A 71,690-nucleotide genomic window follows, 5' to 3' on the forward strand; every position below is an offset into this window, starting at 1 on the left:
TATTAGGGCAATTCTATTATAAAACTGAGTGTAAATGTGTATGAACTGCCTGGAGGAATGTTAGGATTTTTACTGTCTTTATTTTTTGTAGATTTGTGCCTTTACACCGTGATAAGCCTTCAGTTCTCTGCGTTTGATGTTCTCTACTGGATATTATATTTGTGTGCATCACAGTGCCACTAAAGGTATCCTGTCGTTTGACTGTCTCTATGTTACTATACGTTCCGGATAAAGACTGTACAGATATTTCTTTGTGCTATTTCTGAGTAGAAATGACTCGGTGAGCCTCTCGCTGTACGGGACCTTTTCAAGCGCTTGATATGCATGTTTAGACAGATGTTTGTAGAGATCTAAAAATAGCATCTAAGGATGTTGATATTCTTATTTTCACAGTGACATCAAGCTTGACTGGACTTTGTAGTGCCATCACATTTGTAAAACAAATTTGAAGACGTCTTTGCTGCCGTGATTTGTCACTGAAATAAAATGAAATGTAAGTCATGACTGCCGTTATTGATGGTTGCCTTCAAAACTTATAAAAATGAACAATATTCAAAGCAATGAGCAACTTCTTGCTGAAATGCATTTATTTGGAAATCGTGAGAGAACCATATAATCTATTTTGGTTTGGAGGACTTTGTAGAGTCGCAAGTAACAATAAATAAAAACAGTATCACAGTCACAAAAAAGTCACAGTTACAAAAGTTGTCTGCTGGAGTCAAAATAAGACCTGCAATTAAAGGCACGTACGTTCAGAGACATTCACTGTTCAAGTGTGGTTTTAATACTTTCATAATGTTACTGCATCTTGTAGATATTATACATTTGTTGTGTGAATTACACATTGGAAACAGCAGACAAGTAAAGTCAAATGTAACCAAATATGAAGGGTGTTTCACACATTCAGAGACTCAGAGCAACATCCACTCAATCAAGCTTTATGGTAAAAAAGATGTGCCTTCATCAGGCAGAAACGTTCCTCTTGTGATGGAAGGTCCTCTCCTACTCTGATCCTCTGCTTGCACAAGTTTTTCAGCTGGATGTTCTTTTTGTGACATAAGCTCTCACTTTTTATGGTGCTTCTTTCTTCCAAAACAGTATTTACAGTGTCAGTGATGAGATTAAATCTCAACAACAAACTGTACATTTACAGGCTCCACACATTCCGGTGGAACCTTGTGTTCGAGTGACGCTCCAGCCTCATCTGAACTTGAGGTAGGCGGGTACTGTGTAGTTGAAGAGCAGGAAGTCCATACGAAAGAGGTTGTACAGTTTCTTCTGGTAAAAAGGGCTGATGTTCTTGAAGAACTGGGCCGCCATGTCTCCTGTAGTCCTGGTGCTCTTGGACGAGGTGGGGAAGCTGACCTGGTCCTCCACCCCGGCCAGCTGCAGCACGTAGCGGGAGTCCTGCTCCAGCGTCTCGTATTTCCCCACCACGTCATAGTGGATGAGGCAGGGGTGGCACAGCGAGTGCACACGCTCCCAGTGCTCATTGAAGGGCTCCTCCCTCTGGGTGGCCGGGTCCACGAGATAATACACAAACTCCTCGAACGAGACGTCATTTCCTCTCTCCAGAGCCTCCGGCTGCGGGTCTGGCCTGTGCCGACGCACTATCTTTGTGCCGTATCGTTTATGAAAAGCCGTGTTGTAGCTCCGTGTGAATTTGTTGCGGTAGGCCGACACCAGCCGCTCGAAGGGCTCCCGGACGAAGACGAACTTCAGGTAGGTGCGCAGGCGCTGGTTAATCTGGGAGGTGGAGTACTCCGACAGGGTGCGGAGGTTTCCTGGCACGTGGGCCTCGTTGGCAGGGATGGCCAGGGGATCTCTGTGGGACCCTGCCACACCTGTCAGAACCATGAGCACCCGCTTCCAGTTGGTGCAGGCCACTTTGGGCACGTAGCAGTAAAGCAAGCCATGCTGGTCATCAACAATGATGTGCTTCAGATCCTCCGGGATGAGGACCCTGCGTTTACGGGTGTAGGAGCTGCAGCCTTCCTCTAACAGCTCCCGCCGGCCATGATGGATTCCCTGTACCGCTGATTCAATCTGCAGGGAGAAGGACAAGAAAGGACAATGGGGAAGGATCATAAAACATGAAGCGAACACCTAGAAGATAAATGTGTAACAACCTTAACGTTAACAAAAACCTGTGCATTGGAAATGCAAAATCTTTAGGACTGTTGAACTGACAAAAAAATACATCTGAGTTTGGGGAAACTGCAAACGGGTTCAAACATATAAAATACATAAATTTGACCGCAAGTTAGAATCCTGAATTAAATGAAGTGGATTAAACCGCAGCTATAGATTTACATTTTGACATCAGAGTAAAGTGGTTTCAATTATGTGGCATAGGTTTGGTTACACATGTTTCACTCTGTCTAAATGACTTAGTACTTGTATATCTTGCCTAGTTTGAATTATTCGTTGCAACATCCCCATGCAATGGTACCATTTTATTGTAGAGGACCAGGGTCTTTGCCAGGGTGCCAGCAGGCCGATCAGACCTACATTGACCCCCTGCTGGGTTTAAGCATCAGGGAATTAGGCCCAGCTCAGTTAAAGAAATAGAGAAATCAACCAACACATGTCACCGACATCATCTGTTGGTTAATATATGAATGCAGTCTATGCGTAGCTGGCTAGTCAAATAGTCAGACGCTTCCTTTGTAATATTTAGTTCGAATTACAAGGAAAAACGCTAAATGCCCCAAAAATCCTTGGCAGATTATTTCAGACAGCCCAATACTGGAGGTGATGGACCTGTGGAGACTGGTAACACTGAACCAACATTAGTGCAGGCTTCTGTCGACTGAGCACAGCGAGAGCATCCTGTCCTCCGGAACGCCATTCGAACAATAACAGCTGCCAGGAAAAACATCTTTCACTCTCATAGAGGAAAAAACAAACCAGAATGTATAACATAAGTTTGCCAACTGGAGCAGAAAGCCAAGACCAACGCCTATAAGTTCACTGAGTGTGAGAAACTACTCTCAGATACGTCTCCTCTGGAGGTCCTGATCACAGTCCATCCCATGGTTCATCCACTGCTGGATTCAGACTTAATAAAATTACGGGTCAGCCAGTTCAGCTTGGCCTCCTCAATGCAAAAACGTCTTATTCACTGCTTTCATTTAATCAGGCTGGCTCGCGGCTGCAGTGGTCGAGCCCTGAGCCTCTCAGTTTGAGTCAGAGCCTGACACTATGTATGGAGCTGTGGGTTTACTGGCAGACATCAAGCATACAGACTGGCCATGGAGAGAAAAGCTAGGACTCAACTTCTCCTCTCAGCAGAAATGTGTACAAGGCCGTCTTTCCACCTCGGACTTGAATCTCTTCATGTGAGCCATGTGCTAGATTTGTACACTTTTCTGAGATTAAAATAGCCACCAGGATGCACCACAAGACAAACTTGTCTTTTAAGGAGAATACCAGAGTCTTCTTAGTTGTGTTGGGTAAACATGCAAATTGCCCACATGGCTTAATATATTGAAGTCAAGATTCACTAAGAAACCAAATTGATCAATTCTGGTTTTAACCAGTAGCTACTGTATTTGCTTTTCAGGGCCATATGCTTTCTCCTCTGTTTCAGAAACGTTCAAAGCACACACTAAAAATAAAAAAAACTATGTAAGGGATCATTAACCTGCAGGGAATATCCAGACAACTCTGCAACCCAAGAGCACATATGAGCATCTTTCAGCTCATTGTGTAGATTCTATGACCGACAAACCTACTGGTTCATTGATTCTCAGCTCAGAGCCTCAATTTTCAGCAGCAGGCTGATTAAAACATTTTATGTTGGTTAAAGTCCAAATAAATAGACAAAATTGTACTCAAGTAAAAGCATTAACAATAACCTTCTTAGAGTAAAAGTAAGTAAGTACTTTTAAATATATTACTTGCCATTTGTGTATATTCTGTTTAATACAAGAGCGATTCAAACTTCTTTATATTGATAAAGAACGCTGCAGATGATGCTTCTGAAGACACTTTGTTGTCATATTAATCAATGGCCGAGTCTCGGCCTCTTCTGAATCCATTTCAGATGTTTCTTCTTCACCTGTGATGCAGCTGCAGGAGGCGGGCTCTAATGTTACCTGCCCACTCTGACTGGATCAATGGACCAATACCCATCTCTTTGTCAATTATATAAAAATAAAAAAAACAATGTGATCAGGTAATGCAATTTATTGTAAAAATATAACAGAGTAGAGAGTATTGATATTTGCCGATATAAGTAGTGGAGTAAAAGTGAAAAGCTACGAAAACTAAATCTACTTAAGCACAGTACAGACACATGAGAAATTAGCTTAAGTACAGCAACAAAAATGTGCTTTGTTACATCTCCAACAGCCCTCTTGTTATCATCTGCCCAACAATAAACAGTAGGCGGACAACAGGGAACCTCAGGAGTTTGAGATAACAGTTATGGTGGCAGAGTGAAAGTAAAACAAAACCACCAGGGAAGTTTGATGCATTAATGCCTACCACTTCCTGTGTTAGGCATTAATTCCATTCTAGGTTTATAATGTGATGATATGTCAGCGTTTACAGTTTGTTCAGTTGTCCCTAAATAGCAAAAAAAAAACCAGTTATAACTCTTATATCAGTTTAATAAAAACTCTCAATATTATTACATTCAGATAAATGTAACAAATTACTTTTTTAAATATACATATTTCCTTCTCTGCTGTCGATGTATGTTCCTCTAGAGTGACGGCCTACATAATATGTTTTTTTTCAGATATATTTGGGGCGTCTGGGCAACTCAGCTGTGGATCTTTAAGAAACCAATCACTGTCCAAGTTTCTCTTCACAACACTATAACAATTTAACATCTTATATGGTCGATGGAGCTGGATTTGTTTTGTCAGTCTGAGATCCATTATCCTCCAATTTCCTCAATTAGCCTTGCAGAGGAACCAAAGGCAATTATATGCGAATATAAATAAATAAATCACAGTCATTATAATTAATCCAATTCACTGCCTGTTCCCGTCCTGAGGGCCGAGCAGCTTCCTCCTGTTGGGGAAGTGTTTAAGTGGTTTGGAACAAAGAAAATCGCACAAGCAATTAAAAGCCAACCATGTCTTCTGGAGCTGGTTTGTTTTCTGGCATGTCCACCTTCCTTCTCCTCACATGGAGAATTAACTGGAGGCAGCTGTCGCGGAGCTGCTATCTCATCATTGTGCCTCCAACGTGCAGCGCTAACAATCACATGGATGAATATTAAAAGAGCTGCATGGATTTATAGAGAGATAAAGTGTCTATTCAGAGCCCCGCCCAGGGATGTTTGTCGGAGAAAATCGTCTTCAACTGGCAAAACCCGTTCAAACAAGCAATAAATAAACTTCACCGCGAAAGTAATTGTGTACAGAAACGCTGCTTTTAAGGCATGTTGTGTTTGTGCTCTCAGTATTATATTTTATTTCGTTCCATAACACAGTGGGGACTTAGAAGTGAATTTTTTTTTAATATATATCTCAGTAAATTAAAGATGATAAATTTAGGGAATAGAAACAGTGAAAATAAAACGCATTCTATTTCATTAAACTCCCATCAATTTAGAATTAGATACTTTTGAACTACACAGGTTGTCCTCACTCAAATGTATTCACAATATACTTCTCCCCTATAGATTAAATTGAATTACAAAATATTTTTCCAACTCAAGTCAGATCTTAACAGTGAACTCCAAACCAACAGGGATTTTTGGCTCCTCTGTATGTATTATTATTATCATTATCATTATCATCATCATTATCATTATTATTTTTACTAGTTGCACAAAAGAGATAAAATGAGTTACATTAACAGAATTGTTTACAGCCTATAATATAAATGGGCTGTAAACTTTGAGGAAAAGTGAAGTCGCTTGTTAATCTGGAGAAAGCAGGGGTTTTATACATGTTCAGCTTCTTATTATATGAACTCCATAAAATTTGCCAAAAAAGCTCGGAGGTTGCTGAGCTGATAGTGGTCTGCAGTCCGATGCTCCGCGCACTCAGACCCATGAATAATCTTCAATAAATGTCACCGGTGTAATTCAACAAAGATGTCTGACCTTTTTTTTCCTCTGCTGGATAGAGCAACATCAAAGAAGCACAACATGAGAAATATCAGAGGGATCAAGACATCACAGCGGTCAGGAGTGATTTGTGTACCAGCCACTTAGTCGCTCCGAGAAAGAGTTACTGTCTTTGTGGTTCAACAGAGATAACTCCATGAGGTGCCGGTGCCAAACAGATGCTGAAATTCACCTTTATCCTTCCTCTTCCATTCCACTGCTTACTCCTACACGGGTTCAAACCTGCGGGCTGAGCATTCAGTCATTTCAGCTTGATTTAAAAAAACAAAACAAGGACCAGATGTACTAGATTTGACGCAGGTTTTTTGCACCTGAAAAAGGACGCAAATCATTTTATTCCCAAACACATGTGCAGTATTTACTAAGCCAACGCAGCAGGCTGGAGCCTCAGTTTGTGGGTTGTCAGTGTCGTCAGTGTGTGCCTCTCTCCTCACTGCACATGTATTTAAAGAAGGACTGTGCAAAGAGTAAGAGGTGACATGTTAACAGAGGATGATTAAGTGTCCCAGTGGACTTGCTGAGGTCGCACTAATAGCAACTCCCAGTTCTCCAGGGGATATTCTCTGCCTCTAAAAAGAAGGTCGCAGCTCAGACAAGTTTACAAGAGTCACAGAGAAAAAAGCTGTGCGATATATATATATAATTTCTTTCTTTTCTTAGGGATCTCATACAAATCCAACCTCAGAATGGGAGCTGTCCTTCACTGGCAGAGGGAGAGTATAGGGCAGTATCAGACGGACGCAGCCCAGCAGCTGATAATGAGCTTCATAGAATCTGGCTGAGGAAGAGTCTCCAGTAAAGCTATAGAGGCTCTGTAAGGATATACTTAAGCACAGCGATGGTTCACAGGATAATCTATTGTTTGACTATTACTTACTATTATTACAGTATCCTCTTCAGACAGAAATTGTCCTGAGTGGCAAAACCTTTATAATCCAATCTCTAGCCAACCTAAATAGACTTTTCTTATATAGTTACTGATGCTAAAAATCTGATGGTCACATTATTTAGTTTTACTTTTGGCCACACTCTCTTGTGGTTAATACTGTCTGCCAGTCATTGATTTGGCCTTTTCCTCCACCATCCTAACATACCTGGCTTCAGTGGCATCATTATTGTCCATCCATCGTATCACTTGCCCAAACGACTTGTCTGAATATACTAATCAGAGTTTACATTGAGTATGTCGTCAGAAATATGGGAATGTTTGCCCAGAAAATGCAAGAATAAGTCTGGATAAATACTGTACTTTCATATAAATATTCAACATGTGTCATGGAGTGACATTACTGTACTTATTTTCCAAACAAGTACGAACAAAACATAGCATATGGGTTTAAAAACAGTAACAAGTAAGAAGAAGAAGGGGAGGAGTTTTTAGAGCTGGCGGCCGATAGCAGCCCTTTCTACATTGTGTTTCCAAGGAGTCACAGGAGAGATAGAGAGGACTGACCTGGTCACCATCGTACAGTGTCTGTAGAGGACTTCTTCTCGACTTCTGCCCACTGCTTCTCTCACCGACCTGCTCTGAGGCTGAGGAGAGACAAACAGTTAAAGGTTAAAAAAGACTAATATTTTTTAACGTGAGCACAAACTGACTGCATTGACTATCACACAAAATACCGTTTTATGGTTGAAAAAAAACTGAATTGTTCATATTTACTTTCCCTGAGGTCATATTTTCAGTATCTACCTTTATATGAGAGATGGCTTTAAAAACTATTCAACTATCATGCTCCATAAAGAAGAACATCAAAAATATAATCGTAAGACATATGGATATGGAAACAGTATGTGCAGGTTATGCTACTTCATTGCTCTGTAGATGCAGATAAAGATTTAAATCATCTGAATTAAAACAAATCCAACATATAAATAAATATTTTATTTGTTTTAAACTACTTCATGGCCTTTAATATGAATTCAATAAAAATTTCAATTTAATTTGACCTATTTAATGAAATCTACTTTACTACTACTACTGCTACTAATCTACCTCCATAGCCAAGGCTGAAATCCAACTGACATGAAAACATACTGACTTAAACTTTTGTTCATTTAGAATCTGATGATGGAAAGTTGATCACTTTTAACACTTATTATAAAGATTTATAAAGAACTGTTCAAACTTAAAAATGTTGGATGGCAACAGTAATGTGAATTTGCTTGCTTTCTTATTACAGTGACGGTAGGCAAAGCAGTTTTTGGCAGTATGAACATACAATTTTCTATATTTAAGGAGTTACTTTTGTCAGACCGTGTGGGTTGAAGAGCAGCAGAGAGAGAAAGAAAAGGACCTTGAGTCTGGTTATATCCAGAAACAAAGTTAGAACTATTGTTTGCAGTGATGATAACTCTGTGTCAAAACAACAATTCATTGTTGATAGAAAGATAGAGTTTCTTGTCAAGGAACAGTAAGTCAATATGCTTTTCTAAGTTAAGATATACTAAGCTAAATTAAGAAAGGTAAACGAGGCTGTCCACTGATTATTGTAGATTTATATTTAATACAAATATATGTGTGATTATGACTGCATTAGTGACAAACTATGAGCTGCTACTTCAATTGATCACTTCTCTGATATTTTGCAAATGCTCTCGAACACATGCTGCATGTGCTGCACATTTTGAAGCCGTCAGTCTGACCAGAGAATTTCCTGTCACAACGCAGCAAGAGGTTCACTGCTCAGATGAGTTCACAACAACACAGACGTTTCTGGAGGATTCAACTGTCGGGTGGTGCAGCAGACAGAGGCAGGACGTCGGCTCTTATCACCTAAAGCTCTCCTGATATCTTTATCTGCATCATCAACACATCCACTCCCTCGCAGGGAATCGTGCAGAGGATCTCCTGCTGTGTCCTCACATCGGCTCCTCTGGACTTTCTGTGGACTTTATACGAGGGAGCCAGTCACAGAAAGTCTGCAGAAAGTTCGGGATCTCTCACTCTCTCTCACTCACACATTTGTGTTCACACATAAAGCGATTCCGGACAAAGTGTGGCACTCTACGCAGTTCATCACATGTCTGAAGCAACTTACCAGAGAACTGACGGGTCTCAGAGTCACAAGTCTTTCAAATATAACAGACATTGACCCTCTCCACACGAGCTCTGTTTGTTTATGTTAAAAAAAGATTGTCCGTATTTTCACATATGACAATGTCAGCCAGATGTGTGAAGTCAAATCAACGCACACAGCATGATGTGTTGTTACAGCTGTAACCTTCCATAGGTGTACAGCTGCTTTTAAAATTTGAGATAACACTCACATTTTTACAGTACGGCATTTGAAAATTATGTAAGAGTGTATATTTGTGTGTTACTTAACATTATACTTACAAAGAATGAATAAAATATAAAGACAATTAAAAAAACGTTAATACAACTAAATATTGTACAAGCTAAGAGCATGTTGGCTTAGCCTAAGAATGCAGGGGAATCCGTTTAGTCAGTCAAGTTCAGACTGAACGTAACTAAATCTGAAGCTCATCAACAACTTGTTAATGTTGAAAGGATTTAACATATTAAATAATCTCTGAAGTCACTAATTATTTAAACACACTTGGCCTGCTGCCACAAAATGCTGAAAAATTCAAATAATTCAACACAAGAAAAGTTTTAACTGAAGATCACCTGAAAATATTTTCTTATCTTCATTTTGAAAAACTGCATGTACAAATACTTTTATTTCAGAAAAAGCCTTTAAAAAGGGAACCATGTTTCCGTGTGTGTTTGCGTGCGTGCTTGCGTTTGCGTGTGCGTGTGTGTGTGTGTGTGTGTGTGCGTGCACGCATCTCCCTCTCCTAACTGTGGTGTGACCAGGGCAGTCATGGTCAGTGGACAGCCATGGACAGCCAAGCAGCTTATGGGCTGTAAACCCACTGACACACTAATGGTGGGGACAGCCAACAAGACATGTACAGTAGAGAATGTGTGGTTATTACCAGTAACTCAGTATATGAGATACAGTATATGAAATAAATTGTTTACAGAGTTATCAAAGATCATATCAGTGAATTGTTGAGGTGATCGATCAACTATTGATAATATATTCTGATGTTGAAATAAAACAGATTGGAGAAATGGCTCCTGATCTAACACAGTGACATGTTTTCAACTTTACAGGAAGAACAAAGAAAAAACTGATTATAGTTTGATCTGAATTCATGTCCTGCTTTCCAACTTTTTCCTTTCAAAACATTATTTTAAAACATTTTATGCACAGGGCTGAATCAGCAATATTTTATCAATTATTAAAAATATATTTTCTACATTTCCAAATCAATGTCACATGTGTCCCATTTTATAATCTTTCAAAGCTATAGAACGTGGGTGCATCTGGTGACAATATGAAAAAAGCATTACATAACTGAGTTTAGAAGAAACAACAATCCACTGTAATCAAATAAAATATCACATAAAACCCTTTGGCCAGATTAGCAACTGAGCGGACATTACAGATGTCTTTTATAATAATACAAAAAATATGTTTAATTGAATGCTTAATTTGGTTTTCCATAGGTTTCAACAAGTTACATTTGAGACTTTACGACCAAAATGAATGAAATGTAAGACTATGTCCACTATGGCTGATAAAACGGAGTATTAGAGACACCGAATAACTCACTTCACTACAGTGGAAGCATCGGGTGAGGCTACAACGCCAAGTCATGTCTCAAACTACAGACAGAGACGGTAGGTTACCAAAATCATTCCCATGGTCAAGTGTGAAATAGTCTGACAGTTATCAGCTCCATCTTGGTCTTGTTTGAGGTCTGTACAGCATGCAAATATCTGTATCGTTGAGAAAGAACTACCACACACAGACACACTACAACACAATGCATGTTGCCAAAATATTGCTCAAAAAAAAATGACACCTCGACAGAAGCAGTGTTAAATGAACATTAGCATCATGTAGACCTACTTAAACGTATTTAGGACATATAATATTTTGATGTATTTCGAACTTTTTACGGCCTAAAAGATATTACAATTTTACACCCTTAATACCCTGCGGAGGAGATTTCACAACATTCAGAATATTGAGGAGGCCACTGCATGTTGAGAATATACATTTATTTGATGGAGGGCATGAAAGTTTCTGATGGATTTGGGAATGAGACGGTATCCCTGCTGGGACTGGCTGACCTGTAAAGCCTGGTACAAGTCCAGGAGAGAGGGATACTGCCCTTTGTACACAGTGCGAGTTCAAGATCTTAAACTACAGTACACCCAGTTGGACACGTGTTCCACTCCCTGACATAGTGCTTTGTCAGACAATTCATATTTTAACTGAATACCTTTTGGATCATCTTTCATGGAGCACAGCCATTTGATTTTCTCCCAACAAGTTATTTATCCCTCCTGTCTTCGGTTTTCTTTCACATCATGTGTTTTGTGACTTCACCGATTCCTCTTTCCTAACTGTGTGTTGAGCAACTGCAACAAAGCCAAAAAAAACAACTCTGACTAAGTTCAGTCCCCTGGTATGGCATGCTCTTCCTTGTAGTCTTTACGAGGCTGTGGTGCCCCTCTGGACTGTACACAGGCGCATTCTTTCTGCTGGTCTCAGTAGCTGCATGGACACTGTCACATTCCATCTGGCTGAGTCCAGACGACATGAATTTATGGTCAATAATGTTAAAAGGCGAGTTTTTTATGGCACGGAGACACATGGCACTAAAAGCAGCATCCCTGCTCTGACTTTAGCTTGGCTGATTCCCTAACTGGACAATATACAATCAAGTGTGTTGAGAAGATGTATCTCTACCATCAGATCTGTCTGATGACTTCTAACTAGTCCTCTTTGTTGGGACACTGAGTCTCCGTTCCCTCAAAGGTAGACACTTGATGCCCTCAAATTGGACTTGTTATCTCTAGGTTAGGCAACGGCACATGGATGCTAAAATTAACATCACTGTCCCCACATAGATGTCACAGGAGTTCAAATTCAGCAAACCAGCAGGTTGGTATTTCGATGGAGGAAATGAAAAGGCATTAAAACAGAGGGAAGAGGTGAGGCCAGTGGGAATATAAACATTTTCCTCAGACATATTATAAAATAAACTATAAAGTTTAATCTGTAGAAGAACCAGTGAACTCTGAGCTTTCATAAAATCCAAAGGTCTCAGGTAAAGAATACCAAATTGATATGTGATAAATGATAATGTTGCTTCTTGAGTTCATGTGAACTGGCCAAAACCATGGTATCATTCCTCAGGGGTCTTCATGTCATTGACAAACAACAACCAACAATTAAATCGATAATAGACATTGTAAAGATGGCAAGATGTCATTTGTATTATGATAACAAATGACATCTTGACCATTTTCTGTCCAACAGCACAAAGAACAAGTCATGTAATTATGGTTAATTCTGCCAGAAAATGCATAATTCTCTTAATCAGCACATTGACCACTGCCAAGGAGCCAAATGATGCCTTATTAAAGCACGAGGAGTCAGAGATGCTGCCGGATGCTGCTGCCAAAGAGAGGCTTTGTCCTCTGCCTCCAGTTACCAAGGTGAGGGGAGCTACAGAACACTGAGTTATTGAACCTGTTTTCTAAACACATTACCACTTCCATATGGAAATTACCAGCAAGTCAGTAACACATTTCCAACAGGACCACTCCCAAAGCCACCCCACCCCAGGTAAAAAATTATTAACGTCTGAAATGAGTTAGGAACTGACAAATACCAGTGTTTCAGCAACAAGCTGAAAAGGTGCATTGTGTGTCATCACTCCCTTGTAAAGGTAGCATCACTCGGCAAGTGAGAACATTAGCAATCTACAGTTTTCCTAAAGTACTGAAAAAAGAACTTGATAAATTGTAAAAGCTGCACTGCAGGATATCAGGGGAAACAGAGGTTGGACAAAAAAGACCGGCCTATATTTGGCCACAGGGAGAATGCCGTGTTTCCAAAAGCCACAGCAGGTGCTACAAAGAGACAGGTAACTTCTCAAGTTATATTGTCTCATACCATATATGCTGTTCTATGCAACACTGTCTCAGTTGTTAGCTCAAATTCGTCCACTGAGGAGATTCACCAACCCCACCTAAGGACTATTCAAAGAAAGCAGTGGTCCTGTTGGTTTAACCCTGTCTAGACCCCAAACTTTGCAGCATTCCTCTCTGCTCTTACAGAACTGAGGCCTTAAAAAATGCAAAAAATAGAAGGGCTGATGTGTGTTCCTCCCGTCCAGGCCATAAACGGAGCACTGTGTTTAGGTCCCACTGGGAAAAGTGGGGCCCCCTCCCTGCCTCCTTGGCCTCTCATGCCAGAGAGCAGCTTCACTAAGAGACACACTGTACAAGGGAAAGCCTAATCCTTTGAGGCCACAAATGTGTGTCTAAGGGGTGTTAGTGCAAAAGCGGCGGCATGTGGGTGGTGTAGTATGATAAATGCATGCAAGTGAGATGAGTTTGATCATGTTCATAAGACAGAGGTCTGGTGTGCATATGTGGTAACACACATTAGTGTGCTCACTGATGTGTTGGTTGGATAATTTTGGAATGCAGTTGCAACTTCCGTCAATATCACTCTGCAAAGGGTGAAAAGTTAAAAATACGTAGTAAAGTCAAATATTGAGTACTGACATATGCAGCTGTTGGATGAGCTGGTGTCCAAAGATGTGTACTCTGCTCCTCTGGATCCCCTCCAGTGTTAAAATCTTTAACTGGAGAGTTGATTGCCTGCCACACTGCTGCAAATGCTCCAGAATCTGGCTTAGCTCTCTGTTCCAGCCAGGACAAGCAAGTCCATTTTCACAACTCTGTTTTTGTTCAATGAAATCCTAGGGCTAATGTGTATGACCAATACTCCCAGAGGGGGGAAAGGGAGGTAAATATTATTAGAACGGGGATTGTGTCCTTGTGAGACCAACCGGCAGAATTTATTCTAACAAGTCCATCACGGCCAATGAGACTTTTGCAGGCACAGGGGCCCGACCCTTCCAGAGATGCCTCAGTCTCATGTCCTTTATCTACCCAGCACTTCATGCAGCCCTTAGCAGGTGAGGGGCTGTGTTGTTCTCCCTTAGGGAACACTGGTTATACAAATAACCCCCAGTTGCTTTTCAGTTGCTATCCACTTATGCAGAGGGACTGAGATGACTAAGCCCTGAAACAGCAGTGACAGCTACCTCGCTGAAGGGGCTGCCTGAGTCATGGGCCGCCATGCTGTGTTTAGCTTTCTAGTTAGCAAACTAAACTAGTAAATTAGCTTCCTAGTTAAGCAAGCTAAACAAATGTTACGCAGGAACAAGTCCTGCAGTTTTGCACTGGGCAGAGAGCTTGCTTACCTCCGAACGGTAAAATCCCTGACTGGCAGTCCTGTAGATCAGGTAGGATACTGCGTGTTTGAATGGTAGCATGACCCAAGTGTTCTTGCACCCTTTCGGCACCAGTATTGTTTTAAAAGTATCAATTTAGCACGATAACCAACCCTAGATTCATCAGAAAACCAAGTGATGTTAGCCTGACCAGTTTGCTCCCACATGGCAGCACTTGGACTTTAGTAGAAAAGACATTTTGTCGAGGGGGGGTTTGAGCAATATTAACAGCTAAAGACAAATCCTTGAGGATAGGGCAGATAATGGGCACATGATTCTTTATACTAGCAGAATTATTGGCTCCTGCTGCTCTTTGCTATGAATATGCAGCTGATTGGAGGAGGTTGGGAAAGTGGCGCTACCCTGCCCCCCAATTAGATCCCCTCAGATAACTGAGCATCTGATATGCTGCTAGAGGGGAAAAGTTTTTTTTTTTTTTACTTCGCAGCATATGATTTCATCAGGTCACAGACTGTTCCTTTGTGTGGGGTTTGTTTTGTTTTTAATTGGATAAATGTAACATCCACATCCAGTCTTCATCTTTTCTTTGTGGACAGCCCCTTTTCAGCTGATGGGCTGAGCTCTTTCCACTGACACCACAAGTGTTCCAATGAAGATGAAGTGCTGAACAGTTCTTTTTATGAATCTTGTGGCCTCCAGTCAAGCCCAGACAAGGCAGGTATGACTAGGGAATGGATGCCTTAGCAATACACAGATGATCACAATTGCCCCAAAGCCCAAACAGCACAGACATATTTAGCTTGTCATTCACTGGCTTGAACTTGCTTCCAGATAACCATGAACTCAAATCGGATTTTATTCATTTTACTGGTGACACATACATTATACTCCTGGGTTTCATTCCCAGCAGTATTGGAGAAGATCCTGACAATGCTATAAAACATAACAACACATGTCAGACTATGCTGCACCATTCATTCATCCATTTCCTTCCCTCCGCTTCAGTTTCTGTAAACCTTATGGAGAAACCACAGCTGCCCTTCTAGGCAGGACATCACACACCACAAGAAATACCCATTTTAATGAGTAACTTCTACGGGGCTGAGTAAAAAATCATGTCATTTCAGGAAAATAAGTGACAAAAGAACATTTTTGCGTTTTCTTGTAATAAGGTTGAAGGAAACGTCTCATTATCTGGAGAACTACCAGTTCAAATCTCCTGTGTCTGGGATAGCCCAGCATACACGACTGTGCAGTAAACCCACTGTATCCATGTAATTATACTAAATTTATGTAGTGCTGTGGGAGCAAAAGAAAACCTGAAAAACTATTAAACACTACAGCTGACTTGGCTGTAAATTCCTTTGTAATGTGGCTGCTCTCTCGCAGCTTTATTTAGCCTTTTTAAAACCAATATGAACTTTAACCCAGATGAAGCAAGAGAGGGAGCATGCAGGTGCTCTAAATGCAAATAGGACTGACAGGCTGCATATCTGAAACCAATTTCAAGTCATTTAAAGCTGACAGGAAGGTTTAATGCCCGAAACATGAGACACCTTCCATGTGCATTCAAGCTACACAACAATAAAATAAAAGGTTACTTCTTAAATCCTCTTACATGTTACATAACCTTATTTCCAATATGCATATGATCACATACCCTGTGCCGCTTTGAAGCACGTCACCAGAAATGAATCCTACATGTCTGTAAGATAAATGGTCTGTATCTGTATAACGGTTTTCTAATCTTGACCACTCGAAGATCTTTACTGTACAGTTTTTGCCATTCACCAACACATTCATACAGTGCATCTTTGTGCCGCACTTTCTCTATCATAGATCATTCACACACTGCCAGCACAGCCTCAGGGGCAATTCGGGGTGCAGCATCTTGCCCAAGGTCACTTCGGCACGTGGAATGGGAAGACTGGGGTCGAACCGCGGACATTCTGGTTAGTGGACAACCCGCACCATGGCCTGAGCCCCAACATCAACCCTTCAAAAGGAGAGGTGTAACAAATAACATGAGAAAGTGCTCTGTTGAAGCAGGGCCAGCTCATCATGTCGGGGACACAGGCGGTGGCCAAGGACACAGCAGGTCAGGGAGGTGCCACTCACGTTGTTTTATTAATCACGGTTACAGTGACAACATTATCGATAAAGAAGCGTTTCAATAATGATGGCACACATACTGCACCAACTGAGCTGTCAGTCGACGCTGCACACCACTGCACACTGAATGTGGTGTTGTTGTAATGGAGACTGTTTGATGCACAATTGTGAATCACTGGCAAACATTGATTCAGCTGCAGAGACGTATCAGTAACTCAAATTATTTCCTCCACCAAAGTCTGTCTGCTCATCAGTTCGTTCATTTGTCAGCAGGATTGTGCAAAAACCACTAAACAGATTTACACCAAATGAGGTGGAATGACGGGACAGGGGCCAGGAAATAATCTTTTAAATTTTGGTGTAAATTCGGACAAAGGATCCAGGAATTTTTTCCTGGAGGATGATGCAGGGATTTGGATGAAAACTGCGTTCAGAAACGTGTCAGAGTAAAGAGATGTAATTATAATCAGCTAAATGTGCTGCAGCAATATAAGTCCCTGGGGTTTCCTAATATCTAAGAGGGTGTTGGCTAAATATTTTAGAAAGGTGTTTTAGTTAAAATTTATGTGAATTACTACATACACTGTCTGATATATTTGATCTACAGCAATTGACCATATTCTATAAGATCATATGTTTGTAGAATGTCTGTACTGTGAGAGTCATGTAATGGTAAATGGTAAATGGTTTTGTATTTATATGCGCTTTTCTAGTCTTGATGACCACTCCAAGTGCTTTACATTACAGTTTCACATTCACCCATTCACACACACATTCATACAGTGCATCAACTTGCAATACTTTTGTTATTCTAGGGGGGCCCATTCGGGGTTCAGCAACTTGCCCAAGGACACTTCGGCATGCAGATGGTTCAGACTGGGAATTGAACCGCCGATCTTCAGGTTGGAGGACGACCACTCTACCCCTCAGCCACAGCCACCCATGTCTAAAAAATAAACTTTTCACGAGCTCAGACAAACATCCTGTCTCTCGCTTTGTGACAGCATATTCCACGCGCATCCTTCAATTCATCACACATTCTCAAAATCAACATGGGGTGGAGGGGCGCCGGATCATTATCTTACCTCGGGCACCAAAATGGCTGCAGCCGGCCTTGAGTTGGACTCAAACTTTCCAATGGTAAAAAAAAAAACGTTGAACATTCAGGTGTTGGTGCATAGATAGCTTCGAACGTTTGTGTATCATTTTTTACATCTTGTGAACAACAGCAATTTTTTTCTACACATCTTGCAGGATGCAACACTGGCGAGACAGTGAGGTGAGGGAGCTTCTCATTTTCTGGCGCCATGGGGTAAAAGAAAACAGAAAGGCACAGTCCCCTACTGGAAATGCGAAAAGAGTCAGTCTGCTTTTTTAACATGTTTCCCCACTTTGGAATAAAAAACTGTGTATAATCTGTAATCTGAGTATTGGTGTAAAAGAGGCACAATACCAGTAAGCCAGCATGTTCAGCATCAGGGAGCTCAAAGTGACTGAATGCAACACAGTCATCGTCACATTAATCTCTCAAACCTCACACTTGCAGTTGTGTGATCTGAATTTCAGGACAAACACACAAGCAGCTCAATGAAACATTAACCGACAACCAAACAAGGTGGACATGAACCGTGTCCCACCAGTCAAGGGATTCAAGGTTTTCTCTTTAACCCTCGAACATTAGTTTGAAATTCTCCTGCTGGTCTTTTATACCCTACGACTCTGGACAGTCTTCTCCCTGTGTCACACATCACACACATCCAGAGCTGACTGACCCCTCTCTCTCTCTAAAAACCCTCCTCACAGTATGCACCATATATGCTCCCTTGGCTCACGATCGAGCTGGGCATGTCTGAATGAGGCCATTGTATGTGGCAGGGACCAGGAAGAGGTGGAAAGAGATCTGGGTGAGGGCCGACCAGCTTCCAGCACAGCTGCAACTTCTCCCAGCCTCCCTCCACGTAGCAGAGGAAACCCTACAGCTAAACAGTGTGCTAATCAAAGTGTTCCTCCACCAAGATCTGAGGCCCTCACAGAGGGTGGTAGAGGAGAGAGGGATGAGCATGGTGGCACGGAGGGAGGACAGTGACACAGTGTAAAGAAAGGCTCAATCACTTCCACTGCACATCTTTTCCTCCACTCATGCACATAGTGATGACTGAGCTGGATTATCACCATATCTCCCAGTAATGCCAGCGGACAGCATGAATGGTTGTGATCATTAGGACAGGGAGATGGAACATGAACCCAACCAGGATGTGACCAGCTGATCTTCTGCAGTGTGAACTCTGAGACCAAACAACATGTGGAGTTTGGATTTCACAATTTCTTTCGTTGCTGTGAGGGTAAATTTCGCCGGAGCGGGGCTAATAAAGGACTAATCTTATCTTTTCATATATAATAATGTTCTATTCTATATAACTTTTTTTTTTTTATTACTTCAAAGCTCTTTTGGGATTCAACATCTTATTTTGTACATATGTTAATGGGACATATAACAGAAGAGCATGGATGAACTGTTGATACATTTTCAATAAATTGTAACATATTCACTATTGAAGAATAATATAATAGGCTTTGTGTGGTTCTATTATGTTAAGGTTCTATTAACACAATTAATTTGGATCTCTTTAATAAATTATCTTGTACTTCATTGAATTATTGGTGTTCTTAGATGAGACCAGTTCTTAGATGAGATGATATAGTGACGGAATAAATCATGCTGAGTTAATTGTCTTTGTTTGTTTATTAATAATTGTGTCTTTGGGGTTTTTAGACTAGTTAGGGAGACAATTGGACATAAAGGGGGGGGGGGGGGGGGTTGAGATGAAATATATAATATAAAAAATACATATATCGATAATAACGTGCTCACCTGTCTTGAGGTTGCTGTTGAAGTAGACGACGACCATGATGAAACAACCCAGAGACAGGGCGAACACCATGCGGATGACTTTAGGCTTCCTCATCCTGAGGTTCTGGAAGCGACCGAGGACCCGAGCCGAGTCCTGCCGGGGATCATGCGCGGAGGAGGGGGCTGTTTCGGGCTCTGGCGGTGGTCCGCTGGTGTCTACTTGATGACGGACAGGAGCATGGATCCGGCTCTCTGACCTCTGGTGCTCCTCAGCCCCCAGTACATCCTGACATAGTCCGCTCCGGGAGGCGCAGCAGCGGGGGAGCAGAGGAGCCGGGCGGCGGGCTGTGGCGGCTGTGAGCACGGAGCGGTGGACCGAGCTCAGGCCGCCGCTCTGTGTGTGTAAAGGGGGATTTGTGTGGCACAGCCCGCGGTTGGTTCCCTGGTTTAACCCTTTCTCTCCACACGGATCTGAGTCTGCACCCGATGTGCTGGGCTGCAGCCACATCACTGCTTTCACCTTTCCGTTAAGAGCTTTCAAAATAAAACCCACACACTGTGTTCGCCTTCATTCGCCAGTCCGAATAGAAACCGTGAGAATCTTTCTTGCTGAGTTTTTCACTCATTGGCAGGACCCCAGCAGATTAACAAGTCGACCCCAGGAACTGAAACAATCGATCACATTTTTTTTCTAATATCCCATATTCACAACTCACAGTTCATCTCTTACGGCTTAACAATGTGCAAAGTCCTCTGTCCTTAACCCTCAACAAGAGCAAGGAAAATCGACAAAAAAAACACGTATGGAACTATTATTCAACTGATACAATAGATAAAGGGTGACATTTCAAGGTTAAAAATAGTTTGGAGCCCAAGTTGTGTGAAATTCTGTGACTTAAACCATGATATTAAAGCTTTGTATCTGATAAAATCAACCATATCACTGAATATATCTGTATACGTTGGTTTCGAGCTGAAGAAAGTGGTTTGTTTAAATGTATTTGGTCCCAATCCACATGCCCAAGTGTCCTTGGTTAACATGTTGAACCCCAGATTGCCCCTGACGACTGTGCTGGTGCTGTATGATGGTGATTATGACCTCATTTAAAATGTAATGATTTAAGAGTTTTTTAAAGTATAATCGATCTATTCAGTCAAAGCATATTTATTCATATAGGCTACTATACTTTATTAGTATACTGATGATTAGTTAGTGTTTCCATTAGTGCTAATATGTACTATTAAATCACATTATATAAAGAAGTAGTCTTGCCTTATTTTGCTCCACTCACAGATAAACAAAATTTGTAATATATGTAGAAAGTCTCCAGGGACACTTTTAAAATGCTGCTGGAATACTTTTATAATCCTTGAATGAAGGCCTTGTACATGTAATGCAGTATTTTACTCAGTCGTAGGGGAGAACAGGGTAAGATGAGACACTTTTTACATTTGATGATTTTACTGCAAAACAAACATAACTCAGGTTGTTGTGTTCCCATGGATATTAAAACAATGGTTTGTTGTTCTTATGGTTTCAGAACAATGACCCATCCAAAAAGTTGCTCCTTTGGCACAACTTACCCCAAGGTGGGGTAAAATTACCATAGTGATGTGGTAAATTGAGTCCTCTGTGGCTAAATGGTGCCACTATTAAAAGCTGATGTTAAAATGGGACAAAATCCATGCCATCGATTTAACAAAGGCAAAACATGTATACTTAAAGTAAAACCATATAAATGTTTACTGTTCAACATGTGACTTATACATTTTAGGGTAGGATTAAACTGTGATCTTTGTCTGCCAGCAACAGAAATACAGTTTTCTTGTACTTTTTTGTACGTACAGCATGTATGTGTGATTTAAACTTAACATCATCAGCAAGGTATTTATTACATGAACATTGTAACGTCTGTAACAGTGATCAAACATCAACATGAACTTGTAACCGTGACACAATGTGTTTGTGCGAGTGCGCGTGGGTGTTTGTGTGTGTGTGTGTGTGTGTGTGTGTGCAGTGAACAATGACTGACCATTGGTTCAATTTAGTAATTTTAGTACCTCAGTTCAATAGTTGTGTTAAGTTTATTACCTTGTTTTGTAGCCTTAAATTGACTTAAATTAACATGTAATATTGTCAAAAACATATCTATTTTAATTGAGATACTAGACTGATAACTTTAGAAACATGACGCACTGTGCTTCACACAAATCTGAATTGCTTTGGTTTGCTTTCCACTCTCTCAATGTGCTTGAGTCAAAAATAGAATGAGTAATGTCGACTACACATTTTCTTAATTTGTGGTCACATCATAACTTTTCCCTCTGAGGGTCATCTAGATACATGGGGTGGCTCATCTAACGCACTCGCTCGACCCACCATGTTCTCCCCCAGTTGTATCTTCACTTGATAAAAGAACCTAAATACTAAAATAGAAGGCCATGAACACATAGGCCTGCACATATATTATGCTGTTTAATAAATGGGTAAGCGTTAAATAAAAAAATATATATATGTATATATATATATATATATATATATATTTTCTTATATATATATATATATATATATATATATATATATATATATATATATACCTTTTTAACAATTTGATTTCCTGGACAATATGTCAAGTTAAGTTTCTGCTTTTATTTTGAAGCCAAACGCGAAGCATATCCGCTGTAAGTCAATATTTCTCTTGTTATCTTCACACAGCTCTAGTGCCACAAATATCAACCTTATTCCAACATGTGACAAACTGATGGATTGGTGTTCAGCCAAGACATCTGCTGGGGATTTCACCACATGTCTCCCCTGTAGCACTTCATCAGTCACTGTTAAATCATCTTCTCCTGTGCATGTTGTTATTTTTTTATTGATATTTTTACATTTCTCATGATTTATTCCAGCGGCCTCATGCTGAATTGGTTGAATTCCTCATTCAACTGTGACAAAGACACACACACATGAACACAAGAACACACAGGATCGCTCAAGAACACTGGTGCTTAGCTGAAACACAAAAATAAAAGTAAAGACAAAGATCAGGTAATGATAAACTCTTATTTAGAAAACAGATCTATATCCTGATGCAGATAATCAACAACAGAAATATTAGCAATATAAATGTTTTAAGTGGTACGTTTATTATAATGACAGACGATACATTAACGAAGCAAAAAAACACACAATTTTAAATGATCTGTGACGTTACAGGTTAAGTGTGTTTCATTGTATACTGTATGTAATGGAGTTTAAAGGAGAAAGTAACTTTACAAATAGTACATACAATTCCACTTAAACAATGAAGCACTTCTGCTGCAATTCCCAGAACTGAGATTTTATCTGCTTGATATTTTGAATGTCCTTTTCACCAAACACTTCCTGGTAAAGCTGCAGTCACAGTCCCACTCTGTCATAATCTGTCCCTCAAGAAATTTACAGGAAATTCTTGTCTCCCAATCCTCCCTGTTTAAGGAAAGAAGTGACGAGACGAGTCTGGTGGAACAAAGTTCAACCAAACTAGAGACTCTTGATCCACTTAGGACTTTGGCTTTTGCTCAATGTGTTGAGCTTAAGTAAATGTCGGGGAAAAAAGGTCATAAAACACAAAAATCCACTTGGCCCACGTTGTAAATGATGGAGGCATCTCAGGGAGTACAACCTCAACGGGGGAGAGCACATGACTGCAGCGAGGCCGTCAAGGTTGGACGTTAATCTGGCTCCGTCCATCTCAAGTCACAACCCTAAGTTCAGCTAATTAGAGTGGAGAGCACTTCCTGCTGAGCGGCCTTCAACCTGTGACCTCCCCTGCATTCCTCAGGCCCGTCTGCCCGGACATCACTGATCAGATCCCTGGGACAAGTCAGGATGAGTTAGGAGCCACGCGACTGATCAAACCCCAGGCCTGATGGTAAGACGGTGTGAAGCCTGTCAGTGTTTACTGTCTGAGAATGGAATGATGGGTAACCGTCTGTGGGTTGGGACTGGCCAAGAGTCAGGGCACATTCCCTCTAGCGACTGACCGATCAAACAGAGTCAATGCATGGTCAAAGGTTACAGATCTGCCAGTTTGAATCTAAAGTCAGTGAGAAAAGTCTTTAAACAGTCAAACTGACTTTATTTTCCTCCAAATGTGGACAGAACCTAAACAGGCGTACCCGGCCCACACCCTGAGGCCCAGAGGGAGATGCAGAACGACCACAGAGAGACACAAAATGACTACAAATAGATGCAAAATTGGTCTGAGCGCCGCAATATGTTCCTAACTGCTTATTAGGAGAAAGCTGGTGGAAAAAGTGCATGGAGCTGTGCGCTGCTGACAGATATATGAGGTAATAACATCCCCCAACATGAAATTGGCTCAAAACTATCAGGAGCTTCTGCCTGGAGAAATTATTTTAACTAGATTAAATGGCATTTAACAGCAAAAGATGGAAAATTATATGAAAGCTCTTTAACAAATATCGAATGCAACCATAACGATAACGCAATACAAGTAAACCATTATGGTGTCTTCATTATTTATGAAAGATCATCATACACACATCATTTTAAATTGGGACATATGTGAGGAAACAAATACGATTTTTTTTTTTTATCTGCATTAACCTGATCTAAAGGAATGCTACTGATGTCTGAGAGTTAAATTTACAACCAATGAATCCTTCAGGTTCTTTTTACTGTGCTCCTTGATGGCAGCAAGCTGAGGCAATGTAGACATTCCAACCTAATTCTGTCTGTCAGTGGAGGGAAGGATGGATGCTACTTCTCCAAACCACAGTACATAAACCGGTTCTGGTGTTCAACCTGATGTATTTTACTGAGAAAGTAGGGTGGACATTTGGTTAAATATTTGGAAATCATAAGTAGTAATACTTATATATCATTCATACTATCTCTCATTCAAAATTATTCCTCATACAGTTTGTTTGACAAGTTGTAAATGTGTCTATTAAGATATTCAAACACACTGTTGAAACTGGGACATTTAAGTATCCTGGAAGAGTAAGTACACATTTTAAATTTTAAAGCTGATAACAGATGTGACTGAATCAAACCAGAAAGGAAACGTTCATCTTGCCGATCAGCCAGCTCCTCCTCAGTTTTCTGCACTACACGAACAACTGGTTTAAAAAGGCTTAATCATTATTAGTGACGCACTTCACACACAACACCCCTCAGATGTTTATCATTTTCAAACTTGTAGTCTGATCAGCCACAACCGATTCAAGTGATGACATCACTGGAGGTCATTTGTATAGCTCCCTCTGGAGCCATTACAACTCTTCATCGTATCATTTTATCTCCCCCACTGTTATGTTTTCGGCTCTCAGGAACGTTATGTGCAAATTTCGGCAAATTTCATACAAATGCTCACATAAGTCAAGTTCAAGGTCAGTGAGACGTCATGCAACACAAGCCATGGCTCAACAATGGATAATTCTCTAATTAGGACTAAATAGACTTAATACCTCCCTTTCCATTCCTTCAGTCTTTACCACATACATTACACACAACAGTGGACGGACATGGATGTAAACTGCAATTGTCACAGAGGCAGTATTTCTAGATTTACATACGCAGTTGTACTCCTCAACTGCTGTAAACTAATTTCCATGTGTAAAAGCGAGTAACGCTTTAATATACAGCCCTTGATAAGTAAGTACATAGGTAAAGTAAAAGCAAAGTAAAAGAGGATAGAGGACGTCAGGGCACCAGAACAGTTCCCCTGCATGTTTCTGTCCCCTCTGTCCTGCAGCTGTGTGGCGTATGATGCAAGGAGAGCAGATCTGTATTCTCTCTATGTATCCGACACGAGTCCAAATCTGAACTCCCAGCTGGAGAGACACTTTACACCCAGCGAGCCCTCCTCTCAACGTTCATTACAAACACATTTTCTGCAGCAGAGGAGGAGGAGGAGGAGGAGGAGGAGGAGGAGGAGGCACATGCTGCTTTAAAGGGAACATAATGTACAAAAGAGCAGAGGACACCAAAAGTACTGTACATCAGTGCAGAGGAAGAGGAGACAGAGCCTGGTTTGCATGTAACCTGCGTGAATGAAGAGATTTAGCTGAATCATTGTAACTCATTTTGGTGTGGTCAGCAGGAACTGATGCTTATCTATCTCTCCTGCTTTGAAGATGTAAAGGTCTAGTGCACATTATGTTGTAAAGTCTGTCATGCTGTCATAAAACATGCTGTTGAGCAGTGATAGAGGAAGTACTCCAACATCTTACTCCAGTGAAAGTGCAAATAAATAGACAAGAATGTTCTCAAGTGAAAGTACCACATGGACTTTTTGATTTGAATAAAAGTACTTGCTTTTAAATATACGATATTTGATTGTGTATGCATTGTAGTAAACGTGGAAAGTACCTGAACGTTAAACGCAGACCCATTAGTAAGACTGAGCTGCCACCTAGAGGCTGATGAGTGTCAGCAGCAGCAGAGTGGATACAGCCACAAGCTGAGAGTTGAGACCCAGAGTCTGGAGCTCCTTCAGCTCTGTCATACAACTTGTGATTTATGTCAAATCAACACATTATTAAATATTGAACAGGACATGTACCACAGGGAGACAAGTGGTGTTCAAGAGCCCAGATATTCTCCCTAATGCACATTGCCTACATAAAGACAAACATCAATTATAGCAGCTAGACCTCTCACTAAATCTAGTTGGAGAAAATATATTACTCAGAATTTGGCTTCTCTTCATCGGCTACCAGTACATTTTAGAATATATTTTCAGATTTTACTGCTGTCTCTAAAGGCCCTTTCTGGACTTGTATCTTAATAAAAAATTAAGGCAATGATTCATTTGAAACAAAACGAATCCTATTAATCAATAACCACGTAAAAGAGCAGTGTGAGAGCACTTGGAGTGTTATAGTTGAAATTCCCCAGCTCAGTGTGCATCACGCTGGTTAAACATTGGCAGCGAGGACAATGCAAAGACATTTTCTCGTCATTATGGGTCCACAGTTAATTAATGTGTGATTTGATTACATAATGGGTGCCTGGGTTTTTACTGATGGCCTGTGCAGCTCAGTGGTGATAAGAAGTCTGTTGAAACCATCGAGTCATCGTGACTTCTCCGTGTCAGCGAAGGCTCCAGTTTCCTTCTGGCAACTTTCAGCTTTTCTAGGACATTCTATCCTGAATCCCTTCCTCTAAAGAGGTTAGACGGAAGCAGGAGTCAATGGAGTCTTTCAAACGAGGGTCATATCATTATTACAAAGGTTTACCACAGACAGTATCATAAGCCATAGTTCAGGTCTATAAAAGATCAAGTTATATTACACAAGAAGAGACAAGCCTACAGTGATTTGTCCTGTCTTGGTGTGTGTCAGGGACCGAGCAGGAAGATCAGAGAGCCACAGGCAGGTTCTTTGAAAAAATTGTATTTTAATTTCTTTTTCATTATCAAAAATGCAAAAGGATAAACTTCACAAAACTGGGACAGTAAAAGGTCAACCAACCAAACTAGCCTCCGGTAACAAGTGAAGACAAGTTACCATCACCACAAAAACTGCCCCTCAACTTACACAGGGGAACATATGTGGTGGCTGATCAAGCCATTCAAAACACAAAGGGTAGATTTAGAATACTAATATTGAAGACAAACTAAAGCCACAACATAACACCCCAGTATAAGGCCATATAATATTAACTAAGGAAAAATAATTAAACGTAAATATCAAACAGTAGTCAAAGACTAACAACTAAAAATCGCAATAAGGAAACAATGTCCCTCCCCATGATTACAAGAGCGATGGTGCAGTCCAATTAATGCTCAAAGCCATTTAAGGTAGTCTGCTGCAGCGGGGCCTTCTTTTCATTAACGGTCAGACTACTCCAGCAGCAACCCCCAGGAACTGGTCACTCAGAGAACAATTGATTAATTATCACAGTAATGAAATATATAAATAAATGAAGTATATTGTATGAAACCAAAATCTATGTGTCCAGTTATTTATCTCTGAACTGGGTGCATGTGCAAAGAGAAACAAACTAAGCAAATTAGGAGTTAAGAAAGGTTACCACCGGCTTGTTGAATTTCAGTGTGTGGTTGCTGGTGCGGCCATAACAGTTTGCAACATTGGCTCTTTCGAATGTCTCTTCCTTATGTGTGGGTGGTTGTGCAATAAAAAGGATTTCATTTTTTGCCACATGTGTAAGTTTGCTGCAGCAAGATTTTTCTCACAAAGACAGTGGAAACATACTCAACTGGGCAAGGAGGAAACACATACTTGTAACCGATTGATTTTTATCATTGTTTGGGGGTTATTTTCATGTTTACATGTTTTGCTCCATTGACATATGTAGAGCAAATTGCTCTCTGATCGTTTTTTAATGTTATGAGGACATTTTTTCACTCAAACACGCAGAACAACCAAAAGAAAAGCAAAGACAAAGATGCAAAGGGACCAAAAAAAGCTAAGGTGTGAAGTGACCACAATACTCCAGAGTAATTTTACATGAACAAGACACAAAACAGCCAGAAAGAGACACAATAAGAATAGAGACACAAAATAAACATTACATTACTTAAAACAAATTCAAAACAACCAAAGAGAGAGACTCAAAACAGCAATAACAAGATCAATCTGTATCCTTTAAACTGAACAAAGAATTCCACAGAATCACATGTAGCTCCACCTCATCTGATTACACACACAATATTTGTATTCCAATATCCAAATTAATGTTTATAAGTCTGACGTAATAATGAGATAATCTACCTTTCTCTCTTAGTTTTGTCCTTTCCCCCCCATGAATATGTACACAAATGCATATGTGGTGTATTTAAGTTATATGGACTCACAAGTAGCTGTTTAAAAGGCATGTTCGGGGAAATAATTTTAATTCAGTGGATAATGACTCCTCAGTCAAAGCTCAGATTTCTGTTCCAGCTTTGCACGTGCAGCCTCAAGAACATGTGAACAGGCCTGTTTGTATGTGAGCTGCTAGAATAACACACACCGGTGAATCAGTTATCTCATATCACTGATAAATTGTCCTCGATAACATTCCTGCGCTGCGGTTGTATGCCTCTGCCGACCAGTGCAGATTCTGTGTTGGTATTACAACAGTATTTTTTTCATAGAAAGGTCAGTGTCACCTTTACCTTTGACAGCTGAAACCCTGTAACATGAGGTCATTGTGACCTTGACCTTTGACCTCCAAGTAAACGTTTGTGTCAAATTTGAAGACATTCCCTCAAGTTGATCTCTAGATATCATAGAACATAGACATACTTGTGAGGCCACCGTGAACTTTGGCTGCCAAAAATCGAGTGAATGTTTGTGCCAAATTAGAAATTCCTTGATGGCCTTCCAGAGATATAACCTTCAAAATGAAAAGAATGGGCTTTGTGAGGTCACCTTGACCTTCACCTTTGATCTCCAAAATCGTATCAGTAAGTCCCTGAGTCCAAGGGGATATTTGTACCAAATTTAAAGAAATTAATTTCCATTCTTGAGATATTGCGTTGGAGGGAATGGGACAATCCAAAAACATAGTGCCTCCTGCCACTGGCTGTCTCCGGCGTGGAGGTAAAGAGATAAACCCCATCAAAGCTGTGGTCGTCATGGCAGCCAGCGCAGGTGACAGCGTTTTCAGACCTGAGACGACGAAGCCGACAAAGGCTTCACACCAGCCCGGATGCTATTGATGAAGACCACTTGTGGGGGCTGAATGGTCCCACAGACACACACACAGGTTGAAATGATGCTAATATCTCTGTGCCGCTCTCTGATGTAGATGATGTGAATAGAGGAACCCTTCATGGTGGTTGGGATCCCTGTCCCTGAACAGTGCTCAAAATATCCCCCCCACCTCACCTCCTTCATTTAAACTGTGCTGCAGTGTAAGGGTCTTCAGTGGAAGACAAATAAATACCATGTAATCAAATCTATTTCATGAGGATTAAATCGTATCAGATTGTAGTGTTTTCTCGATTGTAAAGGGAGCTCATGACTAAATCATGACATTTTTCCTAATGATACTGTCACCCTGTGTCATATTGTAGGTTTCATATGGCTGTTGGGTGAGGAAATGACTTCAGTAAATAAAATTTGAGATAAAATGTTACATCAAATAGTTATTGAGGGAAGGGGCATTTAGAGTTTTTTTTTTTTTAACAACAAATGTCAAATATGAACTATTTCACTATTGATATACACTGTAAAAAAAAAAAATCGATAAAATATATCTATATCACAATTTCAATTATTGTGAACCATGGGGCATCATGTAATGTGCATAAATATATTCATAACTATCACCACTGTTGATAACATCAAGTCTCCATTTACATAAGACACTTTCAATATGTTACAGGACTGCATCTTTTCATCAGTGGTTGTAAATCAATTAAGTAACAGCGCTTGTTGGACACATTCCATAACCTTCTATAACCGTATGCAATGGAATATCAATGACTAAAAACAACAGTGATAACTGTTGAAAAGTCGACACGTTAGACTGGTCCTTTAATAACTTAGGCCAGCAATTTGCCACTTTTCTGACTATAAACCAGTAAGAATATATGAGGGAACAAGACATCTGTAGAGAAACAAATCATATACCCTGTTTCAGTTATCTTTAATGATTTATAAACGTGTTTCCACAAGTGAAGAGTCAGACAAAGTGAAGGTTAACTCTTCCTTTATTAAATCTTAAGAGAGAGGTAATCTACAGTGGGTTGACACCGACGAACGAGTCGTTTATATCAATGACTAACTCACTGAGAGCGCCCAGAGTACTGTCCTCTAGAAGACTGAATATATCACTTACATACAGATAAGGCCGAGGCAAACAGCAAGATGCAACACACAAAGCATTAAATTAATAAGAGTACAAATTGTAAGAAAATGTTTTGTTGAAACCACATTCAGTACATCTCCATTTATTTTCCATTTGATTGTGTCTGAACGTGTTGTGATGCAGCACAGCAGAGGCTTGAGAGGTGTTCACCTGCTGGCTCTTCTTCTCTGTGCAGACTTGTTTTAAATAAACACTTTGAAGAGACAAATGTTCTCGTCACGGCAGAAAAACCCTGGTGCCTCCTCACACCAGACACAAATATTGACAACAACATGTACAGACCTTTATATTATATAAAGATCCAATAAGAGGAATGTGTTGAATGATGAAGGCTCAACATTTAAAATCGACAAATACACACACACCAGATGAAATAATTACGCTGCAGCAGAGTTCAGAGCCGTGCAGCCATTCAAACCCTGTGTATGCTCGTTTCAATCTGTTCTAGTGAAGTCTAATTCAGCCTTCGCACCGGGTGTAAACTGGGGAGTGAGTGATAAATGTTTTAAGTTGGGGTTGGACGAAGGGTTGGGGACCATCAGGTGCTTCTGCAGAGGGACATCGATCCTCGCCCACCTCATCATCTGAGGTTACAGGCCAGGACGTCAAAAACAGCCCAAACACTCACACTCAAAGGGTGTGTGTGTGTGTTGGTGCTTCTCTGAGAACATCACACTGGTGAAGCCCAGGAGATCAGCAGAGTAACCCCGCTGTTCAGCAGGCTGCCCTCACATTAAAATTCCTCAGAGCTGGAGACTCGCTCAGTCTCAGCTCGGGATTCTTTCAGCCACCTCTCAGCTCATGGGTGAACCAAAATGATTCAGACGCTGGCTGTGGTGTGAGCCTTGTCCTGAGACACAGCTGCCCTGTAAAGTGAGCAGTGTGAGGTGAGGCCGAGCTTTACTGTTGAAGTAGAGAGGGAGTGTAACGTGAGAGCAGCCCGCTAAACAAGCAGGGTTTAACCTCAGCAGCCAGACTGGGTGATGTCTCCACCGGAGCTCTTGGTCACTTCCATGGTGGTAAAGATCTGAGAGGATATAGAGACACACACACGTTAGGCAGTGCAGTTTCATTATGTGGCTTTTACACACATTGTGTCCTCACTTTTTCTACCTGGAGTCTACCTGGAGTCTACCTGGAATCAAACTAAAAAAAGAGTGAATATTGTGGATCAAACTCAAAAATGTGGCATAAGTTGATAATGAAATGTAATTGCAAACACTTACAATCAGGGGCAAGAGAAGTTGATCAGGTAATTTAAAGATAAATGAGGCAGATACTGATAGATATGATGAAAGTTCATTCTTACTGTGGGACTATTTTATTTATGAAGTGCAGCATGGGTCACACTTTTCTGTCCAAACATGTTTGAGAAAAATTTACAAAGCCCAACAGGCATTTTGTTTGTGTCTGAGCACCATGCAGTTACTGTAAGCTGCACTGAGTGTGTTACTCTGTCCCTGACATGCATACTCATCGCTTGTTTTCCCCGATTACAGATACGTGCAGCGTTAAAAACAAAGTGGAAACAGCTAATAGGGATCACATATGTCTGGGCCAAACTGATCACTATAAGTGGTTGATTACTATAACCAAAATTGCGCAAAAGTCCCAGTACTTGAGGGAAAGTATATGGCTTTTAAAGATAAGGGCGATATCACATCGCCCTTATCACCCCCCCCCCCTTGCGCTGACTCGCGAACACAGTTTCAGACCCGCTTCATTTTAAAGGTCGATTTGGATTGAAATGACCGCCACAATATCAACACTGATCACCACATAATGATCGACACTTTCATTAAATGTGTTAAGTCTTTCTTTGTAGAACCATTTAGAGAGAGGTGGAAACAATTTAAATATAACATAAGTAACTATGTATAAACAATATTTTACCACTAAAAAGATGTAAAAATGTATTGGTCCTGAGTTAATCTCAATCTCTTTGCATACACTTTGTGGTATGACAACAACTTTGTGAATCTTACCATCTCTACCACATCAGCATAATTCTGCTGGGATCTTAAGATACTAGGATTAATTAATGAAAAGCATAGGACTGTCACTGTGAAAGGATTTTCCCCGCTGGCGTTTGGTTTGAGGAAATTCCCTTATTTATAAAAGCCTTAATGTTCAGCTAGTATTAGGTCGAGGTTTGAAAATAAATTTGAAAAAAGAAAACCAAAATGACCTTACACCCGATAAGAAACACAGATCTGTTAAAGCTGTAAATTAATGTGATCTGACTAAATGTGTGGCACAGTCAGATCATTCAAACAGCAGATTGACTGTCACTGTCTTAATCACATTAAATATTGTTAAAAAAACAAACTAGTGCAATTCTGTAATGTCCTGGCATGACCTCTACACAAACCGTTTCCTCCATCAGTTCTGCATTTTCGGATTCTTACTGGTTAGTTAACAGACATTTGATAGTGTGAAACAGTCACGTTCCGTTACGCCATGTTTCCTAAGCACCGGGCCTGGTTAGATAAAGTGACATAAGACTGCAAGTCTTTCTATTGCTCTTTGATTAGTCTAATGCGAGTTTAACAGTTTTTAGTCAAAGTCAAAAAGAAACTGACTTGTTTTCTGGCTCAAAAGGTAAGACGCCCTACCTTCAGGCTTAATTACGCATTAAGAAGCCACGCCCCCACAGCTCTGCATCAAGTCTGAACAAATTTTAGATTACATGCTGCTTTTTATCTTATTACAAAACACTAGTGAATTTTCAGAGCTAAACGTCCTGTTACAAATATCTGCTGGAGTGAAGGTGAGGTGTGATGTTGTTGCTTAGTCAGAAATGCTTTCTCACCAGCCTTGTCTGGAGTGAAAAGGTACCTCAAACTATGTTCCAACTGAGTCCAACCAAAAGAGGTTATGGATGAAACACGACTATTGGTTCTGTTTGTTTGCCTTGTGAAAAACTGTTTGGACTTTCAGACCACTTGTAAGAAGTTGACATTTAAGCATAAACTCAGTTAAAGTGAAAACGTTAGTGGTCCCTCCAGACTCTGAGATGCCTTGGGTTGCTTTGGGAAACTGACCACAGAATTATTAGTACAGACTGTTGGCCAAAACTGAATCCGACCACTGAGGGAAAGGGATACATATAGGGAGACATTTTCATCCTTGTGTTCCAGTCAACGTTTCTACAAAGTTTAAAGAAATAATTTCAAGTAGGTTTCAGAAACAAACCCAAAAACATAACACCTCAGGCCACAGCTGTCACTGGTGCAGAAGCATAAAATATAGAGTGTCATAGAGTGAATTGTCTTCTCACCTCAGCACAGGTCGGGTGAATGCCAATGGTGCCGTCCAGCTGCTCCTTGGTGACTCTACATTTCATGGCTGTACCGAAACCCTGCGTCACCTCTCCTGCATTGGGGCCCAGGTAGTGGAACCCAATGACTCGATCCTACAAAACCAAAACATAATTTATGTGACATGTCAAGGAGTTAAAGTTGTTATTTGCTCTGTTCCTAGTTCTCACAAATATATTAAAGTATTACTGATCTCACATCGTCAAGTTTATTGCAGATGATCTTGGCGTAGCATTTGTTGTTGTCCCTGCCAGGCACAGTGAACTCCAGAGGCCAGAACAGACTGTGGTACACCTGAACACAGACAACAAACACAGTGAAGCTCCATGGCCGTAAACAACAACCAGCTGCATTTTATAAATAAAATGCTTAGATCCGTGGTGTGAAATGAATACAACACTGGGTTTGTATTACTGAATTAAAATGAATGGAGCGATATATATCTTGTGGCTGTCACATGGACCATCGACACAAAAAACAGGAGACAGATAAGAGCAGTGATTGTCACATAGCTACAAATATGAAGAAGACAAAACTTTCTGACTGGACAAGTTTTTTTATAGTCAGAGGCAACAACCTTCATCTCACGTTAAAAAAAAAACAAGTTTACCAACATGCCAAAGTGAGTCAGCACAGTTCAATACAACCAATACATTATTCAGATGAGATTGTGTGAGAGTGTGCATGCGTCACCTCAATGTTGTCTAGCCCGTAGAGCTCAGTGGCTCTGTCCTCTGACAGACCACAGGAGCCGTACTCCAGTGGAGTGAAAACAGTCGTGGGAACGTTGATGTAGTCACACTGCACAAACAGATTTAATAATTACTCTTTGTTGTCAGTTACAATAAATCCTCCTATTGTCTCATGTTGAAAGATTGGGCAGTGGGAATCATTGACCAAGTGTCTCTTGATGCCCATGTACCTTGAGCGTTGATCCCCCATAGAGGCGTCGTGCTAACAGCTTGCCAGCCTGGATGGCGACGGGCGTCAGCTCCCACTTGCCCTCCAGAATGTCTCCGATGGCGTAGATATGGGGAACATTGGTCTGCTCTTCATCGTTCACTGGAATTTTTCCATTCCTAGAGGTTGGTAGGGAGAATTCAGCAAGGAAGAATAAAACATGCCTTATCTAAATATTGTGACTTTTTAGTGTCATGCAATGACATGTATTTGCCGAAATTTTACGAATATTATATCTGACATTGCGCTTAGAAAATACAAAAACAATAATAATATTGGAATTAAATGACTAAAAAAGGTAAATACATATTTGTCTTGAAGACCAGCAGCAGAAAAATACTTTGTCCATCATAAGGCACAGATCAGAATTAAGTAGATCGAATGGTGCGTTCACCACAAATTCTGCATGAAACGTGTGATTAGCGCAGCAAGATTGTTTGTGTTTATTTGGGTTAATCAAGGGAAACGAGCTAATAAACACAACGTGGGAGTATTCACCTGTTCTCCCCAAGAAGAGAAGCGAACAGGCATTGTACGTATTGAGGAAACCGCTTGAGAAGCCAGCGCCGTTGTGTGTGGATCCACAAGACAGCACACAGCTTGGTGACCGGCTTGATAACCCTCAAGTACGAGTCAGTGCCAGGACAGAGTCAGGTGAGTTTCATTCACAGCGCTGATCAGATGACGCGACATCGTGTCAAGCAAATCTGATTGGTGCTACGCCCGTGGTGAGAGATGCAAGTTGTGCATCTTTGCATTGATTTTGTATGCATTGCACTTTCAGTGTGATCGCACCATAAGGTAATGTTGGGCTGCATGGAGCGATGTGTGTGGAGCAGTATTTTTTATAAACCATGTTTACATTCTACCCTGTACAGCAGCAGATCAGGCAAACCTTAAAGTGGCCCCTGAGGCTGTGTGTCAGCTTCATCTAAATACTACTATGGTCATAAGACTGGGGCATATGACTCAGAGCACTCTCAAACTGGCCTCATGCTCTCTTAATCCCTGTTAGCCTCAGTCTGAACCGTTCAGTCATTAAAAGAAGTAGAAAGATATCCTCAAAGAAAATGCTACAATTCAGTAACATTAGCAATAAATTATCAACTGCAAAACATGCCGTTTAGCTCTGGATTTCTAACCAGATCCCTGAAATTACTAACAGGTAGGAGAGAGGGGCCAAAGAAAATGCATAGAAGAGGAACATGAAGCCAAACTGAGTCTAATCAATCCGAGTAGATGATGTTAAGTAATAACAACTGCATGTTAAACTCATACACTTTGATAACCTGTTGATAAACTGTATGAAGGCTTTCTCACAAGACAACCCCCCTCGTTCGTCTTGATCAAATCCCCAGCATACACACACAACCCCCCAGAGAGCCACAGGACGGAAAGAACTGCTGAATCACTGTGACTGCACTATGAGTCTTAAAGGCACAGGCAGCCATGAGTAATAAAGAAGACTGCCTAGTTAAAAAAAAAGATACAACGGAGATAATATACTTACTTTGGGTTGACTGTGACGCCCGTTTTGTCCAGTCCAAGCTTGTCAGTGCATGCGTCTCGCCCCACTGCTACCAACACCTAAAGAACAGAGCAAGGTTTTTATTTAGTTGACAAAGAAGTAGGAAATTACATGTGTTAAAATAAATAGTTCCCTTTCTCCATTCTGAGAAAATTATGAAATAAAGGGCAGTTTCTAAATCAACAATGCAGTTGTCATCAAACTTATTTCAAATTAAATCACTCGATACTTTCTTCCTCTTTTTATTCGTGTGTTCTTTAATCATTAAATTTGCTACTTCGACCCCTCACAGAATTTTTGTGTCAATGATTTCTTTAACTACCACACAAACTAATGTTTTGTTTTCCATTTTAAGTACAACATATTAATGTGGCAATTTATTATATCATGTCGTTTATGATTATACACTTTGGACCTCCTTATAACATGAGGCCAGAGAGAAACGTCATAAATAACTTGTAGAACACGGATGGAGTAACAGGAAAGATGACACGATAGATGAGTACATACTGTGTTAAACTCTTCCTCGATGATCTCATCGGATTCTGTGGACTTGGCTGTCACCTTCAGCCTGCCAGGAGTGCCGGCTTCCAGCTCCTCTATCTGACACAAAGATGCAGGAGAGTCAGAGGGGAAAGAAATCTTTGACATTCTGTCAAACGTTAAGCTTAAAAATAAGACTTGTAAAATTTATGCTATAATATGGACAGACGATAAACATGGTTATGCACAGATCACAATCTGCTGACCACCTGTTGTCTTACAATTTGTAAGATCAAATTTTTTACATCAACATCTATCTTCAAGAAAGTAGAGTTTTATTTTATTAACTGTGTTATGCATATTTGCCAATTTTTACTTTGGACTGTTTTTCAATTTGACAACATTTCCATTGGAGACAGCACCAGTTAACACTCACCTTCACAGGGACATATTTACGGAGGAACTTTACACCATGTTCTTCCATGTGCTCTCCAGCACGGTTGGCCATTTCCTGGTCAAAGCCCCTAAGCAGAATGGACCGCACCATGACGGTGACGTCAATACCCAGGCCGGCTAAGAAACCACCACACTCCAGAGCCACGTAGGACGCCCCAATAACCAAAGTCTTTCCCGGGCAGTAAGGCAACGAGAAGAGGTCATCGCTTGAGGAATAACAGACAAAGTGGGGAGGACGTCAAACAGTGCAAGGTAAAAACAAAGCTATCCGACAAGCAAACATAACTTTACAATTGTTGGTTTGCTTTTTAAGTGAGAGCAGGAAGCAGAGGATTTTCTGATTAAATATAAAAATGGCAGCACTTCATACTACATGCTCAGGTAAACAAAACAGTAATGGACACAAAATAACTCTGCATTACAGATGTGTCCAGACTGGGGTTGTGTATTATGTCCACTTCCAGCTTTGCTTTGTGGGACTGATTGAGCAGCACGGGACCATTTGCAGTTTGTCAAAACGGCAGCATAACCCCATGAAACGCCACAATCTTACACAACATTTAGACTGCTGGGAGATTTATGGATACTCAAAGGTATTACCACCTACAGACGCTACAAGACTCCAGGTCATTAAAGGGCGTGTTTGTGTGTTCACAGATCATACATCCGCTTAATCCTGGTTCTGGACAGAGCTTTCAGTATCAAAGCATGTTTTTAAACATGACTGTTATTACAGTACAGCTATCATGTAGCATGTAGTGGAGCTTGTTGGCTCACCTGGTGATGCTGTACTCCTTGTCTCCAGGGATGCCCAGATAGCGTGGCCTCTCACCTGTAGCTAGGATAAAATTTGCTGCAGTATAAAATGTCTCCTTCCCTCGTTTGTTTGTCGCCTGTCAGAAAACACAAAACAGAAGTTGGCCATTTTGTTGAGGCAAGGAGCGGTTCTGCTGACTGATTCGTCAAGAAGAAACTGGGGCCAGAAACTGAAGGCCAGTGACAACAATGTTGAGATGGCAGCCTGTAGGGGAGACGAGATGTTTAGCATGGTCGATTTAAGACAACTGGGTCACCATAACGACAGACTAGATACAGTGAAGGCAGCCTTTAATAGTGATGAGATTTGAGATGATAACTTCACCAACCAAGGAAATTAATATACATTACATACAAAAATGTTGTCAAGTCTCTTAAGAGTCAAACCAAACCAGCAATCCAAGTTAAACATCTGCTCACGCTCACACACACAGAGAAGGTTCCTTTATATGAAAAGTACTCATTTACCTTGATTTTGTGTGGTTCAGTGAATTCTGCATAGGCATTGACATAGTTGACATTCTTGTCTCTTAGTGCCACCCTGTAGCCCCAGTTCAATGAGCCAATGTAGTTGTTCACTGCCGTCCTCATCGTCTCCCAGTTGTGTTTCACTGAGGACAGAGACACATCCATGTAATTAGTAGAATGACGAAACGCACCTCTAGACACGGCTTGCTTCTAATTTACTACAGCTAGCCGTTGAGACTTCATGACCTTATGGATTGGTTATCTGAGCCCCTAACCTTTCTCGTCAAACTCCCAGCCAAACTTGCGTGCGTCCTGCATGGCAGTACCCAACATGGCCGTCTGGTGCATCAGCTTCTTGGGAATGCAGCCCACGTTCACGCAAGTTCCACCAAGACCTGATTGACCCAGCAGAAACCATGAACGACACAAGGAAATTGTCAGTTAGCCAATTATTACTGTATTATGTGCATCTAAGTAGGTATCCTGAAGTGGAGGCATTTTACCCCAGGTGGTTCCTTTAGGTGTGGGCACAACATAGTCCAGCACCATGACCTTCTTCCCCAATAAAGCAGCTTCCTGTTGTCAACAGAGCCAATGTTAGTGCAATGTTTAACAGATTACCCAACATCTTTTGAAATCAGAACAGAAGTGTTCAGTTAATGGTTCAAACTAATGTAACGTTGTGCTGCTGTTATTAACCACAGCTTGAGTTTCACTCGGATCCTCTGACAAGCCACAGAATTGCACCACAGAGCAGCAGCCTCCAGGGGTTTAAACAGGTACCAGAGTCAGTGTGTTTCAGCTTATCTCATCACCTTTGAGCAGGCCAGGCCTCCAGATCCTCCGCCGATGACTATCAGGTCGTAGTCGTAGGACTCATTTTCACCACTCAGGAGCTGCTGCAGGCTGCCATCTTTGTAAGCCTGACACAAACACAAGACTGATCAATACCCAAAATACAAATCACATGGCTATGCTAAGCACAACCAATTTCAAATATGAAAATCATTTCGAGATCTTTCATTAGCTTTAACAAAATATTAAGAAAAATTTTCACAAATTTTATAAACCAAGGGATTCCTTTAGGAAAACAAATCAAGTGAATTTGTTATAAAAAATAGTTAGTTCAGGAGTGCGTTAGCCTGTTAACAGCAAGACAACCGGAATTTGTGAACGGCAGCTTCTCACGAATCATTTTACAGACTTATCTAATAAAACATTTATTAAATGTTGCCTAATGCCAACTTTAACCGACGGCTGCATGTAACACATGAACAAAACAAGTCCTCACATGTCTGAAATTAAAGTTCTCATTGTGCGCTGATGAGATCCAATACTTAATATGCAGCCTATTTATGCTGGTTTACCAGCTCATTTCACTACACACCAAGTGGCAAATACAAAGGGAGAGCAGCTGGCCCGCCACCAAGCCTTATATTTTCCTGCATTAGCACAACTCAGTAGACATTAGCATTAGCCATTTTCCTCACATTTCTAGTATTTGCTATTATGGCTCACTGACGTGACCTCTTACCAAACCATAACCCTCTTGTTATCCTCAAATTTACTAACATGGTTTATCCTTGGGGTCATTTTGACCCCAGCAATTAAAAAAAAAAAAAAATTATCATAAAAAGGTTGCAAGTCCATGCTTCGGATACTTTGTTGCTTTTTTTTACTTAAATAGCCCTTTGTATGAAATGTAACACCCCCACCTACAACATAATACATCCAGATTACCGATAATGTGACTATTCAAATCATCAAAATCTCACAAATTTACTTAAAATTGGAACAGAGATCTTTTTTGGATTTTAAAGCATTTATGATATTTCCCATCAGTTCTGCATTGCATCTCTGTCATCAAAGTATATGACATAAATAATGCATCGCTTTTAGAAATATGGTAGCTAGAAATATTACACTTCCAGTATTCCGAACTGCTTGATGTTGATACATTTCTTCAATGTCAAATGGCTGAAAAAACCTCACTGGCAAAAATCCTTTTCTCAGATATTATTTTCAATTAAGAACAAGCATGAAGAGAAAACACACAGAGCATCAGGAGAAGTGGTTTGCGCACAGCTACAGATATGATAGATAGGTAGATTAGGGCCCCAAAGCAGAGGAAGTCCTTCACTGTGTGTGCCCTTGGCAAGACACTGAACCCCAAATTACCCCTGACAGCTGTGTGTGAGGGATATGTGATGGACAAAATGCTGCACATAGATACACTGCATGAATGTGAATGAATGGCAAAACAGTACTGTAAAAAACGGTCATTTTGACTAGAAAAACTTCTTTATAAAATAGACAATTCTGATATTCTGCTCTGTATTCAGAGGGAAAAAAAACACTGTAGCCCTGCACAAGTCATTTATATGTGTATAAAAAAAAAAATTGTGTGTTGGGTATCAAGTCACCCGGAACAAACTGACATGTTTGAACACTGTCTCTGGTGTCTGGACATTCCATTTGACTGAGTAACACAACAAGTACTGTGAGCAGCAAAGAACAAAACAAGTCAAACAGATCCACCCATTTGTTCTCTACCTGCATTGTTTTGTCACAGCCTCCGAGGTGCGTCTTGTTGATGAAGACGTTAGGAACAGTTTTTTGTCCAGTCATCTCAAGCAGCATCTCCTGGTAGCTGGTTCCATCCTCTGGGGGGGAAGAGTTAATATAGTTAGCACATATACACTTTCCACTGGCCAAAAACACAACATCTGGCTTTTGTCTGCAATAGCAATTGGTATTCACTCAAATGACTAGACACAGGTTGGTTTGTTGAATTTCTTCTTAAAATCAGCTCTGACCAACAGTGATGAAACGTGACACCTGGGTGAACACGCTGATCTGGCAAGACCAGGTGCGAGAGCATCTCTGTTTCTGGTACATCTGTAATGTTGTACATGGCGCACCGGCGGAGAAAGAATGAGTTTGTCCACAATAAAAAAGAAAAAAACATGTATATTACTGCTATTTTGATGTAAAAGGGGTACAAGTCACTGGGGTAGTTAGAAAAATAGAAACTCATTCCTTCCTTATACTGTGTGCACTCTTCATGAGGTAATAGCTCTGGGTTGTGTATTTGTTTTGCATCATACAGAGTACCTGACAATCCACAAATACAATGGAAAAAACACAAACTTGCTATGCCATGAAAGTTTATTTTCTTGACTTTTTAGTCTGCCTTAAACCTGACCGTCTGTTTCACCTGTAAAAGTTGACATTTAATGCAAATTTGCATGGTTGCTATAGTTACCTGCTGTTTAACATGCCTGTTAGGTTTAGACAGGAAGGTCAACAATCAACCAGATGTGGGCTTGAGGTTCTAACAGTATAATATTCGTAATGGTGATTGATTTTAAAGTCCCTGCATGTGACGTTTAACACAGCAGCTGAGACAGTGATAGAAATAACTCAGCGAGACAGGGCCGGGAGGTTGGTGTTTACTCAGATTAGGCACGAGGCCAAGATATCCTCTGTGAGTGACTCAGCATGTTTTAGACTGCTGCAAAGAAAGAGCAGTACATCATGAAATAGACTGAAATCTGTTTTATATTACATATTAATTTAAGGATGAAATACATAGCAGGCAAATGAGAGATCAACAAACTGACAACACAAAACATTATACTTGGCGCGTAGCATTATACGTTTAATATAAAATTATAGAATAGTAAATAGTCTATCTCACCTAATAGGTCCAGCTCCACCGAGTTACACTCCACTTTCAGCTCCTTGAACAGATCTTTCACCTGCAGAGACACAAAATGACAAATGTCACGTGGTACAGATTTCCTAATGAACAATAGGCAAATAGCCTTAAACAAACTTTTGTTATAGAGGCCAAAAATGATGAGTTTGTTCACAGCAAACTTCACCTCTACAACTTAATAATATACATGACAGCATAACCAATATCGTGTGTTAAAAGTAGTTAAACTCAGTGCCTCAGTTGGGTTGAATCAGAGGATTTAGCAACAGGAAACTCAGCTATTATGGGATACTAGCTATGTGGGAACGTTTAAGAATAAGGCTGTCGTGAACACCGGACACCCTTAACGACAGCACATGTTTTATATGAGCACTACATAGTTTAGTTGATCGGTTAGCTAAGTGCTATGACTTATTTAACTTTTAAACCCGAGATAAGCTGCTAACTATTCGCTCTAACTTAATAGCACTTGACATGTTCATGTACAAGGTGCCGCCCTAATACTGCCTGTCACCGGGTCTGACCTTAGCCGCGTTGTGTGGCTTTGCTAACGCTGTAGTGATAAACTTAGCACTGGGGCACAAGTCCAAGTGGCCGACTGACTTAACTTAGCAAGGACCATCCAGCAATTAGACCGAGCCCGTCCAATACGCGGGACAAGACGGAAGTTTCTGGCCCCCCACCCCCTGCGAAGACACGGTTGTCTCACCTTGATGCAGAACGGACAGTAGCTTTTACTGAACACCATCACTTGGTTGATAGCGATGAGCTGCTGTATCCGCGATTTGAGCTCGTTCTTCCCGGTGTCATGATCCACAGGAGGCATTTTTCAGCAGATATCGGTGTGCCTGCGCGGGGCAAGCCTCGAAACACGACTGGCTGTAGGGGGAGGGAAAGTCTAAGGACACCGCTCCGAGTCTCCGTATGTGGATGTCAAAACGTCTTCCAGTCTCGTGGGTGTTTCTCCAGGAGCCCGCGGTAACAAGCAGCCAGCTTAGGGCTCTCCTCTGTGGTCAGTGGCTCCTGCACCAGCCGCGCCAAACCTCTTTTATTGTGGGCTCTTACTATCTGGGTGCGCTCGATCCGCGGCTCCTCGCTCACCGCCTACAACCATTATAACGACTGTGACAGGGAGAGCACCGCCCGCGCGTTCAATCTGGTTACACAAAACGTACTTACCGACAAAACGTCACTGGCCTGTCGTTGTACGTGTCATAAAAGCACAAAACTAAAAATCCATCAAAACCATCGATGTTTTTAAATGTTTCTTTGAATTTGAAGTGAAACTATCGAGTCCTTTTCTTAATTTTTATTTCCTTTTCTTCTTCGTTGTTGTTTTGGTTCGCTTCTTCATTGTTGATTATTTATTCTGTTAGATCTTCTTGATATATAATTAATATGTGACAATTGTTTCACTATCTTTCTGTGTCAATACTGTATTTGGACTGCCTATAACAAAGGTTGTTGATAGAATAAATAAAATAAATAAACACACAAAACTGTCATCACCCCTAAATATTCACATTAAAAAACAATTATTTTAGACCAACACGCGTGTTAAGATGAAGAAATAAAGACTTTACTTAAGTTTGTGCAGCTATAACCGAAGTGAGGGGGCCTACAGGCACTTGTGATAGACAGCTAACCCTGAATAACGAGAGAAGTGAAGAGAAACGAAGAATAACGGAGATTTAATGTCCGAACACAAGGCAAAGTCACTGGATGATCATGTGGCTGCTTAGTGTTATAGATTTGTATCTTGTCACCTCGACTGGACTGAGTGCATCCAGTCCATACGCAAATACATAGTTATTTAGCGCCACCTTCTGGTGACAGTAGTCTATGACAGGTAACAGGTGCATTGTATTTTATACACAGTTCAAGTTTATAGTCCAGGCACGTGCACAGATAGACCCCTAGTGGTGCTCAAGCACTGGCCCTTTTGCCCTGGATGAGAAAAGTGCCCCTTCTGCTGGAGCCCAATTTTTTCTTCATTCATCAATATTTAAGAATACAAATTACTCTCTCTGTCATCAATTCCCCCAAAATGTGTTTTGATATCTGACGGCCATTTATTTGAGTTCTTGTGAGAATTTCGCCCGACATGCTCCGCGGCGCTCACAAGCCAATGCCAAACGGCCGCAGCCACTTCTCCTCTGACCCGCAGCATCAGACAAACAGGTAATGACGTTATCTGTGCAATCCCCCGACGTTGTTTGGTGATAATTGAACCACAACATTAGCGCCGCTGAAAACATTACGTCGCAACTGGTCCGACGTTTCCTAAAAAATAAACAAACAAAAAACTCACGAAATCCGTGATTGAGAAGCCTTGTCCAGCTGTCTACTGACGTTTGGCATGTTTAATGAAGAGAGAGAGGGAGAGAGATACAGGCAGGAAGACAGGCAGCCAGGCAGGCAGACAGGCAGACAGACAGACAGACAGACAAATAGGCAGAAATGTTGAAATGAAACGTAGGTCTTAAGTTGAGCTACATGACAGTCTGGTGAGGTATATTGTGGTATATTATTAGTGTAATGCTGCTTATGCTTCAACTCTGCCAGAAAATTGTAAAACAAAAACGTGTGTGTACTGTGTTGTCAGCTTTATAGAGATTATGTAAGTCACTCTTGATTATTATGCACAAAATTGTTTGATCTCATTTACAAAATTTGCAGCATAATGCCAAGAAAAGAGAGACTCCAAAAGCAGAAGGACAGGGAACTGCAGCAAGCAGCTCAGGGTAGCAGCTCTCTTACTAGTAAAACAAATGAGGGAGAATCAGTAACCCTATACCTGGTCTAGAGGAGCCATTATTTATTTATTAATTATTATTATTTTATATTTTATAACAAATTTTGGCGATGGGTGCCCTATTTTTTGGTTTGAGCACCTGCCCCCCAAATGTCTCTGCACGTGCCTGTTATAGTCTATATATACGAGTTTTATTTGTCATGTACAAGTTGGACGACAAGAAAAGGTAAGCAAGGCAGTAATTTGTGTGATTATTATAAAAAATAGAACAAAGTAGAAAGAGTCTCATCTCATCATCTCATCGTCATCCGCTTATCCGGGGTCGGGTCGCGGGGGGAGCAGCTCAAGCAGGGGGCCCCAGACTTCCCTTTCCCGGGCCACATTGACCAGCTCTGACGGGGGGATCCCGAGGCGTTCCCAGGCCAGTGTTGAGATATAATCTCTCCACCTAGTCCTGGGTCTTCCCCGAGGTCTCCTCCCCACTGGACGTGCCTGAAAAACCTCCCAAGGGAGGCGCCCAGTGGGCATCCTTACCAGATGCCCGAACCACCTCAGCTGACTCCTTTCTAAGTAAAGGAGCAGCGGCTCTAATCCGAGTTCCTCACGGATGACTGAGCTTCTCACCCTATCCCTAAGGGAGACGCCAGCCACCCTTCTGAGAAAACTCATCTCGGCCGCTTGTACCCGCGATCTCGTCCTTTCGGTCATCACCCAGCCCTCATGACCATAGGTGAGGATAGGAACGAAGATCGACCGGTAGATCGAGAGCTTTGCCTTGCGGCTCAGCTCTCTTTTCGTTACAACGGTGCGGTAAAGCGAACGCAATACCGCCCCCGCTGCTCCGATTCTCCGGCCAATCTCACGCTCCATAGTACCCTCACTCGCGAACAAGACCCCGAGGTACTTGAACTCCTTCACTTGGGCTAAGGACTCATTTCCTACCCGGAGTAAGCAATCCATCGGTTTCCTGCTAAGAGTCATGGCCTCAGATTTAGCGGTGCTGATCCTCATCCCAGCCGCTTCACACTCGGCCGCCAGCCGATCCAGTGAGTGCTGAAGGTCACAAGCCGATGATCCAATGAGGACCACATCATCCGCAAAAAGCAGTGACGAGATCCTCAGACCACCGAACTGCAACCCCTCCCCACCACGACTAAGCCTCGATATCCTGTCCATGTATATCACAAACAGGATTGGTGACAAGGCGCAGCCCTGGCGGAGACCAGCACCCACTGAGAACGAAACTGACTGGCTGCCGAGGACCCGAACACAGCTCTCGCTTTGGGAGTACAGAGATTGGATGGCCCTGAGGAGAGACCCCCTTACCCCATACTCCCGCAGCACCTCCCACAGTTTCTCCCGGGGGACCCGGTCATACGCCTTCTCCAGATCCACAAAACACAAGTGGACCGGATGGGCATACTCCCAGGCCCCCTCCAGGATCCTTGCGAGAGTAAAGAGCTGGTCCGTAGTTCCACGTCCGGGGCGAAAACCGCATTGTTCCTCTTCAATCTGAGGTTCGACGATCGGCCGAACCCTCCTTTCCAGCACCTTGGAGTAGACTTTACCAGGGAGGCTGAGAAGTGTGATACCCCGATAATTGGTACACACTCTCTGGTCCCCCTTTTTGAACAGGGGAACCACCAACCCGGTTTGCCACTCCTTTGGCACTGTACCCGACTCCCACGCGATGTTGAATAGGCGTGTCAACCATGACAGCCCCTCAACACCCAGAGCCTTTAGCATTTCTGGTTGGATCTCATCAATCCCTGGGGCTTTGCCACTGCGGAGATGTTTGACTACCTCAGTGACCTCCACCAGGGAAATTGACGACGAAACACCATCAACCTCGAGCTCTGCCTCCAACATAGAGGGCGTGTTATTCGGATTCAGGAGTTCCTCAAAGTGTTCCTTCCAATGTCCGACGACCTCCTCAGTTGAGGTCAACAGAGTCCCATCCTTACTGTACACAGCTTGGATGGTTCCCCGTTTCCCCCTCCTGAGGTGCCGGATAGTCTTCCAGAAACACTTTGGTGCCGACCGAAAGTCCTTCTCCATGGCCTCTCCGAACTTCTCCCACACCCGCTGCTTAGCCTCCGACACGGCAGCAGCTGCAGCCCTTCGGGCCTGTCGGTACCCTGCAACCGAGTCCGGAGTCCTTCAGGATATCATATCCCGGAAGGCCTCCTTCTTCAATCGGACGGCTTCCCTGACCACCGGTGTCCACCACGGTGTCCGAGGGTTACCGCCCCTTGAGGAGCCTAAGACCCTGAGGCCACAGCTAGCCACCGCAGCTTCAGCAATGGAGGCTTTGAACACCGCCCACTCTGGCTCAATGCCCCCAACCTCCACAGGAATGCCAGAAAAACTCCGCCGGAGGTGTGAGTTGAAGATACCTAGGACGGGGGCCTCCTCCAGACGTTCCCAGTTCACCCGCACTACTCGTTTGGGCTTACCAGGTCTATCCGGAAATTTCCCTCATTCCCTGATCCAACTCACAACCAGATGGTGGTCGGTTGACAGTTCCGCCCCTCTCTTTACCCGAGTGTCCAAAACATGCGGCCTCAGATCAGATGACACAATCACAAAATCGATCATTGATCTTCGGCCTAGGGTACTCTGGTACCAGGTACACTTATGAGCACCCTTATGTTCGAACATGGTGTTTGTTATGGATAATCCATGACTAGCACAGAAGTCCAATAACAAACGACCGCTCGGGTTTAGATCAGGGAGGCCGTTCCTCCCCACCACGCCTCTCCAGGTGTCTCCATCGTTGCCCACGTGGGCGTTGAAGTCACCCAGCAGAGCTACGGAGTCCCCTACTGGAGCCCCATACAGGACTCCATTCAGGGTCTCCAAGAAGGCCGAGTACTCTGAGCTGCTGTTTGGTGCATACGCACAAACAACAGTCAGAGTTTTCCCCCCTACAACCCTTAGGCGCAGGGAGGCGACCCTCTCGTCTACCGGGGTAAACTCCAACACCGCGGCGCTCAGCCGGGGATTTATGAGTATCCCCACACCCGCCCGGCGCCTCACGCCCTCGGCAACTCCGGAGAAGAATAGAGTCCAACCCTTATCCAGGAGTACGGTACCAGAGCTGAGACTGTGCGTGGAGGTAAGCCCCACCAGATCTAACTGATAGCGCTCCACCTCCCTCACAAGCTCCGGTTCCTGTCCCCACAGCGAGGTGACGTTCCACGTCCCCAGAGCCAGCTTCTGCCGCCCGGGTCTGGTCCGTCGAGACCCCTGACCTTCGCTGCCACCCATGTGGCTGCGCACCCGACCCCAACGGGTCTTCCCACAGGTGGTGGGCCCATGGGATGAAGAGAGGGGGGGTGCCACGTAGTTTGTTCGGGCTATGCCCGACCGGGCTCCGTGGCAAACCCGGCCACCAGGCGCTCGCCATCGAGCCCTCCGTCTGGGCCTAGCTCCAGACGGGGGCCCCGGGCTTCCTCCGGGCCGGGTCACATCTCCTCTTTTTCTGTTATTCATTGAGTTTTTTTTTTAACCATTCTTAGTCTGGCCCCTCACCTGAGACCACTCTGCCATGAGAGACCCTACCAGGAGCACAAGGCTCCAGACAACACAGCCCTCAGGTTCATAGGGACACGCAAACCTCTCCACCACGATAAGGTGACGGTTCCAGGAGAGGTGTCATATAAAAATCTAAAATACAACACTATAAATGCTATACATTCAAATATGCAGTGTAACATTCAAGGCTGCATATATATAGTGACAGGGATGAACTGTATAGGAATATGTATGTATTTTCCAGAGGTGAGTGAGAAAAAAATGCAAACACCATGGACCATGGAAAAATTAACTCTTCCCCCATCTGCATGCAGGAGTGTCCATGGGGAGGAGACTGAACCCCAAATTGTTCCTTATAGAAAAAGTGCTGCCCATGGATGAAATGTAAGAATATGTGTGCTAAGGTTATTGGCAATACACTGTAATGTAAGTGGTCAACAACACTATACAAGCACTATATAAATACAGACCACTTATATGCAGAGGAGTAAACAGTTATGCAGAATTGTCACCAATGCTCAGGTTTCCTCCTCTTCTCTACAACAAGGTGTTTTATTTCCCGTTACATTCCCATGTTCACTTCAGTATTATTCAGCTCACCAACTTAATGTTCTCTATGTAAATGTCGTTGGAAAAGTTATAAATCATAATGTCTTCTACTCACACTTCCCCCTAAAATCAATGTTTCACTGTTCTGTAGCGTTATATTTTTCTGTTCAAGTAGGTGATTTAGCTTTGCACTTGCTAAAGTTGAGGGATTCACATAAGCAAGTCAAGGCCCATGAAAACGAGGCACACTAATCCTGACTTTTAAAACCTTATATGTGTCAAGCTCTAGAATCACTGGTTCCCACATTTCTCATATTGCAGTTTCGAAGCATCTGTCCTCAGACTGTCAGTTAAGAAATGTGATGTCTCATGTCCAAACTGAGATGACCCTGACGCCATTATCATGGTCATTTTTTAGATTTTAGATCTTCTCAGTCACAGCAGATATTTTAATTGGTGAGTTTCATCTGACCTTCTAACGAATAAAATTAAATAAATTATGTATAAATAAGCTTATTAAAGACATCCAGCATCTACACGGAGCAACATTAGCCCATGGAGTCACATTTCTGACTACCTGGTGAGTGTAGGATCAACAATCTCTTTATTTGAGCTGTGTTACCTTTGCCCCTGTGATATCTGGATTTTTACTGTTCACCATCGTCACTACCGACCTCTTGCATGTAGACTCACTCATTGAAATTATTTTATATCCCTCAATCCTCTTCTGTCAACCATTTTGAGTTATGTTTGAAAATACAGTGCTGTACTATAGAATCTTGAATTTTTTTTTATTGCAATTGATATCTATCAGATAATCCAATTAAAACAATTTAAGGAAATATTGTTTGTTGTTTTCAATTGGTATTTACTCCATTTCCATCAGTCAATAGCCTAAACTGGAGGACAGTTGATGATCTTGTTAATAGTGCAGCAGCCTCAATGTGTCTGAAACTCAACATAGCCGCCCCTCTGAAAACAACATTTTAGAGTTTAGCTACAAAATACAATTCATAAACATGTACTTTCAAACAGCAATTGCTCCAGAAATACATGCTCACTTGTGGTTCCTAGAGTAAGAGTAAAATGGAAGGTAGAGGCTTCAGCTACCAGGCTCCTGTCCTGTGGAGCCATCTCCCACTTTGGGTTTGGGAGGCAGTTCCTAGAGAAAACCCACACAGACACAGGGAGACCCCTTCAGGTTCAAACCCAGAACCTTCTTGATGTGAGGGAAACTACTGCATCATGCCACCCCCATTCTGCAAAGTGCCTAACAACCCATGTTGTGATTTGGCTCTATCCAAATAAAACTAAATGGAACTGTCATTTGATACAATCGTAAAAGTTCTTGGTTATAGCAGCTTTATAATTTGAACATAAAATTTTCCGCAAGGGACTTTTCTTACCACTTTAGGATTTTTTCCGGTATAAAAACTGACATTGTCCGGGCCAGTAGACCCCCCATGGGCACCAAAGATCAGTCCTTATGAGGCAAAACCAAATTTTTTGGTCCTGGTTACTGGAGTAAGATGTGAATAAAGGTTAGGTTAAGGTTAAGGTTATGGTTATGGTTAAGGTTAAGGCTAGGCATGTATAGGTCATGGTTAAGGTTAGGGATCAGGTTTTGGTTAGACCAGGGGTGAGCAAACTTTTTGACTCGCGGGCCACAATGGGTTATAAAATTTGACAAAGGGGCCGGACCAAGACCAGATGGATGGAGTTATTTTGTGAACTAATATGAATGACATGGAAAAATCAATACATGAAAGGATTTGGCCTTTAACAAGTAGCAAAGCATTTATTTGCAAGGCAATTTAACAAAACCCTCCTTCGGAGAAAGGCTTGCTAGCCTAAAAACCTGCCTTGGTAGTTGACTTTTGAATCGCAGTTTGTCAGTGAATTTTTTTTTGCCGAGTTTGTAAATTAGCCGCCAACATCGGAGCCATAGTCGTCCGTTCTAGCTAGCCTAGTTAGCATGCTTCGTAGCAATGTGACGGCTGATGTTGTACCCCTTGAAAACTGCGACAGATTCTCTGCATATCAGGCATACAGCCTTCGATTGGACTTCATGGTAAATGGTTTTGTATTTATAAAGCGCTTTTCTAGTCTTGATGACCGCTCAAAGCGCTTCACAGTACAGTTTTACATTCACACACACATTCATACAGTGCATCTATTCGCAGCACTGTTTTATTCTATTGGGGGCCATCCAGGGTTCAGCATCTTGCCCAAGGACACCTCGGCATGCAGATGGGTCAGAATGGGGATCGAACTGCCGACTTTCAGGTTGGAGGACGACCACTCTACCCCCTCAGCCACAGCCGCCCGTGACTGAGGCGGTGGCTTCAGCCTTCAGCTTTCACTTCAGGGAAAAAGTATTTTGTTGTCCACTCCGTGTTAAACATTTGGCAATCATTGTCCACTTTTCGTTTCCTTGATCCGCTCATTTTATAGAAGGGCTCACAGGGCAAAGCGAAAAAGTGAAGGGAGATCATGTGCCCTTTCGAGCCCTATACACCAAACTCCCGGTCAAAGTTAATTTAGCTGACGCTTTTATCCAAAGCGAATTTCAATAAGTGCATTCAATCTCCATATTGTATTATTGTACATTTGACATTTTAAGGTAGATTTATGTTTTAAGTAAGAATGTTTTAAAGTTAGGCTAGGTAAGGTTATGGTTAGGCAAGTAGTAACCATGGTTATGGTTAGAGTAAGATATTGTAAGTCAATGTAAGGTCCTCTGAAGTCATGGAAACACGACTGTGTGTGTGTGTGTGTGTGTGTGTGTGTGTGTGTGTTTGTGTGTGAGCATGGAGTATATTGAGTCAGAACAAAAGTCAGAAAAGTATAACAAACAGATTTTGTGTTAATGTAGCCCTGTCCTCAGAAAAACCACAGAAAACATCTTCAAAGGAGAGAGAACCACATACATCTGCTATGACTCTATTTAATCTGACTAAGAATGGACATGTGCCAATACATTTGTGTTTCATATTTGATTTATTTTGTTGCCAGCAAACTATAAGCCTCAGGTTTATTTTTCATGAGATCTACAATAAAACCCACGTTGTTATTTGATGTGTCAGGAGGTTGAGGACTGAATGATCCCAGGTTTAGTCAGTGTAGCTGTAATTACTGAATATTCCAGTCAAATGAAATGTGAAGGGTAAACATTGGGGTGGAACCATTAGTCATGTCACTATTGTGAGAAGCAGATGTGTCAACAGTGACCAACTCAGCAAACACCTCACCAGACGTGAGATGAGGCAATGTGATGTGTCAGTGTTCCAAGGAAGAAAAATATGATCTTAAGGGATAGTTCACCCTAAAATGAAAAGTTACTCAATGTCTACTCACCACCTTACCGATGGAGGAGTGGGTGAAGTGTTTGAGTCCACAGAACATTTTAGGAGTTCCAGGGGTGAACAGTGATTAAGCCAAATCCAATACAACTGAAGTCAAGGGTGACCACTTCTTCAAAGGTAAAAACAAAACAAAAGACAGAAACAAAAGATAACCGGACTCCATACTGCCCCTGTGATGTCATCCAGGAGTCCATAAGCCCCGACATTCAGATCTCACTCGGAATGGCATCATTTACACCAAGTTTTTAGGGAAGAGGTCCTGTGATATCCTCCTCTGGAGCCATGTTCATTTGTTTATCACAGCGGACAGTATGGAGGCAATTTGGGGTTTTACTTCTGTTATGGTTTTTTTTTGCGTTTGAAGAAGTGGTCGCCATCTACTTCAACTGTATTGGATTCAGCTGCACCGCTGTTTCCCCCTGAAACTCCTGAAGTGTTTTGTGGACACTTCCTCCACCCCTCCATCTCCAAAGTGATGAGGAGATAATGAGTAAACTTCCGTTTTTGGGTGAACTTTCTCTATAAGGAAATAAACCAATTAACATCAGTTGCAACACTAGATGGCTTCTCATAATTCACATTCCTGTGTGAATTCAACAAAAAAGAAATGGCAGCATCTCGGTCCCTGCTGACGTCACGTGGCTGATTCAGGCAGGCGTCATCGGGGACTTTTAACTGGCACACGTGGTTTCCAGGTGAGTGCGGTTGCATGACTTCCACCCTGCTCCAGTGTCCACAGTGTTTTGTGCTACAGATCGGGACACGCACCGGTTATCCGACAAGTGTGAACAGGAGCGATGACGCTGCAGTGAAGGAGCTCGCTCTACCAGCTGCTGAGCCTCAGCGAGTCTTGACGGTTGCTCCACCTCCTCCGCCCTGAAGCTCCGTCACCGCGCCGAAGAGGCAGATTCTCCAGAGCGAGCGAGCGCACAGGAGGTGGACCCGAACCCCGAGGAGAAGAAGCGACGATGGCTGAAAACAAGATGGGCCCGAACCTCCAGGCTGGAGCTGGCTTCCTCGCCAAACGAGTCCAGAAGTCTCTGAATCGAGCTCAGGAGAAGGTGAGAAAGCCAGTTTGGTGAAGTCCCGCTGTGTTCCATGGGACTGTGCACGCTGTAAACTTCACGCATTGTCTGTTCAGAGCTTGCTTTGTCAGCCAGCTTTATATTAAATGGAATCAGCAGGATCCCTGCCATACAATAAACCATAACTTTCCTTATCAATACTATACAGAACAGTTTGTTTGGAACACTTGTGATGAGGGTGTAACTTGTGCTCGACCTCAAACATGCACAATCAGCATCTTGAGTCGAGTTTGAGTGTAGAAATAGTTTGATTTCCCCTTTATTCAACTGAAAAGATAACGTTGAATAACAGACTTGACTGTTTTGCTCATAAATACATTGTTGTGTAGCCACAACCACCCGCCCAGTCTGGGGCAGGCTACCGTTATCTAGGTCTGTAGAGAGTTGTAACTCGAAAACGAAATCTTCCAAGGTGACAGGGCCAAACTGGGAGTGAGAAGCTGTGATATTCAACATCTGGCAAAGTGTTGATATGCAGACCATTCAGTGGTGATCCAGGCCTTTGTCTCAGGATTTCTCTTAACTGTACACATGTTTTGCTGTTGTCAAGGATCAATGCATGAACATATATTGTTGAGTGCTGTACAGACGTGTGCGCGGACACACACGCTGCCACTTCCTGCCTGAGCACTTCCTCTCGCTCTGTTTGTGGCTGAGTTGTTAGATTTCACTCTGCTCCACCTCAAAACAGCAACTCCAATGAGTGGCTGCAAGATCAAAACCTATTGTAGGGATTTTGGAATTTGTTTTATAGCTTTATTTATTAGTCACAGAAACTGGGAGGATAGCCATCACAACAACAAGAGCCTTTGTTGCAGATTTAAAGCTGGAGGTCCTTGAAATGTGTCAGTCAGTCTTTCAAACCGCTGCGTGCAGTGGAATGTGAAGGACGCTGTAAGAGTGAGCCAAGTGTGTCCAGTTCAGGTGGACCACAGCAACAGATGGTCCTGTATGTGGTGCGTCAGTGTGTCCTTATTGACGGTGCCAGACAGAAACTCCAGTCAGGGCGGTGTGTTCAGAGGAACCCAAACATAAGATTATTGCAGATGTATCAGTATTTCCAGATAATATATGTGGGCTGATAAATGAATCACTAAACAGCAAGGGCAGGAGAGAAAAAAGAATATGTATCTGACCGAAAAAATAACCACAAAACCTCTTGTAAAGACTGATTTATCTTTGGAAAGAAGGCCCTTTGTAATTTAGAATTTTCAATTACCATAATGATATGAAGTTTGACTGACTTAATAGAAAAAAGTCCAGATATAACATCCATCTTTAGGAAGAATTTGCAACGGCATAGATTTATCCTCACTCTTGGTCTTTGCTTTGCTTTGTTACTTATTACCTTATTTTCCTCTCCGGCTACATTCATGACTCATGCTGATGGGTATTTTTGCCTTGTGAAATGTAAGTAGTCCTTCTCTGTATTTCATTGTACTTTGTGTCAATGACAACAGCGGCTGTAAATGTGAAATGCACAAATGTTGGGTCCAACATTAATCAGCCAGGCCAACTCTCTAGTTTCCCTCTTGTAACTGTAAATGATGTTGACCCATGTCTGTCTACAATGCTGAGACTCACTTTCTCGGTTTTCTGCTCCTTAGGTCCTCCAGAAACTTGGCAAAACCATGGAGACCAAAGACGAGCAGTTTGAGCAGTGTTTCACGAGCCTCAACAAGCAGCAGGTACACCAGCACCTCACCTCTTCAGTATAAGGAGACCTCTCTGCATGGCAGCACTGTTCCATTCGCACATTCCCTGGCCCAGTTAAGGTCATGTAAACCAGCTTTTTATTGTTAAGCGGCTCATTTGTTATCCCCCCTGACCAGAAATCTCCAGTTAAGTGGATTACTGCTGGTTCAGACAGTCACCTCACCCTGGAAGATTGGAAATACTTACTTGTACAAGTTGCAACTCTCTCATTTTCTTATCAAATCTGCATAAATACTGTTTGGTGTCTACATACACTTTAACTTAAGCACTAAAGCCGTCTATATACTCATATTTAAGGAACTCTCAACTTTAAGGAAACAAAGTTTGTTTGTTTAGCAAATTTCAACAACAAGGCAATTCAAAGTGCTTTACATAAAATATATTCATGACAAATTTTAAAAGCAACATAAGAAAGTGCTAATAAGAAGCACTCAAAAAGATATACAAAAGTTACATAGAAAAAGATAATAAAATCAGAGTTTGTATAATTTAGTTTTGACTGAAGAGACAGAAAGTTGACTCATCCCATACGAGTAAGAACACAATGTTCTTTTTACAAATTAGAAAATTAAAATCAATAAACTGCATTCTAATTGTAATACTCCTGAGGTATTGCTGTTATAGCCTCACTTGCTCTCGTCCGACTTTTTAGGTCCTTTTTGCTAAACTAAACTTTAGATCGACATCACTCTAAAATGAGTGCACCGACTTTATAAGGTTGTTCTACTTGCGCTATGTTTTCACATCCATCATGGTCCCATCACTCCCTTGAGGCCACAGCATGCTGTGCAAACGTTACAGCTTCACTTTTAGGTGGTTCAGGGTTCACTCAGTGTCTAAGGCAACAACACAGCATAGGGCAACTGGCGGGGAGAAACGGGAAGGAAGTCGACGGGCTGACACAACAGGACTTTCACTTCACCACGATCACCACATCAACTGTTTTGATTGTGATATAATTCTAAATGTGTTGTCAGATTGTCTTGCTTTGTGTGTTGAGTAGATGCAGGATAGATCTCCCATAGTGATACTGTAACAGAGGATCAAATTTAACATCTTTTTGTTTTCTGCTTTGTCCCTTGCATCCGCACACAGGTCGATGGAATCAGGTTGTTCAAAGACGTCAAAGCCTACCACACAGCAGTGAAAGGTGGGTTTTCACAACTTGTACCTCATTCACACTCACACAATACACTCCTATCAGAATAGCACCCTTTTGCTCAGCACACTAAGTGAAGAATAGGGAAGTGACATTCTTCTATTCTTGTATCCTGTGTTTCACTTTTGCAATTCTGTCGGTGCTGCTGTGTTGTCTGTCTTGCCGTGAAAAACTGCCGACGCGGCATTGCATATAGGATTCATGTTCAGGAATCCATTGGTTTCTGGTGTCAGCTTCTGCTTCTGCATAGTGGGCTCCACTCAGGAAACCAGTGTTGTTCTGACCTTCTTGGTGTGGGTGTAACTGTGCCACAAACCCTTAAAAACAATACCACCACAAAGCTCCGTGTGCTGCTGATGCTAGATGATAAGTTGCTCCATGTGGAGTCAAGATTAGGTTATGAGATTTTTACACAATTTCCTGCTCTTCTCCACAGCCGTGCATGAGACGTCCAAGCGGCTGTCCCAGACGTTGCAGGACATCTATGAGTCAGACTGGAACGGCGTGGAGGACCTGGCTGTCATCACCGAGGTGTGTTCACCATGTAGAAGTGTCATATGTCTCTGGGAGCCGGATAACAAATAATCTGATAACATCATTTTCAATTCAGCAGGTCAGGTTTGTTTTCAGGGAAATTCCATTTCACCCAACAAGTTTGATCGAGCATGATCTAGTTTATCATGCTGACAAATGTTTCCAGCCCATAGACTGTATCTAAACATGGTCCACTTCCCCTCATTGTAAAAAAATAAAGCTGAAATGTCTGACTCCTGCTGATACACATGCTCAACCAGTCAGTCAAATAAAAATAAAACAGATCAGAAACACAAACACTTGAACATACGTTGGTGTATTACGAACTACCTAAAGTGATATGTGTTCTAAGACTTGAGTATGGTCCATCTCCCATCGTGGTGACATTCAGCCTGAACAAGGAAGACCAAAACATTTATATAAACAAACGGTGGTGAATTGAACGTCCTGTTGTGATATACAAGCGTTGCACCTATGGCAGCTGAGGAGGCCATTCTTGTGGAAGAAATCTCATAAGTAGATTGTGTAAATACATGTTAAATACTTTTAAAGACTCTTGATGTGACAGTTATTCAATCCTAACTTATTTCAAGGGCAAAGGTAGAGACTATTAACTTATTGTATTAAATAACTTTATTAAGAAACTTGTCTTCTAACATCTTTAACTGATTCGAACACCAAGCAGCCGCCTTTTGTACACTGCCTTTTTAATATGGCAGGTTGTATATACACATGGCTGCTGATTGGGTAACACCTCTGACACACCCACCAGACAAGAGAAAACGTTCCTCAAAGCCTGTTGCGCACCAGCAAACATGTGCGTCTCCATCAGTCCAGGATTCACAGCATGACGCTGCAAAACAAGGCTTTGATTACACTTGTAATGAGCTGTTTTAGCTTAATCGCTAAATGCTAGTCAAGCTGCTGCATGGATAATATGTAAAATACAGAAAAAAAGCTGCTTTTATGGTTAATCACAACAGGACATTTATTCATTTGTTTTGACATAGAAGGATTAGAAGTATCCATCTGCCAAGTTCAGTTGCTGCATATTGGTACTGTAAGGGAGTGAATGAGGCGTTTCACAACTGTGCACAAGTGATCTTTACTGAAATATTCTTTGTAGCTCTGTTACAGTTAGAAAGGCCTGTTACAGTTGTACTGATGCGATACTGGCTGTGTCTCTTAGAGTGAAGACCTGCTAAGGAACGACTATGAAGAGAAACTGAGTGACCAGATTGTCCGCACAATGGAGAACTACACGAGCCAGTTCCCTGAGGTCAAGGTAATGTGATGCCTTTAACACATTAAGCTACTCGTACGTTTGATGACACGTTTAAAGGGTCCATCCAGTTTCTGGTTGGAGGATGATGCTTTTACTGAAGTAGGGCCAATGTCTGTTTCTCAGGAGCGAGTTGCTAAACGCGGACGCAAGCTTGTGGATTACGACTCAGCACGTCACCACCTGGAGGCGCTGCAGAGTGCGAAGAAAAAGGATGACGCCAAAATAGCAAAGGTAGGATTATTTTTATGGTACAGCGCTGAAATGACGAGACGCAATGTTTTTTTTAGTTTTTTTAAAGATCTCCCAATGCTGTGTTACAGGCAGAAGAGGAGTTTAACAAGACCCAGAGTGTCTTTGAAGAGATAAATAACGAGATGAGGGAGGAACTGCCTGTTCTCTATCAGAGGTACGTCTGACCATGTGGAATTTTATTAATGAATTTCAATACCAGGGTTGGCCTCAAAATTCCAGTAGGGGTCCTCCTATAATACTAAAGAAAACAATATTAATTACTGAGGAAGGTCACTAAACTGAACTGCTGTCTGTGTCTCTGTAGCCGTATAGGTTGCTACGTGACAGTTTTCCAAAACGTATCAAACCTGAGGGACGTCTTCTACAAGGAAATGAGCGTGGTAAGAGATAACACCCATCATTTTATTACATCACTCTCATTTTGCTGATATGAAGTATATCTGATATCTGCCCTGCATCAGTTATACAGCAGGTTAAGGAAGAATTTCCACTGAAGTGTTTATGTTGTGGTTTGGTTTTGCAGCTGAACCGTGAGCTTTACAATGTGATGAAGAAACTGGAGACTCAACACTCAGGGAAAGCTTTCATCATCAAGGGCCTGAACAGGTAAGGATTGTGTAGCTGCTGTCGTCTCATTGTCTGTGGTCACAGTGTTCACAACAAGAAATGTCTTAAGCAACACACAAGCTGAAGGCAGTTTGTCTGCCCACTAATTCCACAAACGTGTCTCTCTGGAGATGCATATCTCATGAGCAGTTGAACTTATTGACTCTGCACAGTTATTGACTAGTGTATTCTTAGTGGTCTTGGGGAGAGCAGTGCTGAGTTTAGGGCAATGTGGACAAGTGAAATTACAGAGCTTTTATTTTGAAGAGTTGTGAACTTGGGTCTGAAGATTGTGTCGGTTGCTTAACAAACCTTGTAAATGGCCGACATGCACTTTCAATGCAATAAATCATTCAAAGTTATATATAAGCCACATATTTGAACAGTAATAAAGCAAATTCAGGTTAATTTTATGAAAAACATTGACTATAAACTTAACACAAAGTTTTCTACCCTAACTCTGCACCATAGCATTTATGGCTAATAATGTATAAAAAGTGAATTATATTGTTTGAGGGGGACTCACTAATGACAAGGAATCATTCTGAAATATCTCTGGAGCTTTAACACAGGACAAGAGAACTGGTATCGAAGAGGCACCGCACTAGTATGCACCGATGTGAACTCTCTTCAATGGCTTGTTAGTTTTACAAAATGTCTTGTTATGATCCGTTATAACAACGTATACATTCGTTTTCTTCGACTAGTACGGCAGGCAAGTCGAAGAAGAGAAAATCCCTGGTTATCTCCAATCCCATACCCTGCAATACTGCGTTCCCAGCTGACCATGTCTCCCTACACCCCTCCACCGAAAACGGAAAAGACGGCGAGCCCTCTTCCCTCCCTGCTCAACAGACCCAAAGCAACTCTGAAGAAACCAGCCAACCAGAAGAGGGCAGCGTCTCCTCCAAAGACATCAACTCGTCAGACTCAGATCTCAGCTCCAGCGGCACCAACACACCCCACAGGCAGTCGGTGTGTGAAAATGAGAACAGTGACAGGAGCACAGGGGGTCAGAGCCTGGAAGAGGTGGAGGAGCAGGAGGTGGCTGAAGCAGAAGCAGAGCTTGCTGGGAACCAGTCGGACGACTCAGGAGTGGGAGTGCCAAAGTTGGAGGCGGTGAGCCAGGAGGTGTCCAATCCCTCTGATTCTGCAGACAGTGATGCCTCACACACTCCTGAGCAGGAGACGCTGATGGAACAACCATCAGAGGAGGTCACGCCCAAACCGGCACCGGTTCCTGCTCCTCGCCTCTCGTTCCGCTGCACTGACAGACCCCCTCTCCTAACTGCTGACCAGCAGGAGGAGACACAAGAAGCAACATCCGACCAGGAGACAGCAGAATCTAAAGATGTCTCCAGTTCCCACAGTCCACCTGGCTTCTTGTACAAGGTACCCAACTACCCTTTAAAGTGTCTATAATCAACATTTTTTAAACGATTTTAAAACACTAAATTTAAGTAATTAACCTACAGGCAATTATCAGATGAATTTGAAGCCTCCTTCAGCTTGATAGAGCCTTAAAGTAAGTTGCAGCTCATTGCGTAGTTGTCAGTCCCACAACTTTTTGTTTGGTGTTTTGGTTCACCATCACTGCTCTCAGTAGCAGTTTTCAGACATGATCCACTGAGAATGTCCTCACAATTCGTGGCTACCTTTGCCACATGGACAAGCAGCAGGAGATTCTCCGCTCAGACGCGTTTACAACACAGAAATCTCCTGGTCCTCAGGTGAGGTGTGGTGCTGCAGGCAGAAGCAGGATGCAACGTATAAATTCCACTCTTGAGATCCTGTGTTTCTGTTCACAGCACAACAACACCAGTGTTGGCTCTTATCGTCAAAGCTTTGACATCTCCATTGGGGTCACCTAGTGTGTGGCTCCTCTTTTCATCCTGAGATACTTGTATCATATTTTATTTTTTCCAGTTTTGTGTCTGTAGCATCAGCACGGCTTCTCGCTCGGGGTGAATCCACCACAGTATCGTCTACTGTTTTCTCACATGGTCTCATTCCAAAGATGTAACTAGGGGGCTGGCAGGACCTTTGCGAGATCATTCGGAGTTCAGCTCAGGACTGAAAGCAGCTTTAGTGTTGTGTTCTGCACCAGGAGAACTCAGTGTTCACTGCCTGCTCAACACCAATCAGCAGACACCCACAGTCAGAGACGAGCTGGTAGTGAACATAGTGGAGCATGTAGCTGCTCCAGAGCCACATATTTGTTAGAAATTAATATGTAAACAATAAGCAGTTTGTCATGTTAATTTAAAAGGTGACGATATGTCCATATTGTGCAGAACAAGTTTTCATTTCCCTCAAGTTGTCAAAAGCATAAGTGATGGTTAGTTCATATCTCTTGCACACTGTGTTGGGATGGGGAGTGTTTAAGTCAAAGCTCAATGGTTGTCCAGGGTCAAATGGTTCACCAGATTACAAAAAGGTAAATATTTTCTCATTAAGCTCAATTATCTCGACATGGAGACAGTTTGACTAAATTTGTCAAGGTTGTGAGATTCCAGTCTCTGAGGTCTCTGCCAATACGCAACATTTAAAAGACCTCACAGTGAAATGCTCTAATGGGAACTAGTGTACTAAAGAAATAGGTGACAGTGTGTTCCTTGTGTGTGTGTATAAAGGAGTGGCTATTGAATCATTTGAATAATACCTTTTCAAATCCATGAAGGCACAAATTGCATTTACCTCCTTTTTAGTTGGTCGAAGGAAAATCTCGTCAAAATCTGAAAAACATCCAATCTTTTTGGTGAACTGACCTTTTAAAGGTAACTGACGGTCGGTGGTTCGATCCCAGTTTTTCCCGTGCGTGCCGAAGTGCCCTTGGGCAAGATACTGAAATCCGAATTGCCGCTTATTGCAGCTAAATGATCTGTAATGTAATGTAAATTCCTAAGCTTGCATCGATGTGCCTTTCGTTTTACACCAGGGGGTGGCGCTAGAGAGCCATGCAGCATCTGAAGAGGGCCTTCTCCAGTTTGAACAGGGAGACGTCATCCTGGTACTTGCTGACACTCAACTGGTTGGTTTTTGTTCTTGTTAAAGCGTATCTCGTTTCCTGTGCTACCTCAGAGATGGAGGAGATTGAAGAGTAAAGTCTGCTCCCTCTAACTCAATATGTTGTTCTGTTTCGTCAAACTTGTAAAAATAAGTGGCATGAGCCATAAGTTGTAGGTTTAGGAATCCTGTCAGCTCCTGTCAAGCTTTAGCACAAGAAGAAACTGTCGTTGCTAAGAATGCATATAAATAACTGAGAGGTAAACGGTTCCATTTTGCATTTTAAAAGCTACAACTTTATACATTTTATTTTTTAACATCATTTAATATTTCTTTCAACTGGATGTAATGTCAGTTGCTTCTTTAAGATCTCACATGTGTTTAATGTGTCTCACAGCAAGACGGCCTGGTGAGGGGGATCAGGGAGGAGAGCTGGAACCAGCACACAGATCTAGAAAATCACTCTGGGATCTTCTCGGAAAAACTCATCCAGCCCGTTCAGCCAGAATGAGGCAATGGTTACTCCTCCGTCTGAAAAACGTTATTCTCTCTCTCTCTCTCTCTCTCTCTCTCTCTCTCTCTCTCTCTCTCTCTCTCTCTCTCTCTCTCTCTCTCTCTCTCTCTCTCTCTCTCACACTCACACAAATGGAGGGAGTGAACCCATGTGATTTGGGTGCAGATCCTGTATAAACAGATGAGCGAGTCCCACAGGATTACTCGTGTGCTAAGATGTTGCAACATGTGGAACAAAAGTGAATGAGCTGCAGAACATTTTGTAAGAGATGTTTGTAAAAGTTACAGTATTGACAGTATTTTACTCTTTTTGTATTTTAAATGTCTTTCTATGAAACACTGTGAAAAGCTTTTTTAAATTGATTCTTTAACCTTGTGTAAAATTTCCAAATAAAGTTCTAAATAAAAAAGGAGGATGTGACTGTGACATTTTCATACAACCGCTTCTTTATTGTGCCATGTATTCATTTGATAAATCCAAGTGGAGACGACTCAGTCAAGAGATTTTGCATTTTGTAAATAAAGCTGTGGCAGGACTGCAGATAAACAGCCTCGAGAAAAAGGCTCCAGTGATTCACCAGATTGGAATGTGAAAATAATGTCAAGACCTGGAAACTGAGACTTGTTGACTGACTGACTGTGAGAAGTTTTTGGAAGAGAGGTCTGTCTTGTATAAAAACATACTGAGCTGGGGCTCATGCCATCTAGTTTGGCAGTTCTGCTGTGTGGAAACGAGAAACTTGATTTTCTTACTGCAGATTATACACAGATCTACTGCAGCCAGCTGGTTAATGAGCTCACACCAAAGAGGGAGTTGAAGGATACGTGTGGATAAATGCAGCTATATCGCCGCTCTGTTACACAGGTTGTTTCCTGGCTTATCAGACAGATAGCTGTGGTGTGCTGACTGGGTTGAGACTTGAGTTTGGTGTGGTCATGTTAAGGGCCAGCAGCTGGGGCTGTCAACAAGCTCCTGCACTAGCAAATCAATTGGCTGCAGTTCCTACATATCCAAAGGACTGACACAAGGCAGGACCACGTATTTAGTCTGGGAAACGAGACTAAGAAGAGACGATTACCGTTCCTGTGGTGCCCGACACTTAAGTGAACACTCATTTCAAACAGAGGGATCAGAGCAATCGTGGTCACTGGTTAGAGCGGGTGCAACAGAACGATTGTGTAGCTCAAACAGAGAGGATGTGAATTCTTTGAGGGCAACTCTGCCACTTAACATCTGATTCATGCATTTAATCCAACTTTTTAACTATACATGCTAAGTTTGTAGTTCATTGCTACACCACTGGCTAAGGGCCCTGACACATAAACAAATGCGAGTGAATATCACCGGTCAAAGCTTATGAAGTTGAACTTCACGTAAAGTCGAGCTGCGATTTGCTTTGTCACAGAATGAAGTGAACGGAAGGCAAAGGTTCGCCACTTTGGAATAATAAAATAAATTTTTGTCCTAATGATGGCATGTCATGAAAAGTGAATGGATCAGCAAGCATCCACTGGATCAATGTATGAAGTTTCATAACAGTGTATCCAATTGTTTTCAAGACATTTTTCTCAGGACCTCTAATGTCAAACTCATGATGTCATGAAAATCAGTGGATCAACTAAATCTTCATCCAAATGAAAATTACATAGCAGTCCATCCTGTAGCCTTGTTGTATGAGAGTAGTGCTGGGAAGAGGCGTTCACACTCTGGCGTTTATTAGGACTTGTTGAGGCCTCTGGGTTTTGTTGTAAGTTCCATTGAAAGGTGTTCGCTCATTAAACAAACATGTTTCGACACAGCCGATTAACGTCAGCGCTTTATCGACTTTGTGTCAAGTTCGTCTTTCTACAGAAAAATGAACAATTTGAACGACCACTGGTCGACTCAATCTATGATGAAGACCACGCCATACGATCTATGATTGAAAGCTAAGAGAGGGATTTTGAGATGAGATCATCAAACCTCTCTGAAACCTCCTATTTCAGTAATGATGCAATAGAACATTTTAAGGAGGTGAGGTGGCGATGATCTGTCGGGTTGCTGATGAGCCAAATTGTGCGATGAGGGAGCAGACGTTGCCGGGACGAATTTCAACAGTGACCTTAATTCAATAGAAGTTAGAGGGAGGAATACATGTTGAAACAAAGGTGTGCCTGCTGTGTCTTCTGTCCCAGATGAGAAACTGCTGCTGCAGGGTTTCTTAACATATAGTGAACCTCATTCTGCACCATTCCTGCTAAATGAAGTCACCACAGTGACACAGGGACTCGGGGTGTAAAGTCGCCTGACTTGGGATGGACTCTCTCTTTCGCCTGTTTGCTGAAAGCAGAACATGAGATCGATTCAAGTCGCAAACTCTGTGGTTTCTTAGTGATTCTCTTGTGAAATAACATCTGGATATAAAAAGGTTTACAACCTACCGGGCCGCTGATTTACAGCTGTTGTTTTTGCCTGTGGGGGCAGAGAAAACCTTTTCCTCCACCGGAGCATTTTTCCTGAACACGACACTGAGATATTTCCTCCGATTAATTACTCTTTCAACTCACAGGAAGCCCTTTGGTTGTGGGCATGGTTGCTAGTTGATAGCAGTGGTTTAGGCTTTTTAAATTCCCTCTGCATTTCTTATCAAACACAGAATAATGAATTCATCATGTTGCCTTTCCTTCCAGAGCATTTTACATCTTTATCTTCCTCTTGGTTCCTTTCTCTCCTCCTCTCTTCCACGGTGAAGGAGAAACCAGACACTCTAAATATAGACACATTTCACTGGAATATTTTTCAGGCAACCTGTGGGAATACACTGAAAGATCAGGACACAGGCAGCCACAGTCAAGCCCACCTCTTTTGATAGAAATCCAGCGGTAACTGAGACTCTGTTATTAATAGAGCTGCTCTGTCCCTGCGAGGTTAATATTGAAAGGTGATATTCACAGTGGAGGATTCGAGGCTCCACTCCAATGTGAATATAATGCATTGTTATTTGTCTTTTTCTCAATGAGGGGCCTCTGTCTGGCTGAGCACATCACTCTGGGGCCTGTTTCTTCTCCGCCAGCCTCGTGCTTCTCTGCCCGGTTGTGGTGTGAGTGTGCGCTCGCAGCGTCTCGAGGGGAGTAGGTGAGTAGGTTACACGGGGCAAACTGGAGTATCTGCCCGGGGCCATTAGGGAGTGGTGTTGTGTTGACAATCCGGATGATAGATAAACTCGGATATGGTCCCTGGGATAGCTATGGAGTTTCAACCACTGCTTGCTCACATTCCCTCATCATTCAAACTCAGTGTGGATCCGGCTGATGAACCAATCAGAACTTTGACTGCTGTATGTTCACGAGTGCATACACCTTCATGAACGATACATGTCTCCCCATGGTGGTGGGGAAAATATTAAAAGAAGGAGAATTAACTTTTTGAATGCCTGTATAGGTCATGCACTTGCACAGAGATAGCAACAAATTGCAGAATCAGAAAAAAACATGAATGAGCTGGGGCACTGGCAGAGGGCCTACTTCCCGGCTTGCACACTATCATGCAATATCAAAGAGAGTGAAAATAATTCCTGGTTATGCCTCCTCTTCTTCTTAAGAGTGGTCGGTTGGAGCAAGCCCAAGACTGGGAAATACTGCATCAACACCCTAGGACCAGATCTGGTTTTCCAACACGCTGCATGCCGTCTACTTGGGACAGAACCCTGGGAGGAGGCTGTTGATGAAGGGAATGAGAGACGGCAACTGAGGCTAAACAACAAAAAGTCTGCCCAGCTACAAGGGTTTCACTGCAACAGCCACCATTAGGTGGCTAAAAGAGCTGGGAAAATACTCACAAGCCCTGCACCAGACCATAAAAGAAACATCAGGGACTGCAGAAGCTGCAGCCAATGGCTCTGGACCAAGAGGAAAGACCCCAACTGGGCCCCACAATGTTAGGGACACACGCACGCTTGATGAGCCTGTGGTGGGCCTACCTTCGCAGAGGGTGTCTTTTAAATAAAAGGCCGAAACCCCCAGATGACAATAAGTTACACAACTGAAGATACAGTGCCTTGCATAAGTATTCACCCCCCTTGGACTTTTCCCCATTATGTACTGTTACTAACTGGAATTCAAATAGACTTAAATAAACTTTTTCCCGTTTGATCAACAAAACATGCATAGTACTTTGGAGGTGCAAAATAAATTTTATTGTGACACAAACAATAATGAGAACAAAAAAGTTGACATCTGTTGGGTGCATAAGTATTCACCCCCCTGTGTCAATACTTGGTAGAACCCCCTTTCACTGCAATTACAGCTGCAAGTCTTTTGGGGTATGTCTCTACCAGCTTTGCACATCTAGAGATGGAAAGGTTTGTCCATTCTTCTTGGCAAAAAAGATGAAGCTCAGTCAGATTGGATGGAGACCGTCTGTGAACCGCAATCTTCAAGTCTTGCCATAGATTCTCTATTGGATTGAGGTCTGGGCTTTGACTGGGCCATTTTAAGACATTAACATTCTTTAATCCAAACCATTCCTTTGTAGCTCTGGCTGTATGTTTAGGGTCATTGTCCTGCTGGAAGATGAACCTCCGCCCCAGTCTCAAGTCTTTTGCAGACTGCATCAGATTTTCTTCAAGGATTTCCCTGTATTTGGCTCCATCCATCTTTCCCTCTATTCTGACCAGTTTCCCTGTACCTGCTGAAGAGAAGCATCCCCACAGCATGATGCTACCACCACCATGTTTCACTGTTGGGATGGTGTGCTCAGGGTGATGGGCAGTGTTGGGTTTTCGCCACACATAGCGTTTTGCATTGAGGCCAAAAAGTTCAATTTTGGTCTCATTTGACCAGAGCACCTTCTTCCACATGTTTGCTGTGTCTCCCACATGGCTTCTGGCAAACTCCAAACGGGATTTTTTATGGATCCCTTTCAACAATGGCTTTCTTCTTGCCACTCTTCCATAAAGGCCAGATTTGTGGAGTAGACGACTAATAGTTGTCCTGTGGACAGATTCTCCCACCTCAGCTGTGGATCTCTGCAACTCCTCCAGAGTAACCCTGGGCCTCCTGGTTGCTTCTCTGATTAATTTTCTCCTTGTCCGACTCTTCAGTTTGGGTGGACGGCCTCCTCTTGGTAGGTTTGCGGTTGTGCCATATTCTTTCCATTTTCTTATGATGGATTTTATGGTGCTCAGAGAGATGTTCAAAGCTCTGGATATTTTTTTATAACCTAACCCTGCTTCATATTTCTCCACAACTTTATCCCTGACCTGTTTGGTGAGCTCCTTGGTCTTCATGATGCTGTTTGTTCAGTAATGATCTCCAACAAACTCTGAGTCCGTCACAGAACAGGTGTATTTATACTGAGATTAAATTGCAGACAGGTGGACCCTATTTACTAATTATGTGACTTGCAAATGTGACTTGTGAATGCAATTGGTCGCACCAGATCTTTGTTAGGGGTTTCACAGTAAAGGGGATGAATACATATGCACTCAACACTTTTCAGATTTTTATTTGTAAATAATTGTGAAATCCATGTAATATTTCCCCCCACTTCCAAATGATGCACTATTTTGTGTTGGTCCATTACATAAACTCACGATGAAATACATTTTAATCTGTGGTTATACCATGACAAAATGTAGAAAAGTCCAAAGGGGGTGAATACTTATGCAAGGCACTGTATGTTCCTAGTTCTGCTGGTGGTCATGAACATCTTCTGGTGGTTGGCAATTCATCTTCAGACTACTGTACGAAAGGCCTACAAACTTATGAGAGACATTCACCATCTTGTCCTATGTTTTAAAAATAAAATGTGCAGACTTTCCACCAAGTTTCAATAATTTCCGTTCAGTAGCTTTTGAGTAATAGACAGACAAACACCAACGAAAACATAAACTCTGATGATCTTCTTGTCGGAGGTACATGTTTAACCTCAGTGGGAATAGTAGAGAGGAAATCTTCCGGCTGTATTCCTTCCCGTAACAATATTATTTTTCCTCTCCCACCGACTCAGGAACGGTAGAGGTCAGGGAAGGTTGGAGGTCAGAGCTCAGACACACAAAAACGTCCCTTGAGCCGGTTGTGAGTAAGTGTGTTGCTCTACGGTACTTCAGCATGGGAGAGGACTGCTGAAGCTGGAGGTCCTTGAGCTGCAGGATGATCCTCCAACCCACAGCACCACCTTCCTGTGTATTGTGCATGCGCTCTTACTTCTTTGTATACTAGGTGCTCACACACAGCTGTTCTGTATTTTGGAGAACTTGCTACTGCGGCTTCATCCATCGATCACTACTGAGCAAACTCCAACTCCCAATGAACAAGATGGCAGCTTTCATATCTTGGATATTTTGACTTAATCTGTGGTTAATCGGAGGAAGTGGAGAACTGTCATCCTTCATATACGGTCTATTGTTTGTCACTACAAGTGTCATCTTTCACTTTACACTTTAGACCCGTTGTTTATATAAGAATACCAAAGAACCAACAAACTGGATAAGCAAAGAAAAAGGCCAACTGTACCATTTGTTCACCAGTGTTTAGAACTAAAGATGTTTGTAGATCAGTTTGAGATGAAGAGTTGCATGAAATGATCGCAGGTTCTTTACTTGATTATCCCTCTTAAGTGTTAAGTGAATTCAGGTCAACGTTAAATCTTCTATTAAGGTATTAGCCTTGGGCTCTTTTAGTCAGATCACATATTCTGCTATAAGTCACGTCAGGTCAGAACACATGATATCTGATCCTCATGAGTCATGTCAGGCTTTATAAATACCCAAACTTTGACTTTAGCATATACTCAGCAAACCTTCCCCCAAAACTCCCACATTCACAGCCAGGTTGTTGTTTTAATTGTGGTAATTCTGCAGCTTCCTGTGTGTGTAGGTGGCCTGGTGCATGTGTTTGTGTGTGTATGTGCGGGTGTGTGTTGAGAAGAGTGCTCTCTTCTCCATATTCTGGTGCTCAAGACAACATGCAGACACTTCTAGTAGGTGTGTGTTATGTCTCTTATCACCCTTACTCAGACATAATGGAGACAACCCTGTGCGTACGTGCATATGGGTATGTGTGTGTGTATGTGTGTGTGTGTGTGTGTGTGTGTGTGGGGGGGGGGGGGGGGGGGGGGGGGGGTATATGTGGGGGATGGTTGTAGGTTTGGCTGTGAAAAGGCTTAAATAAAATCCCCCAAATGGCTGGCAAGGTGACCAGTGGAAAATGAAGGCATTTAAACTTTACAACCATCCACATATAACAAAAATAATTGCTAAAAAAAGAAAAGCTAAAAAGGTGTTACAGCACAATTCTTTCCTCAGGGTTTTTCAATTAGCCTGCAGATGCAATACGCACACAAGGTCTTTGAGCTTTTGCAGTTTCAGCACACCCACTGGAATATGCTCCTTTTCCACAGGCTTGAGCCAAATCAGGAAAGGTCAACCCATATTCACTTTATCCCCTTTTCTTCTTTTTCATAGTAAGGTTAAGAGTCCCCACAGTATGAACTGTTTATCACTGACTTTCTGCAGCGTTTCAAGTCTAATGTGATAACAACTTTTGGTTTTTGGGCCAATGTTCACACTGAGGTAGAGTTTGAAAACCAACACACGACCACTCCGCTGTTTGACCCTCTGTGAAGTTACAGGGGCCATTCCTAAGATTATACAATGAAACTTCTTCTGAGGTGAGGATCCGTTTTCAATTTTAAACCCCAAATAAAAAATCTGATGCTTGATTTGGACCAAGATACACATTAGCAAGCGTTTGCATATTTACACAAGTGCGAGACAAAGAGAAATATTAGCAATCCTGTGGAGTTGTTACTGGCTACATGATGAGTATAAATCTAATATTAACCCTCCGCTTAGCTCTGTTTTGGTCTCCTCCAGCTCCAAAGAGAAAGTACCCTAGTGTCTGCTTAATGCTCCTCAAGTTAGCTGGACATTCATTTCTGCCCTTCGGTGCTCAGTTAACATACAGTGGGTTTACCAATGCTTTACTGAAAGTCTCTCCCTGCTCATGCTGATGCTAGAAACAGGGTTGAATAGAGCAGCGAGAGCAAATCGAAACAGTTATGGGCCATAAAAATAAAACAATGAACAAATGCTGAAAAACTCTGCAAAGTCAGGGGATAATTCTCTGTGGGTTTGTAACCATGAGATGCACCATGAGAGTTTGCCACTCAAACCACTGTTCATTTAAAATTATTGATTAGTGCAGCTTTAAACTGCATCTGTTTTAGGTTATATCAAGTTTTTGACTAATTGTTACCACAGCTTCTTTATCTTCCATGCAGACTGTTTAGCTTTTTAGTAGCAAGCTCAATTTGCAAACCACTGTTAAGGAACCGATTCACAGATTTTCCACAAGCATTTGAACAAGACAGAAAAGGCAATTTTTCATGTTTCACCACGTAGCAAATAAACAGCTATTATAAAAAACAATTCAGTATTTCAAACGATTATCAATGTCTGTGAAGGTGCATTTTCTGTATGAACACAAATGTGGCTTCTTGTGCAAAGTATGATAAAAATTATAATAATTAAAAAATCCCTACTTGCATTAGAGGAACTATATAATATACATCCCCTCAGCCAGCATTTTTCATCTGAGCAAGATTTTCAAGTCGCAGAAAAAAATTACAAAGCTGTGATAGTTTTCAGCATAATGATATAAAATTCCAGACTTTTTCTGTAGTGGCTGTAGTTAGTTGACTTACAGATATGACTTTATTGTTTATGAGTGAGGGAGACCACTGTAAAAACTGATCTGCACTACATTCTTTTAAATGTTTGTTGAACGTTTCACACAACTTGTTGCAGTTCGTACTTCATGCCAACAGAGGTCAATAAAGGTCATGGATTGCTTGATCTCCACTGAACAAGAAACACCATATGCTAACGTTGTCCCCTGAGCGGCTCCAGGTCTCTCTCTAACCAGCAGGACACTAAATAACTTAGTTTAACCATCTATAACCTGAAGCTTTTATAAGGTACAACATAAAGAGTCACTTGTTTGTAATCAAGGAACTCACTTAAGAGTTGAATTGGTTCCATTTAACAGTGAGCTTCAGGGCTGGAAACAACTTTCTCTACATGAGACAAACTCCAGTATATTGCACCATAGGCTGGCATTTGTTTCTTTATGAGGGTACAAAACGTTTGTATTATCAGCTTCCGTGTGGCCCAGCATGCTTCCTCTGTGCTGTGATCGGGCTTTTACAGTGAAATGTTTCTTTGTCCAACTTCTGTTGCCTTTGGCTGGTAACACATCGTGACTCACACTTCTTCAGATTTGACACCCTCTTTTCCTGTAGGCAACACACACACCCAAACACACACACACACACGCATGAGGAACCCTCCAAATGATCCCGTCCTGTATGCTTGTCTGCCTGTCAGTTTGCCATGACAGCAGGTCTACTTC

General features: G+C 42.1%; 3 protein-coding genes across 3 annotated transcripts; 1 reads left to right on the forward strand and 2 right to left on the reverse strand.

The window, feature by feature from the left end:
* Positions 1-569: 569 nt before the first annotated feature.
* Positions 570-19,717, reverse strand: LOC128460089 (carbohydrate sulfotransferase 11). Its single transcript, XM_053445128.1, has 3 exons — positions 19,374-19,717; positions 7,545-7,624; positions 570-2,046 (listed from the first exon to the last, which is right to left on the reverse strand). Exons 1-3 carry the CDS (start codon positions 19,465-19,467, stop codon positions 1,201-1,203), a joined length of 1,020 nt encoding a protein of 339 aa, XP_053301103.1. The 5' UTR covers positions 19,468-19,717; the 3' UTR covers positions 570-1,200.
* A 10,290-nt stretch (positions 19,718-30,007) lies between these two features.
* Positions 30,008-43,032, reverse strand: txnrd3 (thioredoxin reductase 3). The gene is made up of 16 exons (XM_053437463.1): positions 42,645-43,032; positions 41,915-41,975; positions 40,768-40,877; positions 39,030-39,137; positions 38,718-38,790; positions 38,490-38,609; positions 38,215-38,357; positions 37,708-37,823; positions 36,911-37,136; positions 36,502-36,594; positions 35,974-36,050; positions 34,426-34,582; positions 34,197-34,304; positions 33,702-33,797; positions 33,464-33,598; positions 30,008-31,210 (listed from the first exon to the last, which is right to left on the reverse strand). The coding sequence occupies exons 1-16, from the start codon at positions 42,759-42,761 to the stop codon at positions 31,148-31,150; spliced, it is 1,803 nt and encodes a 600-aa protein (XP_053293438.1). The 5' UTR covers positions 42,762-43,032; the 3' UTR covers positions 30,008-31,147.
* A 9,868-nt stretch (positions 43,033-52,900) lies between these two features.
* Positions 52,901-62,724, forward strand: bin2b (bridging integrator 2b). The gene is made up of 12 exons (XM_053440785.1): positions 52,901-53,202; positions 54,834-54,914; positions 56,038-56,092; positions 56,538-56,632; positions 57,825-57,920; positions 58,044-58,151; positions 58,241-58,326; positions 58,477-58,552; positions 58,696-58,778; positions 59,486-60,170; positions 61,717-61,809; positions 62,182-62,724. Exons 1-12 carry the CDS (start codon positions 53,110-53,112, stop codon positions 62,293-62,295), a joined length of 1,665 nt encoding a protein of 554 aa, XP_053296760.1. The 5' UTR covers positions 52,901-53,109; the 3' UTR covers positions 62,296-62,724.
* The last annotated feature ends 8,966 nt before the right edge of the window (positions 62,725-71,690 follow it).

Source organism: Pleuronectes platessa, chromosome 2 (assembly GCF_947347685.1).
Source record: "Pleuronectes platessa chromosome 2, fPlePla1.1, whole genome shotgun sequence".
Classification (NCBI taxonomy): Eukaryota; Metazoa; Chordata; class Actinopteri; order Pleuronectiformes; family Pleuronectidae; genus Pleuronectes; species Pleuronectes platessa.

Excerpts from the sequence above, each read along its gene's own strand:
- txnrd3 (XM_053437463.1), bottom strand. The coding sequence starts at position 42,761 with ATGCCTCCTGTGGATCATGACACCGGGAAGAACGAGCTCAAATCGCGG. Across the intron at positions 36,595-36,910 it reads GTAAATATGTCCCTGTGAAG|ATAGAGGAGCTGGAAGCCGG; the intron begins GTGAGTGTTAAC and ends TCTTTGTGTCAG. Across the intron at positions 31,211-33,463 it reads TTCACCCGACCTGTGCTGAG|ATCTTTACCACCATGGAAGT; the intron begins GTGAGAAGACAA and ends ATATCCTCTCAG.
- LOC128460089 (XM_053445128.1), bottom strand. The coding sequence starts at position 19,467 with ATGAGGAAGCCTAAAGTCATCCGCATGGTGTTCGCCCTGTCTCTGGGT. Across the intron at positions 7,625-19,373 it reads CAACAGCAACCTCAAGACAG|CCTCAGAGCAGGTCGGTGAG; the intron begins GTGAGCACGTTA and ends GTCTCTCCTCAG. Across the intron at positions 2,047-7,544 it reads CACTGTACGATGGTGACCAG|ATTGAATCAGCGGTACAGGG; the intron begins GTCAGTCCTCTC and ends TTCTCCCTGCAG.
- bin2b (XM_053440785.1), top strand. The coding sequence starts at position 53,110 with ATGGCTGAAAACAAGATGGGCCCGAACCTCCAGGCTGGAGCTGGCTTC. Across the intron at positions 54,915-56,037 it reads CGAGCCTCAACAAGCAGCAG|GTCGATGGAATCAGGTTGTT; the intron begins GTACACCAGCAC and ends ATCCGCACACAG. Across the intron at positions 56,093-56,537 it reads CTACCACACAGCAGTGAAAG|CCGTGCATGAGACGTCCAAG; the intron begins GTGGGTTTTCAC and ends TCTTCTCCACAG.